This window comes from Acanthochromis polyacanthus, chromosome 10 (assembly GCF_021347895.1).
Source record: "Acanthochromis polyacanthus isolate Apoly-LR-REF ecotype Palm Island chromosome 10, KAUST_Apoly_ChrSc, whole genome shotgun sequence".
NCBI lineage: Eukaryota > Metazoa > Chordata > Actinopteri > Pomacentridae > Acanthochromis > Acanthochromis polyacanthus.
This window is the reverse complement of record NC_067122.1, coordinates 38,997,626-39,069,714: the sequence shown is the minus strand read 5'-3', so window position 1 is coordinate 39,069,714 and position 72,089 is coordinate 38,997,626. Positions and strand designations below refer to the sequence as shown.

Below are 72,089 nucleotides of genomic sequence, written 5' to 3'. Positions count from 1 at the left end.
ACACACACACACACACACACACACACACACACACACGTTTTACTTGGTGTGTGTGTGCAGATGTGTCAGGGTTTCAACACCTGCTCACACACTCATCCTCGCGCATCCACACTTACTACGGACACACAAATGATGCAAGATATTTGCTGCCATAGCCTCATTCTCATAAAAGGAAGCTGGGTCTGTGTCTGGCTCTTTCGTCTTCAATCCCTTCTTTCTCCTTTGATCCTTTTTTTTTCTGGATAATTTCAGATAACACAAAGAACTTTATCTCAGTAGCAAACTGGCAACCACTAGCACAAAGAACCCAGTCAATCTGGGAACGTTCAAGCAGCCCTTATTTTTGTTGATGTAGTCAGAGCATGCAATATTCAAAAGGCCTGAGAAGATTTGAATCAAAATGGAAAGGTGCTGTGGTGGATATTAAACCTTTTCAGCCAGTCCTGTTACCAGACTCACACCATTTACACTACTCAAAGTTTCACCAAGCAGAGAGGAGGGTTGGGACCTCAAAGAAGGAAAATACTGTTACTTTGTTAGTGATGAAATGAGAACATGTGATTTCCCAACAGCGTGTCCAATAGTGCAGGTATTGATCCCGCTGTTAGCTGCAATTAAACAACACGGTCTCACGGGGATTCGTGAAACTGTCACGTCAGTTTTTGTTTCGGTTTCGTGCGCACCAACACGATGTCGTCATGTTTTTCGTGCCGCTCACCACGAGCGAAACCCGCTGTGGTAATCACATCTGAAAGTGGTTTATACCGGCGGATTCATGACGATTTAAGCCGACCATCGGCGTTTGCGGCCGCCGCCGCTGCTGCGGCCGCCGCCGCTGCTGCGGCCGGATGTCTGGCAGCCGCAACGGCGGCCGCGGTGGCGGCCGCAAACGCCGATGGACAGCTTAAATCGTCATGAATCCGCCGAATTTGCATAGGAATTTAAAGAATGTCCGGCGGCCGCAACGGCGGCCGCAAACGCCGATGGACAGCTTAGATCGTCATGAATCCGCCGGTATAAACCACTTTCAGATGTGATTACCACAGCGGGTTTTGCTCGTGGTGAGCGGCACGAAAAACATGACGACATCGTGTTGGTGCGCACGAAACCGAAACAAAAACTGACGTGACAGTTTCACGAATCCCCGTGAGACCGGGCTGAATTAAAATATCGGTGATAAACAACATCATGCAAGAAAAAGTACATGAGAAAATGCCCCCAAAAATTTGATTATTTTCACTTTATGCGTTGTAATATCTCAAAGTGCAGTATGAGTTGACCTCAAACTAAAAGATGGGGGTTTTACTCCCCAAACCTGCACAGAAAGTGTGAAAGACTAATGCTCACCTCTCCTTTATCACAGCCCGATCTCACGGGGATTCGTGAAACTGTCACATAAGTTTTAGTTTCGGTTTCGTGTGCACCAACACGATTTCGTCATGTTTTTCGTGCCGCTCACCACGAAATGCGCACCAATGTATTTTAAACGGCGGACTTTTCGTGCCACTCAGAACGTATTTCAAAAGAATGTGTATATTATATTTTTAATGTAAAACCGTGGCGAATCCAACGCTATATTTTGCATGACATCGTCCCTAAACATAACTCTAACCATAACCCTAACCATTACCTAACCATAACCTAACCATAAGCCGGTGGTACACTTACCAATTTGCATAGGAATTTCAAGAATGTCCGGCGGCCGGCGGCCGCAAACGCGATCACACAAGCAGTATACGCCGATGGACAGCTTAGATCGTCATGAATCCGCCGGTATAAACCACTTTCAGATGTGATTACCACAGCGAAAAACATTTCGTGGTGAGCGGCACGAGAAACATGACGAAATCGTGTTGGTGCGCACGAAACCAAAACTAAAACTTACGTGACAGTTTCACGAATCCCCGTGAGACCGGGTTGTTTATCATCACTTCAGACGTGTTCTTTAGCAACTGCTTCTGTAGAAATTTTCACAGTCCATCTCATCAAAATATGCTCCAAGGTGTGAATTCCAGGATGAGAATGCTCAAGGTTTTGTTTGCTTTTTTTTTTTCCAGAAAATGTAGACTTCTATCACAATGACATTGATATGATTAAATTAAAGTTAAAACACGGTAGCCCGGTGGAGTACAGGCTAAGACACCAACTAATAAGCAGTCAAATGAGCATGGATTATGAATGTCAACCTCCACTTATCTCTCCTTGCACTTCCTGGTATCGCTTTACTGTTCACTATCTAGAAATGATTTTCACTCCTTGATGTTGATTGTCACGAATTCACATCAGACCACTTTCATTCAGACTGCAGCCCAGATAGTGTATCCATTCCCCCAATGCCAGTTTGTGCTTATTCAGTACGTACCTTAGAACCTTTTGCAAGCACTGTTTCTCATAGGACCAGTCAGAATGGGATCTAATTGTTACATATCTGTTATTATTTTATATCTGTTCTATGTATAATAGGCAAATTAACAATCTCCACTTATTTTAGCATCAGCAGAAAAGCAAAAACTTTTTTTATTTGATTGTAAATAAATTCAGGCACCAAGGGATTAAAAACTTGAAAAAAGATTATAATGAACCCAGAGCTATGTCCCAATTGCATACGACAAACTAATTCTATACAGTATGAACTACATATTTATCATCAGTTAGTTCAGTGAAATTTCAATGAATATCATGTCCCTGTCTTTTAAATTTCACACACACTTCTGGGAACACAAAATACTGCTTTGACCTGTGCTATGCTCATGTTATTTTTGCATCAAATAAAAACCAGCAGAGGTGAGACATGACACTACGTCAAGGAAGGCCTAAGGAAGGGTAAAAGTAGGTCTGAAAGGCAGCTGCATGCCTGAGTGAATCTGTCCTTTTCCTGTTTACATGGTGTTATATAAGGCCAGACCAACATTGGTGTCCTTCTCTCCCTGTGGCATGAATATTAATATGGTTCTGATTCATCACATTGAGTCTTAGGTTCTTCTGAGAATCAACAAGCCTAAGTCCTACATTTATATGTAGCTGAAAACACAAAGCACAGCTGGGACCGATAAAAACATATTTGATAAATTGAAGCTTTGACCTGAAGGTGACTGTTTAGGAGGGTGGAAGACAATCACCAAAAATTATTACAATTAATTAATTATATGTGAAACACTGATATCTGAACCAGATCTTATCCTTCCAAACTGGTAAAAAGACTGATTTGGAGTCATGCTACTGGACACCTTATGAATACACACTACTGTTCAAAAGTTTGGGGTCACCCAGGCAATTTTGTGTTTTCCGTGAAAACTCACACTTTTATTCGTGTGTTAGCATAATCGCAGGATTTTCTAATCATCAGTGAGCCTTTCAACACCATTAGCTAACACAATGTAGCATTAGAACACAGGAGTGATGGTTGCTGGAAATGTTCCTCTGTACCTCTATGGAGATATTCCATTAAAAATCAGCTGTTTCTAACTAGAATAGTCATTTACCACATTAACAATGTCTTGACTGTATTTCTGATTCTTTTAATGTTATCTTCATTGAAATAAAATATTCTTCTTTCAGAAATAAGGACATTTCTAAGTGATCTTAACTTTTGAATGGTAGTCTATGTGCAAAATTAGCTTTGTTTTGAACTCTGCTTTTGATCTGAACCTACTGGTGAGGGGAAAAGCAAGATATTTAGTTGCCTAATGCTCACCTATGTTGGATAACTATGTTACTTAGTGACTTACTGCATCTGTCATTGGTGCTGAACTGGTGGTGTACACTGGGTTTAGGAGCACTGTTTTCATATATGGCACAAAACACAAAAACTGGCGAAGGTTGATGCAGATGTCAGATTTCCAGGTATTTGGCTATGAACTAAAGTATTAGACTGAGATTTTAACCCTAAGGTGGCACTAGAGGATAGTCATGTTGGACATTTATGTCTAAACCAAACTTACAAAATGTTGGAACAACACATTTGGAGTAGTGCCACCTAGTGGAAGTAAACACAATTCAATTCAATTCAATTTTATTTATATAGCGTCAATTACAGTCAAATCGTCTCAAGACGCTTTACAGAACCCAAATGCCTGACCCCCAGAGCAAGCCCAAAGGCGACAGTGGCAAGGAAAAACACCCTTTTAACAGGGAAGAAACCTCGAGCAGAACCCGGCTCTATATAGGGGGGACCCATCTGCCTGCTGGCCGGGCGGGTTGAGAAGGACAGAAGAGGGCAAGGGGGAGGGATGGGAGAAGAGGGAGGGGTGGGAAAGCAAGGAAAACACAACACACATTTGGATACATGCATGACAGGATATGTGACACAGACAAAGTATAAGCTAACATTGAAAACTGACTCATAATTTACTCTTATGATGTACGGCTCTGACATTAAACATACTCCATATATAGCTAGCAGTAAAATTCAAACAGTATGTAAGTTAGCATAACAGTATAGTGAAGGCAATGCAGAGTTGACTGGTGGAAAAAGGGAGTTGGAAGCAGAGGGCTGGAGGAAGGTCAGCAACAGCATCCCACAGTGGACATGGTGGAGACTGGACCAGCTGGTGGAACATCAACCGCAGATCTGAAGCATCCAGCTCTGGGACCAGGGACACTCGGAGAAATAGCACAGGGGGAAACAGAGTGAATGTACTGCAATAACGGTATACATATTAAATGTAAAGGTAGATAGAGAAGGGCTCAGTGCGTCAAGAAAAGTCCCCCAGCAGCCTATAGGCCTATAGCAGCATGACTAGAGGCAGAACGAAGGGACGACCAAGAAGGAGTCAGCTGTGCAAATGAAGACACAAGCCGAACCCCTGTGGGTCACCCAGTCAGCCCCAACTATAAGATTTGTCAAAAAGGAACGTTTTAAGCCTGGTCTTAAAAATAGAGAGGGTGTCTGCCTCCCGAACCCAAACTGGGCGCAGGTTCCACAGGAGAGGCGCCTGATAACTGAAGGCTCTGCCTCCCATTCTACTTTTAGAAATTCTAGGAACAACAAGTAAGCCTGCAGCTTGAGAGCGAAGAGTTCTACTAGGATAATAAGGTACTATCAGATCTTTAAGATATGATGGAGATTGGTTATTAAGAGCTTTATATGTCAGAAGAAGGATTTTAAATTCTATTCTGGATTTAACAGGAAGCCAGTGAAGAGAGACAAGTATAGGGGAAATATGATCTCTTTTGCTAACTCCTGTCAGTACTCTCGCAGCAGCGTTTTGGATCAACTGTAGATGTTTGAGAGAACTATTTGGACAACCCGATAATAAGGAATTGCAATAGTCAAGCCTGGAAGTAACAAAAGCATGAACTAATTTTTCTGCATCACTCTGAGACAGAATGTTCCTGATTTTTACAATATTACGCAGGTGAAAAAAGGAAGTCCTACAGACTTGCTTTATGTGTGAGTTAAAGGACATGTCCTGGTCAAAAATAACTCCAAGATTCCTCACAGTAGTACTGGAGGCCAATGTGATGCCATCCAGAGTAACTATTTGCTTTGAAAGCGAGTTTCTAAGATGTTTGGGGCCAAATACAATGACTTCAGTTTTGTCTGAATTTAGCAGTAGGAAGTTAAAAGTCATCCAGGTTTTAATGTCCTTAAGACAATCTTGCAGTCTAGCTAACTGATCAGTTTCATCTGGCTTCATAGATAAATACAATTGTGTGTCATCTGCATAACAATGGAAGTTAATACAATGCTTCCTAATAATATTGCCTAAAGGAAGCATGTATAATGTGAAAAGTATCGGTCCTAAGACAGAACCCTGAGGAACTCCATGATTAACTTTAGTATGCTCAGAAGAGTTATTGTTGACATGCACAAACTGGAACCTATCTGATAAGTAGGATTTAAACCAGTCCAGTGCTGTCCCTTTAATGCCAATTGAATGTTCTAGACGCTGTAATAAAATGTTGTGGTCGATTGTGTCAAACGCTGCACTAAGATCTAACAAAACAAGTATAGAGACTAGTCCATTATCTGATGCTATGAGAAGGTCATTAGTAACTTTCACTAGAGCTGTTTCTGTGCTATGATGCACTCTGAAGCCTGACTGAAACATTTCAAACAAATTATTCCTTTGTAAGTGTTCACATAATTGATTTTCAACTGTTCTTTCCAGAATTTTAGAGAGAAATGGTAGGTTGGATATCGGTCTATAGTTAGCTAACACATCTGGATCTAAAGTGGGCTTTTTAAGCAAAGGTTTGATGACAGCAACCTTAAAAGCCTGTCAAGCCACAAATGACTTTGTTTTTGGTCTCTACCAACCAATGGAGGAAACACTGGTTAGTTAATTTGGTGCTGAACAGGTGTTGTAAATGTGGATTTTATATATCCAAATTTTGACCTGAAGGTGGCGCTGTAGGGCAGTTCAGGAGCATCACCAAAGTTATCATAATTGATTCTGTGTGGGACAAATGTCTGAACCAAATCTAATAGGCTGACACCTACGCTGACCTACCAAAAGATCCACAATTCTATATCCAGAGCTTTGTCACGTGCCCTTAGTTCAATTATTACCCAAAAAAGCATAAAGCATCATAATGTCAACATGCACAGTTCAGCCTAAACTGGCTGAACATTTGTTTCAAATAAGACTGTCACTGCTCACTGTTCTTTAGGTGTTCTGAGATACAGTTTTATGAGAGCGAAACATGTATTTTTCATAGCCAGTGTACAAATACATGCAAATGGACAATCCTTCATGCTTTGCTGACCAAATCCAAGAATGACAGCAGTCATTCAGTCTGGTTACAGTTGTTTCTCTACAGCTGGGACACCACCGAACCCAGTGTCTCTCTCCTCCTTTTTTATTCCATTTTTTCCAACAGTCCCACCATATTTATTCCTCTGCCTGCTCTTTTCTGCAGCCTTTTCTCAGATTCTTAAACTTTAGTCTAAAATAAGGTTTATCCCACCCTGTCTTGGCAAGAAACAGTACAGCAGTAGTAAATTATATATAGGCATAACAGAAGTATTAGGACAGAGAAGTATAAAGATAATTGTATTAGAAATGACATAGACAATAAAAATGATCAGATAAATGAATAAAGATTTTTTTTTAACTGGCAGTTCTCACAAGTTGAGTAATTGAGCATCATTATCTGTTTAAAGAACACCAGCAGAAATAGCTCTAATGTACATATTCATCTAAATGTCATAAACACTTGCATATTTGTGTTATTTCTATCAGTACTGAAATTCTTTGATTCGTTATGAAAGGCTCTGAGAAGTAATCCAAGGTCACTGTAATACAATTAATTAAAAATCTCAAAAAGAAATTCTGTAATATGTGGTGTTGACATCATTTTGCAGGATTAGTGTCCAGTTATTCACAATATAATTACCTCACCTGCTGTCAGAGCGTGCTTCCTCTCTAATTATGCTCTTTATGGGACAAATAATAGATTTCTCTCTCTCTCTCTCTTTGTTAGTTATTGAATATTTACGATAAATTAATTCCCAGCAAGGGGCTGCACAGTGATGTAGTGGATAGCACTTTCACCTTGCAGCGAGAAGATCCCCGGTTCAAATCCCAGCCTGGGATCTTTCTGCATGGAGTTTGCATGTTCTCCCTGTGCATGCGTGGGTTTTCTCTGGGCACTCCGGCTTCCTCCCACAGTTCAAAAATACGCTGAGGTTAATTGGTTACTCCAAATTGCCCGTAGGTGTGGATGTGAGAGTGATTGTATGTCTGTATATGTAGCCCTGTGACAGACTGGCGACCTGTCCAGGGTGTCCCCTGCCTTTGCCCAAGTCAGCTGGGATAGGCTCCAGCACCCCCTGCGACCCTAGTGAGGATAAAGCGGTGTATAGAGAATGGATGGATAATTCCCAGCAAGTATTTGCACCTATGGTTTACACAGAAAGTAATGTGCAGCAGAAAGTCAACAACATGAATCCACACACAACCAAGATTCTAATCAAATTATGATTTTAAAAATGACAATGTTAGCAGCCCTGTGATGGTTGCTATGTACAATTGTGTTCAAATGAAGAGACCTTGAAGTCTTAGAGTTACAATTCCTATACTTAGCCATTTAACTTTCACTCTTAGTTAGAGCGACTTGAATGGAGTGCAAGGACAAAAAACACACACAAATAAAGTTTCCAGCCACTGTGTTTGGATAACGGATGTTTTATAGCCACTCGTCCTTGGTCTGACTATGTGATGCATAATGCAGTAAATGTCAGTGTGAGATTTGTTCAACAGGTTTTTAAGGAGCCACTGTTTCCAATGACATTAGAGTCACCATGGATACAAGTTTTGGGACAGAGTTTGCACTGCACTGGTCAATAAATCATCTATATTTAACTACAAAATAGCCTACACTGTCCATACATGACATATTTCCAGATACAATACCTCTATAAACTAGTAGATTCATTTGGAGTCATGCGAATGAGCAACTTCAGCATTTCTGTGAATCCCAAAATTATTTGATACCACTGCTGAGAAGTAAATGTGCTTTAGGGTGTTATACTGCACTCAAGGTTTGGCAAGTTGTAGGGGAAGACCATGGTCTGGGTTAAAATAAATACTTCATTAACCTTGCAAGAACTGATTTATTTGGCCATTGGAGGAATAAGAAACATCTAACTGGAGATCAGACAGATGCTTATTAACACTTTAAACAGTAATGGGCCAACAACACACCATGACATGTTTATCTAATAGGCTTCAAATCATTAAAACTCTTAAAATACCAAAACATTTCAATGTTTCTGAGTCACAGGAAGATACACAAAACAGATTAAAAGCAGTTACGGAATGGATAAGGTTATGCAAATCATGAGAGATTTGAGGACGGTGAAAACCACAAAGGTGAAAACTGATCACAGGTTCATGACATGACACAAACTTAAACTTTTGGACACACTGTTGCTCAGTGAAATCTGGCTGGTACAACCGTGTCCGACCAGTAGCGCAAACGCGGAAATGCCCGGCAGCAGCCGACCACGCGAGTTTCGTGTTGCGATGACGGACTGGCTTGGCTCTGTGCCAAATCAAATTTTCAAAATCATCTGGCGGGCCAGATATTATTCCTGACGGGCCAGTTTTGGCCCATGGGCCGCCAGTTGCCGACCACTGTTGTATGCCATTTAATGCACTGTAACCCTAATGAAGAACTAAAGCCTAACTGTTTCACAGTTTAATGCTGTGAAATGGCATACAAAAAAAACAGGATGTGTAAACATGACATGCAGAATGTACTTGAAGTGGTGTGTAATTTATACACAATCTCATAATATCACACTGAACCTGTTAAGAACTGACATTGTTTTAGAACCCAAAAAGCAGGCACACACAGGCGGATGCAGAGTCAAGGATTTAATGAGTTAAATAAACAGAAAGCGCTCCATAGGAGAGGCATAGGGAATAAACAGATCGGGGTCTAAACTAAGACTAAAGGCGACGGACCGGACGGCCGTGATGAGGGCTAAACTAAACTAACAGTGTTATGATGGAGGGGGTGGAGAACCCAAGCGCAGACAAACAGACAGGCTAAATGGTGATAATGAAAACACAATAACCGTGACCAGGACTGGGGAAGAAAGGCAGAAACCAAATTAAACTAAGGCTATGGCAGCAAAAAGCTCAATACAACGAAACTAAGGGGAAGTACTCACACAATGGAGGAAACTCATAATCGAGGGAGCAAATAGTCTGAGGTTAATCCAACCGACAGGGTCCAAGGGGGGTAATCCACGAAGGGGAAGAAGCAGAAAGGTCCAAAAACATACGCAGTCCAGAGGTAGGAAATCTTGCGAGGGACAGAGGCTGTAGCAACATGTGACTGAGGCAATGATCTGGCAGACTGGAAGGGAGACCAGTGCTTATATAGCTGAGGGGAACAGGTGAGTGAAGTTAGCTGACTGACTGTAGCTGATGCCCATGCAGCAATCAGCTGGCAGAGTGCAGGCAGACAGGGGGTGAGCAACAGGGAGAGAGACAGGAGGGGAAAATGACAGAGAGGTGACATGGACCTTTCTTGGGTGCTCCCGTAGGAGGCGGTCGCATTTTTCCTCTCTCTATCTCTGCTAATACAGGCTAATACACAGCTAACTACACAGCTCACACTTTATTCAGCATTGCTTCTCTCTTGAGAAGCAACAAGAATCTCACAGCGAACCCAGACTGACGTGGATTACGGACAAAAGTCGAGATTTGTGAGCGCTTTTCTGCGGGAGGACGAGGCGACCTCCGATCACTTGTGTCTGGGCAGCCGGCCTGTCGTTCCGAGATACTAGTAAGTGTTAACTAGCAGCAAGATGCCTCCTAATTCCATGAATGATTATCACAAACTCCTCCAGAAGATACTGGTGCACCAATTGGAAGTGAATATGGAGGTAAATGGACATTATGGAAACGAGACCACTCTACCGGTGAGTCAAAGCAGTGGACAAGAGAAGGATAACAGACAGCTAATTAGCACCACCGCCAAGGACAAGGAGGCCTGTCGAAACAGCAGCAAATCAGCCAACAGTACTCCCTGGAACTTGCTTCGAGCAAAGCCAAAGCATACCTCAGGTATGAATACAGCTGATATGGAAAGACAGGCTACAGGCAAAATCCAACACAGAGAGATTAGTGATGAAACTGGTTGGCCGGCTCTGCCATCCCACAGCAATATCTCCTCCACACCAATACAGAGAAGTAAATAGCCCTGGACAGTGGCTACAACCAGGAATAAGAGTAAACAAAACCAAGAAACAGAGATTTAGTTGGAGAACAGGTTTGCTGTACTGCAACAAGATTCTAACACCCCCTAAAAGAGTTCATCTCCTGAAAGAAGACTAAGGTATGGCACTAAAAGACTGCAGAATGAGCTAACTGCTGAGCCAAAAAGGTTGAAGAAAGAGCTTACTACTGGGCCTCAAACTCTGTTAGTGGGTGACAGAGCTATGTATGATTTAAAGCACTTTTGTAGCAAAAAAAAGCACCAAAGTGTTGTGTTTTAACAATGATACGGTGTCTGACATTTCTAAGAAAATTATGAGGATCACTGCTGAGCATCCCACAGCGAAATCCCTTGTCATACATACGGGAGCCCTCGACATAGAGAAGCAGCAGTCAGAAGTGCTGAAATAGGACTTCATGGATCTGCTGAACAGAGTCAGAGGTCTGAAACCTGTTGTTTATGTGAGCGGTCCACTACCTACAGTCCGGAGAGGAGATGAGAAATTTAGCAGGCTGATGCTGCTAAACAGATGGCTCAAAGCTACATGTGCTGCTCAATCAATAAACTTTATTGACAATTTCAACATATTTTGGGAACGCAGGCACCTCTTTAAGGCAAATGAAATCTTCCTTAACAGATCAGGACTGCTGCTACTGTGCTCAAACATTTTCTACTCTGTGCGTTAGACACCAGCCACGGTCAGTGATAAAAGCCAAGGACATTCAAAACAACAGATTGCACAGCACACTGGAGAAGAACTGTTACTGCTGGAGATAAGGACTGACCAAGGACAACAAGGAACCCAGGAAGAGCCCCCAACTACGTCACCACCTCCTGCCCCTCATCCAACAGGTCAAGGACAACAAGGGACCCAGAGAGAGGCCTCAACTACATCACCACCTCCTGCCCCTCATCCAACAGATCAAGGACGACAAGGGACCCAGAGTGAGGCCTCAACTACATCACCGCCTCCTGCCCCTCATCCAACAGATCAAGGACAACAAGGGACCCAGAGAGAGGCCTCAACTACATCACCGCCTCCTGCCCCTCATCCGACAGATCAAGGACAACAAGGGACTCAGAGAGAGGCCTCAACTACATCATCGCCTCCTGCCACTCATCCAACAGACCACTGTCCATCTTCACCCCCACAGCAAGAGGAAACCTCCCCTAACCCCTTGCCCTCCCCAACCAGTCTCTCTCCTTCCCCTACTCATCTGGATTTCACAGATGACATGAAAAGGCGTGTTAATGCTGGAACAAAACTGACACTGCACCGAAATCCCATATGCTTGCCAACTAGTCTTGTCTTTGAAAATTCAGCTGTTTCTGATGTCTGATATGTGCCAGGTCCAGGCTTCAAAGCTGATATTAATGTTATCAACCAGGAAAAGCCGGGGCCTTGTGGAAATCAGGTAACCAGTATTTCTGTCCTAGTAGGCAACAGAAAAAGAAAGGTGGCCATATCAAGACACAGAAAGAAAAAGCTTTTAATTAAAGCTGCAAGCAGCGATGGACGGGTCCTCGCATCCATGCTGGTCGGTGAATCCATGCATGTCCACCAGGTGGCGCTGTGACTGAGAGTGTATGTCGGCCTCTGAATCGCATCTGGACCAGAGTCCAATCATACATGTAAAATTTCAGCCAGACTGTAGCATGTTCAGAGCAGTTATAGAGCATTTCCTGTCTGTCCACCAGGTGGCGCTGCGACTGAGAATGTATTTCAAGCAGTGGATGTGATCAGGGTTGGACTCTGATCAGTCATGTAAAGTTTAAGGCTGATTGGAAAACGTACAGGCTACTTATAAAGCATTTCCTGTCCCTCCAACAGGTGGCGCTGCAACTGAGAGTGTCTGTTGGCCTGTAGATGTGATCAGGATTGGATTGTGATCACACATGGAAAGTTTGAGGCAGATTGGAGCATGCAGAGGAGAGTTATACAGCAGTTGTTGTTTCATGGCGAAGCATCAAAACTCTAATGGTCGCCATTTGGCTTCTGGTTAAACTTTTGATAACTTTTCATCACCAAGTCCTGCTGTGTGGACTGACAAAATTTCAGGTCTCCTGGAATTATCCCCTAGGAGGTATTAACTCTCAAAAATGAGAAAAATCATCAAAAATCTCACAATTAATCCAAGATGGTCGACTTCCTGTTGGGTTTAGGACATGGCTCCAAGAGGCTTTTTTGTGCGTCCTGATGTGCTCTATAAGCCTCCCAAATTTCATGGATGTAGGTGAAACGTGCGGGGGGGGCTGTTTGTTAAAAATACTGGAGGGGGCGCTATAGCATGTGCAGTGCCGAGATGCATACGGTGTCATTGCTTGGGTCGATGGTGATGTGTGTGGTAATTTTAGTGAGCATTGGAGTATTTCTAACCTGTCAAACAGCACTTTGTTTTGCATGGCAATATTTGGTTGCTACGGCAACAGCGTTGCATGAAATGTCACACCCTTGACAGTGTGGGATTGCCAAGAGGTGAAGATTCGACTGACCAATTTCCAGCATGATAGCACCACATTTTGGGCCATTGTACCTGAAAATATAAGACCTTAAACTTACTATTACCAACAGGTGGCGCCATGACCTTTGCGGAATTTATGAGTGTGGATGTGTTCAGACTGGACCTGGTGTCCATCATGTCAAGTTTGGGGCAGATAGGATCTTGTTCAGCTGAGATATGAATCGTTAAATTTTCATGGCGAAACATCGAAATTGGTTTGGCCGCCACAGACACGCCCTTTGATGACAAGTCACCATTTTCACTGGGATGCATCATCAATGTGTTCAGCCTGTTGTCACCACATTTGAAGTGAATATGATCAACCGGGTAACAATAGGGCATGAAAGTGTAAAAGATGTCTATTTCCTGAAACCACAAGGTGGCGCTATGACTGTCAATGAATATCCCTATGTGGATGACATCAGGACAGGACTGTCATCATACATGTAAAGTTTCAGGCAGATTGGAACATGTTGAGAAGAATTAGACACCACTTCCTGTTTCATGGCGAAGGATCAGTTTTTTGAGGCTCCGCCATGGCCACACCTTTTGGCTTCTGGTTGAGTTTTTGATAACTTTTCATCAGAAAGGTCTGGTGCATGTACTGGCCAAATTTCAGTTCTCTCAGACTTATCCACTAGGAGCTATTAATTTTGACAAATGTACAGCAAATTGAAGATGACCGACTTCCTGTTGGGTTTAGGGTGTGGCTGTGATTGACTTTTTGGTGTGTCCTGATGTGGTGCATATGCCCACCAAATATTGTAGCTGTAAATGAAACATTGTGGAAGTTGGCCTAATGACCACTTTTTCAATTTTGCAGATGGCGCTATAGAGCCATTTTGCCACACACATGCGCAACTCCCATAAAATATCAAATTTTTGGCCAGTCCTGATGTGCACGCCAAATTTCACGCGTTTTGGAATATGATAAGGCCCCCCTAAAAGGCAATTCATTTGCCGGGAGAAATTAATTTTGACAAATTTACAGCAAATTCAAGATGGCTGACTTCCTGTTGGGTTTAGGGCGTGGCTGTCATTGACTTTTTGGTGTGTCCTGATGTTCTGCATATGCCCACCAAATATTGTAGCTGTAATTGAAACATTGTGGAAGTTAGCCTAATGACCACTTTTCAATTTTGCAGGTGGCGCTATAGAGCCATTTTGCCACACACATGCGCAACTCCCATAAAATATCAAATTTTTGGCCAGTCCTGATGTGCACGCCAAATTTCACGGGTTTTGGAATATGATAAGGCCGCCAAAAAGGCAATTCATTTCCCGAGGAGCGATTAAGTTTGAAAAATTTACAGCAAATTGAAGATGGCCGACTTCCTGTTGGGTTTAGGACGTGGCAGTAATTGACTTTTTGGTGTGTCCGGATGTTCTGCATATGCCCACCAAATATTGTAGCTGTACATGAAACATTGTGGAAGTTGGCCTAATGACTACTTTTTCAACTTTGCAGGTGGCGCTATAGAGCCATTTTGCCACGCACATGCGCAACTCACATAAAATATCAAATTTTTCGCCAGTCCTGATGTGCATGCCAAATTTCACGCGTTTTGGAGTATGATAAGGCCGCCAAAAAGCCAATTTACTTTACGGGAGAAAAAAAAATAAAAAAAATAAACCCTAGGGTTTCAATAGGGTCCTTGGCACCGCTGGTGCCTTGGACAGTCGGTGCCCTGGCACCGCCTGTCCTTCGCACCCTCGGTGCTCGGACACTAATAAACCCTAGGGTTTCAATAGGGTCCTAGGCACCGCTGGTGCCTTGGACAGTCGGTGCCCTTGCACCGCCTGTCCTTCGCACCCTCGGTGCTCGGACCCTAAATATAGTACATATTGTTTGTGAACCACCAACAACTTCCGCTCACATGGCAGGCAAAACTCCTGAAACATTAAAGATGGCTCTATTAAACATTAGATCTTTAGCAGGGAAGACATTTTTAATTAATGATTTTATTATTGAGCACAATCTTGATTTTATGTTTTTAACTGAAACTTGGATAGACCAAAATAACAGTGCAGCTGTTCTCATCGAGTCGACCCCTCCCAACTTCAGTTTTATCAGTGAGGCCAGGGTGCACAAGAGAGGGGGCGGTGTTGCAATTTTATTCAAAGAATCTTTTCAATATCAGCAGTTATCCTTTGAACATTTCTCCTCGTTTGAGTACATAGCCCTTCAACTGAAGTCCTCATCTCGAGTTGTGCTACTTAATGTTTACAGGCCTCCTAAATACTGTGCAAACTTTTTGGATGATTTTAGTGAACTGCTGTCTATGATCTGCATTGATTTTAACTGTGTAATTATTGCTGGCGACTTTAACATCCATATTGACAATCCTCAGGACAGAGGGACTACAGATCTGTATAACACTCTTGACAACTTTGGGCTGGTTCAGCATGTAACAGAGGCCACACATGACAAAGGGCATACGTTAGACCTACTTATCTCCAAGGGTCTAAGTATTTCCAATGTTACAGTGTCTGACGTTGGTCTTTCTGCTCATTCCTGTGTTTTCTTTGAGAGCAATGTCTCGATGCAGTCAGCAACTTTCACGGACGTAACCAAAAAATGGTGTATTACTGAAAACACCTCTGAAATATTTAACCAGGCTTTTTCTTCTACACCAGCTCTGTCTGGGGGTTCAGTCGATGAGCTGATAGGTAGTTTTAATGCTAAAATTGTAAACATTATGAATGACATTGCTCCAACTAAGGTGAACGTTATCTCTGGTAAGACAAAATCTCCATGGAGAAATGCCACACTGGTCAGAAATGGCAAAAGAGAGTGTTGGAAAGCTGAACGCAGATGGCGAAAATCAAAACTCCAGGTTCATTATGACATTTACAAAGAGAAACTGTGCACTTACAATTTACAACTGAGGAATGCAAGACAATCTTATTTCGCAGATATAATCACCAAAAACAGTCACAATACACGAGCCTTATTAGCTACTCTGGACAGACTAACAAGCTCTCGTGTGTCAGTAGCCCCAGAGCTGCATTCTACCAGGGCCTGCAACGACTTTGCATTATTCTTTACAGAGAAAATCCAAAATATTAGACAAGCAGTTAGTGCCCCCAGAGCAGGTTCAGGATATGTCCTGTGTCAGCGTAAAACCATTTTAAACACCATGACGCAATTTAATCCTATTAATCACAAAAACCTGGAGGACATTATACATCAACTAGATTCCTCCTCCTGCTGCCTGGACATTCTGCCAACAAGGTTTCTCAAAAAAGTCTCCCAAGTACTGCTGGCAGATCTTTTATGGATTGTGAACTTGTCTCTTATGTCAGGTGTTTTTCCTCAGGCTTTAAAAACTGCTGTGATTAAGCCACTTTTTAAAAAGAGCAACCTCGACAAGTTACAAATGAATAGCTATAGACCAATCTCTAATCTCCCATTTTTAAGCAAGATCATTGAAAAAGCAGTTTTTCAATAGCTAAACAATTACTTAATAAAAAAGTAACAGCTTCAATGTTTTTCAGTCAGGTTTTCGACACCACCACAGCACTAAGACGGCTCTTATTAAGGTAATTAATGACATCCACTTAAACACAGACAGCGGCAGGATGTCGGTCCGAGTCCTGCTGGATGTGAGTGCTGTGTTTGACACAGTTGACCACAATAGTTACTTACTGGAGAGCTGGGTGGGACTATCCAGCACAGTACTCAACTGGTTCAAATCTTACCTAAAGAATAGGAATTACTTTGTGTCTATCGGTAACTTCACATCTGAGCAGACAGTAATTACATGTGGAGTTCCCCAAGGTTCCATTCTGGGGCCTCTTCTGTTTAACATCTATATGCTCCCACTGGCTCAGATTATTGAAAACAATAATGTAAGTTACCATAGCTATGCAGATGACACGCAGATCTACATTACAATGTCCCCAGGAGACTATGGCCCTATACAGGTGCTGGGAAAGTGTATTGAACAGATAAATGAGTGGCTGTGTCAAAACTTTCCTCAGTTAAATAAAGACAAAACTGAGGTAATGGTTTTTGGAGCCAAGGAAGGGTGATTAACCCTTTAAGCTTCAGTCAATTTCAGCCGTTTTCAGTACAAAAAATCGCTAATATTCTATTTTTAAATAAAAAAATTACAAAAAATACAGGGAATATTGGACGGGCATCGCGAGGTGCATTTCCTTGAAAATGACCGATTCGGGGATTTTATACCGACTTCAGGACATGTTTTGGATAAAATAGTTTACTGGCTTGTGTCATCTGGATGTAAAAGGTTGTATTATGGCCGTTTTTTGTGGAATCTTTTTTTTTTGTGTGTAATAATAAACCTGGAAATGTGAGTCGCGCTGTGTGCGTTGAAGCCGTGTATAGAGAACGGATGGATGAATATTCGTTTTTGTCGGACAAATGTGTTTTTCTCACCCGCTGTGGTAATCGCATCTGAAAGTGGTTTATACCGGCGGATTCATGAGAATCTAAGCTTTCCATCAGCATATAGTGTTTGTATAATCGTGTTTGCAGCCGTCGGACATTCTTGAAATTCCTATGCAAATTAGTGGGTGTACTGCCGGCGGTACACTGAAGCTTAACGGGTTAAAGGTGAGCCTAGAGCTTAAGTCTCTACAGTTAAAAACTGCAGACCAGGCCAGAAATCTGGGTGTGGTGATGGACTCAGAACTCAGTTTTGGAAAACACATTAAAGCAGTTACAAAGTTGGCTTACAATCACTTCAAAAATATCTCAAGAATTAAAGGGCTGATGTCTCAGCAGGACCTGGAAAAGCTAGTCCATGCATTTATTTTCAGTCAGCTTGGTTACTGTAACAGTATCTTTACAGGTCTATCTAAAAAAACACTCAAACAACTGCGGCAGATTCAAAATTCTGCTGCCCGAATCCTCACAAAAACCAAGAAAAGAGATCATATCACTCCAGTTTTAAAGTCCTTACACTGGCTTCCTGTCACTCAGGGGGTAGATTTTAAAGTCCTGCTGCTGGTCTACAAAGCTTTAAATGGTCTAGGACCAAAATACATCAAAGACCTCCTGACTCAGTATGAATCACCATGACCACTAAGGTCATCTGGATCAGGTCTTCTAGTAGTTCCTGGAGTAAAAACCAAACATAGAGAAGCTGCATTCAGCTTCTATGCCCCATATATATGGAACAAACTCCCAGAAAACTGTAGATCAGCTGAAACTCTCAGCACATTTAAATCCATTCTTAAGACGTACCTGTTCTCAGCTGCTTTTGATGAAAGTATTTTAAATTATTTTAAATCTTATTTTATGACAGTTACTTTTAACAGTTATTTTAACTCTTATTTTATGACAGTTATTTTAAACAGCCCTTGTTTTCTGACTCTTGTTTTTGATCTTTTTTACTATTCTGTTTTTCTTTTAATAATTGCCCTTGTTTTCTGACTTCTGTTTTTGATCTTTTAATAATTGTCATCCTCTGTCTTGATGGGTGGTCTGTCGGAAACGACAATGACATCTACGTGCAGGGGTGAGTTCAAAGGTGGCTGTGGAGTCCAAGGCGGGAATAGCAAGGGCGTTCGCAGTGAGGACAGGGAAATTAGCCAGTAGGATTGGGTGCCTCTGTTGCTGCCTTCCTTCTTGCACGGGCTTCAGTGATGCCGTCGCAACGCTTTGCCTCAAAGGTTTCTGCTGCTGCATGAGTCAGTGCACGCCATGCAGAATGGTCCTGTGCACACTCCTCGAGCTGCTTCAAGGCCATTCCGATGTGGGAAATGTTGGCCTTAATGCAGTCTTTGAAGCGCTTCAGTGGTCTGCCTCGCTTTCTCTTACCCTTGCAGAGTTCACCGTAGAGGAGCTGTTTCGGGATCCTGTCGTCCTCCATCCAGATGACATGCCCTGTCCATCTGAGCTGGGCTTTCAGGATCATGGCTTCAATGCTGGTGGTCTCTGCTCGGTCCAGGACTTCAAGGTTGGTGATCTTGTCCTGCCACTTTATGCCCATGATTGAGCGCAAGCTACGCATGTGAAAGCGCTCCAGCAGTTTGATATGCCTTCTGTACAAGGTCCAGGTCTCACATCCATAGACTAAACTGGTGAGAACAACTGCCTTATAGACCTTGGGTTTGGTGGACGGCCTGATGTTGTGTTGATTCAGCACACACACTCGAAGTCTGCCTAGGGCCTGGCTTGCCTTACAGATCCTGGCGTTGATTTCTTTGTCGAGGGAGCCATCACTGGAAATGACACTGCCGAGGTATTTGAACTCCTCAACAGTCTTCAGCACTGTTCCCTCAGTCGAAATGGATGGGCAATGATCAGTTGTGGTAGGGCTAGGCTGGAACAGCACCTCTGTTTTTCCTAGGCTGATGGTGAGGCCAAACAGGTGTGATACCTCTGCAAACTTGTCAACAATGAGCTGGAGTGCAAGTTCCGTGTGTGCCATGAGGGCACAATCGTCGGCAAAGAGGGCCTCCAGGATCAGTTTTTCAGTTGTCTTCGTTTTTGCACTGAGGCGACGGAGGTCAAAGAGAGACCCATCCATTCTGTACCTGATGTACACCCCGTCCTTGATGTCTTTAACAGCGTGGCTGAGAACACAAGCGAAGAAGAGGTTGAATAGCAATGGGGCTAGGACACAACCCTGCTTCACTCTGTTGGAAATCGAAAAAGGTTCAGACGCTTCACCACCAGAAAACACCCGGCCAGTCATGCCGTCATGAAACAGGTGGATTAGGGTCACAAACTTTCTGGGGCAGCCAAGTTTCTAAAGAACTGTCCACAGCACAGCTCTGTTCACCATGTCGAAGGCCTTAGTCAGGTCGATGAAGACTGCATACAGATCTAGATTTTGTTCTCTGCATTTTTCCTGCACCTAATGGACCGAAAAGATCATGTCAGTTGTGCTTCAACCTGGGTGGAATCCACATTGGACTTCAGGTAGATTTTGCTCAGAGATGCTTGAGATCAGGCGGTTGAGGATGACACGCGCCAGGATCTTGCCAGCGATAGACAGGAGCGATAAACCTCTGTAGTTGTTACAGTCGGACTTACTACCCTTGTTTTTGTACAGGGAGACAATTATTGCATCTCTGAACTTCTGGGACATGTCTTCTTCTTCCCATATATTGCAGAGAAGGCATCAATGGTTACTGGTCCCGCGGCCTTAAAGATTTCTGCAGGGATCCCATCCTTGCCAGGGGCTTTTCCTGAACTGGTCTGCTTGATGGCCTTCTGGACTTTTGCCATGCTGGGAAGGAGGCTATCCAGCATTGGACTCTGAGGGATCTGGTCCAGGGCCTCACTGCTGACAATGGAAGGTCTGTTGAGAAGGTTGCTGAAGTGCTCCCTCCATCTTTCATTAATGGCTTTCTTTTCTTTCAGAAGTGTACCGTTAGTTGACAGGAGAGGGGTTGTATTAGGACGAGACGGTCCATACACTGTTTTGATAGTGCTGAAGAACATCTTTGAGTTCTTGGTGTCTGCCCACAGCTGGACTTTGTCTGCCTTGTTTTCCCACCATACATCCTGCATGTGGCGTAGGGCGGTTTGAGTACAGTGCTGGAGGTGTCTGAACACTTAGAGATGGAAGAGATGTCGTTTTGCCAGGCTACAAATGCCTTCTGCTTTTCATCTAGGAGCTGTGTGATTGCTTCATCACTCTCATCAAACCAGACCAAGTATCTTCTGGGCTGCCTCATTCACCATTTTGCTGAACTGGACCCATTGCTGGGACGGGCTACCAGTGAGTGGTCCATCGGAGGTCATCTTATCGTCCAGATTGCTGACAAAATGGTCTCGGTGGTCAGGATGATTGAGTTTGGCGATATTAAATGACGGCCGGATAAGCTTTGGTTTCTTCTGGTGGGTTAGGGTGATGCAAACCTTGACGACAGACCTGACAAGATGGTGATCAGTCCAGCATTCTGCCCCACGCATTGCCCTGGTGATCCTGAAGTCTCTAGCATCTCTTCTGCAGCAGATAATATAATCGATCAAGTGCCACTGCTTGGAACTCAGATGAATCCAAGTTGATTTGTACTTGTCAGCTTGCCTAAACAGAGTATTAGTGATTGTCAAATTGTTCTGTGCGCAGAGGCTTAGGAGTAACAGGCTGTTGGAGTTCATGTTACCTGTACCGTGCGGTCCCAGCACACCCTTCCAGCTTGTGTAGTCAGTACGACTCTCACGTTAAAGTCGCCAAGCAGCATGAGTGTATCCCCATCAGGAACATCTTTCACAAGCTTGTTCAGATCCTCGTAGAAAGTTTCTTTCACTTCGTCGCTGCTAGTCAGTGTTGGGGCATATGCACTGATGATTGTGATGTGCCGGGAGGCGTTAAGTGGAAAACGGAGCTTCATCAAGTGCTCACTAATGGCAGAAGGAAGATCTGGCAGCTGCTTCAGGATTGATGTCTTGATTGCCAGTCCTACCCCATGGATACGATCTTCGTCTTGGGCTTTGCCTCTCCAGAAAAAGGTATAGCCACCTTTAGGTTCAGCAACAGATCCTTCATCGGCCAATCTAGTTTCACTAAGGGCCGCAATGTCAATGCTGTAACGTGACAGTTCTTTTGCAATGAGAGCTGTTCTCCTCTCGGGTCTTGCTGAAGTTTCCCTGTCCATGAGTGTTCAGACATTCCATGCTCCAATAATCATCTTTATGCTTTTCTTCATGTTTCGACCGCAGAATGGGTAACACTGCCAGCCGCGGTAAACTGGCCAGTGGGTGATGGGACAAGCAATGTTTGAGACACCTTTTCAAGTCTCCTCCCTCACTAAAGGGTAAGCAGTGCTATCCTAAAAAGGTCTGCTCAGTCACCTGGGAAAACGCCGAACTCATCTGTTGTCCCGGGGTCAGAAGGAGAGCGACTCTTATCTCCAGGCCGCCTACGTGCAGGCACGGAGCTACAACTGCCAGTGGATACCTCCACCTGTTGCTTTGCCCTTTCCCCATCACCGGAGGGCTTTGAAGTAAAAGAATACAGAAGTTGCACATAGAAAAACCTGTGCGGGAGTTTATTTATAGTGGGAGGGTCGTTGCACGCGGGCGATCCCACTCTCTCGGCCGAGGAAGTCGAGTTCCAGTGGTACAAAAAGTCGTCACGACTCGGGACTTCTTCGGCTGCAGTGAATGACCATGACATCTTCTGTGTCCTTGTCATGCTCTTGGCGCTCCACGGCACCATGCTGACACCGCCTTCATGGCCCTTGGATCTCTTGATCACTTCTGCCCGTTGGATCTCTTGATCTCTTCCACCCACTCCACTGGGTTCAGTCTTCACATGCTTGGGTAGACAATCCCAAACTCACCGAGGGTTAAAACTCGACGGCTACTCTCACCTGGTTTAGCCCACCTGTCGAGGCGGTTTACCGGGGTGTGGTAGCTGTCACATGCAAACAGCTACTTGGAGCCACAGATGAGAGCTGGGTGCCAGGTGGGGACCAAAGCGGGCGAACCACCCCTGGAGAGGTGCGACATGTCCCCCCCGACAGAGGTACTACCCCTCCCTGACACCCCATACATCCTCTGTCTTGATGTCTTTGTAAAGCACTTTGAATCGCCTCATTGTTGAAATGTGCTATATAAATAAATTTGCCTTGCCTTGCCTTGCCTTGCCATGGATAAGAGAGCAGGAACTGAGGCAGGATCATAAACAGGGGGTGACTCATGTTTGTCCGGGGGTCAGGAGAGGAGGCAGGGGCAGAGGAACGGGGCCGGGCAGAACGGGGCAGACGGGGACCGATGGCGGGGACATGGCAGGACAGTGGGGTGGAGAAGTATGGAATTATATTTGTGCCACAATCCTGAGCGCACAGTGTGAAATTTTGAGCACAAAAAAAATTTTGAGCAAAGATAAACTTAATCTGAGCAAACAAACATCTATTCTGCGCTCAAAAAATATATTTTTATATTTGCAACTATCCACATACACACACAATCTTAGTGTTTTTCACTCAATTTTTCACTCTGCTCTCCTGCGGATCTCTGCTCTACGTCCTCGCTACGTCTCTCTCGCTCTCGCTCAACATCTACTCTCTGCATGCACTAAACTATGCCTTCATGCTCGCTCGACTCCGCATGGCATTACAAATGTGCCACAAAACTAGCCAATCACAGACTTCTGATTCTATCCAATCAGGTCCCTGTTTCGGCCGCCTCTCGGAAGTGCTGTTAAAACAGATTGCTAAATCAACTGGAGTTTTGCAGTATACGCTGGACTACGACAGATTTTCGGTGAGTATTGTTTTATTATTGAATTACATTAAATAAAGCACTATTTTGTTTAGTGTGTTAAAGTACAGGTATAATGTTTTGGTACGTTTTTGCAGAAAGTCAGTCCTGCTTCCGCAACAAAATGAGGGATTTATCTGATGTGCTAGCTAAACAACATGACAGATCCAAATAATGACAACTCAAATAGACCCTTTATTTGTTTACAAACATTGTGACGTTTTTTGTGGGCGGGGCTTATGCTGGAGGCAAAAGCGGAGTGAGAAGTCAAGCGGGACTGGGAGTATATAGTTTGCGCTGGGAGTTTGCGCTGCAAACTCGAGCATTTTTAACCCGTTAAACTTAAGTGTACCGCTGGCGGTACACTTACTAATTTGCATAGGAATTTAAAGAATGTCCGAAGGCTGCAAACGCGATTATACAAACACTATACGCCGATGGAAAGCTTAGATTCTCGTGAATCCGCCGGTATAAACCACTTTCAGATGTGATTACCACAGCGGGTAATATAAACACATTTGTCTGACAAACAAGGAATATCCATCCATCCTTTCTCTGTACACGGCTTCAACGTACACAGCGCGACTCACATTTCCGGGTTCATTATTACACACAGATGAAAATATTCCACAAAAACGGCCATAATCTAACCTTGGTCACCCAGACAACACAAGCCAGTAAACTATTTTGTCCAAAACATGTCTTGAAGTCGGTATATAATCCACGAATCAGTCATTTTCAAGGAAATGCACCTCGCGATGCCCGTCCAATATTCCCTGTATTTCTCGTCATATTTAATGGGTTATTGTTTTTGATTGTATTTTTTTCTGTCTTCTTGTGTCCTTGTTCTTATGGTGTGTGTATTTGGACCCAGTGTCTGGAATAAAGCTGAATTGAATTGAATATTTTTTATTTAAAAATAGAATATTTGCAATTCTTTTCGCCTCAGTTCATTTAACCACAACTGTCTTCGTTCCCTCTGAGCACGAGTGTTCGGTGGAATCCTATAAAACTTTAGTTTGCGTTCGCCAATGTCATTCCTCTTATTCTGGCATCCAAAAACACAGCAGGACGACATTTTAGAAAAGTTGATAGAGCCTAGTCCCTCAGTCTTTCGCCTTTCTGTACGGCCGCGGGCTTCCTCTTTTGCCTCCAGCTAAAGCTGTGATGTCATTCGTGACGTGAGTCATTAAAGGGTCTATACTCCGCCACCATGTCAGGTTAAGATTTTTTATTTCTTTATTTTTTATTAGCTGTGCTTTTGATTAAACTTTCTATTAACCAACCTTTCAGATTAAAGCTGATTTACTAGCAGGAGGCAAAGCTGTAGAGCTTAAGCTAACCTAATAGCTAATGAAAACTTTGTTGGACATTAGTGTTTGATTTCAAAGTGTTAAATTGTGTTTTGACAGAACATATTAACTTTACATTTGGTATTGATTTAGGGTCAAAGTGCAGTTGAGTTAGCAGCCAGAAATCTAATAACTTTGTTGGTTAACACCATGGCCACAACTAGTTCACCAACCCCTACAGAGACCAGACAGCCAGAGCCTAGAAATGTAACTGTCCAGCAAGAGATGGCAAGGTTTGTGCATGTTTACTCAATATGTTTTTATTCATAATATTGTGAATTTGATGTTCTCATTTGGTTTGTGGATGTGTTTAACAGAGACATTTAAATTCATATATAATCAGAACTGAGAGAGTCTGAAAAAAAAAATCTAATATTTGACTATTTATAAATGCATATGTGGCAATACTACTAGGGTTAATACTTACTTTGGCTGATTACCAAAATGACTGACAACGCCACCTGAGGGAATTTCACCCCCAGGAAATCCGATTAAAGGGAACCACCACTCCAATACAGGGAAAGGTCACACAGGCACGTATGACACGAGAGACAGACATGATTCAAATATACACAAAATAGAATTTATTAACAATGTATTCTTTTGGTTAAAATGACAATGGTTAAATATAAAAACCTTAGTGGTGGTGCCACGAGACACCTCAATAGTAAGTGGCAAAATAAATACAGTCCTTTAGGACCTCCAGGGTGCAGCCACCGAGCATCTATACACTGAACTCAGGGCTGAGGGCTTACTAGACCGGAATGACTGACTGACAAGGGAGGGAGAGGGTCCAGATGTGCAAAAAAACAAAACCACTAATGAACACCAAGTGCTCTACTGTACAGAGAGTGAGAGGACCACCACCTCGGAGGGAATCAGCCAGCCACTCGTCATACAGCCCAACAGCTCCTGTCCACAGAAAAAAAGAAATACGGTTAGCCACAGGAACAGAGAGCTCTAGAACTACCCTGACACTACACTATACTGACCCTGGAGGTCACCACCAAAGCTAATAATTTACAAACAATAATGGGTGTGCCAGGCGATGGGCACACGCACACCAAGATTGTCTTTAAAACCATAGAATAAGACCAATGCAATTCGCGATGGGCAGAGAACTTGTTGCACTGAACATGGAGACAGCACATGAAGACAGAACAGCAGCAGCTTGCTTCAGACGTAGAGCCGCTCGTCAATAAAACTGCAGCTCCTCAGGCATCAGGGGAAACAGCCGCACGATCACTGCCAACAGCAGTCAGACAGTCATGTCACGTCCAGCCCAGCAAACACATTCAAAATGACAGGAATGAGCCAGCCTACCTCAAAAATCCAATGCGATGCATAGGTTATGCCCAGCTCCGAGGCCACACACACATACCCGGCTCCCAGCCTTCGGCCAAGGTACCAGCCGAATGCTGCTAAAAGCAGAGAGCAGATCAAACACCGCACAAACGTCACTTGGAGACCGCGTCAGAACATACCTGACAGGTAGGTAGAGAAATACTCCGCCAGCATCTTGAGACTGCCACGGCAAACCACACAGCTGAGAGAACACTCCAGCTCCAGGTAGAGGATGCATGTGGAAAACGTGCAGCCCTCTCTCAAATATACTGCAGTGTAGCACCGCTCCGTAAGCCAGGTGCATCAGGATAATGACTCCCAGCTGCGCACACCTGATCTAATACTCCTGTGGAGATGGACTGGGCCGTCCTGCCACACATACATATATATGTCCTGTACAGATCTTTTCCAGGATACTTCAGATCAAACTTTAGTCGAGGTAAAAAGACGTGTTTAATTTCCACCAAGCAGCTTCCTAGGACAACCAGCAAGACCATCACTCTCAATTTTTATCTGCTTCCAAAAAACACATCCTACACACCTCTTTTTACCTGTGCTCCTTCACAGCCGCTTGTAATCAGCCGGAGCGCAGAGCAGGAGAGGGAGGGGCCATGACAGAACCAATGTCTTTGGATTAAAGGCTTAAAGTAGCAGAATTTTCTGAAAGTATTTTGCCAGTATCACTATGTGTATCTTTTGAAGAACTATTTTAGTCTTGTTTCTGGTCTTGCTACCAGTTTATTTTCTTCCATGAAAACATTGTTGCATCCATCCAGAAAATACTCCTGGAATGACCCCAGTCCTTTGATAAGATGTTGTAAAGTTTTGAAAATACGGCAGCAAATATCTGAAAAGGTGGCACACAGACAAAAACCACTCTTGCAGAGCAGTGAGAGAAATATGAAATGTTATCTCTTTGAAAATATTCAATATTATCTCGTCTTTCCTCAGCTGGGAAACAGCCTTGAAATGCAGGTTGGTGCTGAAAAACTACAATGGAATCATAAGTCTTCCGCCTACATTATTTATGATGGTGAATAGATTGCGTTATTAGAGAGATGCCACAAGCTGCGAAACAGGCTGCCTTCCAAAAACTGAGCCTGGTTGTTGTACCCTGAGTGGCTTGTTAAAGATTCATAGGAGAGGGAACCGGGGCTGAGAGGGACTGTTTGCTATTCGATTTGACCTTCAGATTTGCCAAATCCCATTTGTTATGGGGCTAAACACTGATAGAGATGTATTCTAACCAAGTACCACCCACAACACACACACACACACACACATACAATACACACACCAATCCAATCCACTTAGAGACTAAGGCTCTTATGTAAAATTCTTAAATTATTCATAAACATGCATTCATTCTGTCTTGTACCTTTTGGAAATAAACCAAATGAATGAATCTGTTGTGTGTGTGTGTGTGTGTGTGTGTGTGTGTGTGTGTGTGTGTGTGTGTGTGTGTGTGTGTGTGTGTGTGTGTGTGTGTGGGCACATTTGGGCAAATGGGAAAATTTTTACAATTTGCCACACTCAAAGCATGAAATCACTCTAATATCACATGAAATGAAAACCTGTGTGTTGAGCACTAATTATAGCAGTAGTGGAGAAGGTCTTAAGTGTACTTTTAATAGGAATTATTACATTCTGACAGTACATGAAGCATTAATTCCCTTCATAACTGGGGGGAGAATAAGCATAAACTCTTGGGGAATGGTGAATGAATTCATGAAACTTGTTGCTTTACAAAAAGCTGATTCTCTTGGTGTGACTAACAGACGCTACAAAGGACCATTAACCACGTAAATGTTGGCAGATTTTCCAAAACATTAAATATTTTAAATCATTTTTAGTAAGAAATAAAAATCTTTTCTCATGACAAAGTGTTCTGTTCCCACTACAATAGAAGCATTGAAATCACTGAGTAGAACTTCCAGGATAATTGCAGTGCCTCTGTACAGCTTGAAATGAGAAAATGGGAAAAGGTCAAGTGTTTCTGCCTAATAAATGTCTACCACAGGAGTTTAGACAAAATCTAAGGCTTGTGTAATATCAGTAGAGTTCAAGCTGAGTGAATTTAGGATTCCTGCGGTAATCAGCCTCATTACAGTGTGTTGCTGCTGCAGGAGGGCTTCACATACTCCATACATGTGGATTAAGAAGTGGTGATAAATAGCAGGAGGTACATTCTATGCTCTTCTCTTCTGCCAATTCCAAACCTTATAATTTTAAGGTTAATTAATTTCTGAGCAGAATTTGATTTAAACCAAACAGATTAATCAAGTCATTCGTGAAAATAGTACGCAAAATATGTGGATTTTTTTCAGTTTGACTTAAAGTAAAATATTCTTTACAAATTCATGTTTGCAGCATGGATCCACCCTGAGGTTTCCAAGCAGTCATACAGAAAGCAACCAGTAAACATCCTGATCAGCCTCAACCACCTCAACTGGCTTCTTCTGATGCAAAGCAGCAGCAGTTCTACTCTGGATTCCTTCCAGATTTCTTCCTTACTCTGTCTCTAAAGGTGAGCCCAGTCACCCTACAAAGAAAACAGAATTTGGCTGCGTGTGGTTGCAATCTCGTTCTTTCAGTCACTTCCTAGAGCTCAGCTGGAGTTTGGAAAATAGATTGAAAGCTTTGCCTTCTGGCTCTGCTCTCTCTTTACAGCAGTGATGTGCTAAAACACCCACTTTCCTGCTGAACTTACACAAATCCACCTGTCAGTCTCACACTATATGGTATACTCAATCATGAACAAAACCCCAAGATATCTGAACTCCTTCCTTTGCCCTTGAAGCAACATGCTTTCGAAGCTATAGCTCTGTGGGTGTATTGCATTGAACATGTTTTTTCAATGTTTTTTGTTGGACAGTTGTGTTCTCGCAAGAATGTTGTTTGGAGCCTGAACAACTTGTTATATGTGAAGAGTGTTTTTTCTGGTGGTCTTTTTCTTAACCTTGGGGTACAGTATGTTCAAGATGTTTCAACACAACATTGCCATGCACCTGAGCAGACATCCACTCTAGCAGTGGACAGAAGAACTACCTAACTCAATTCAAACAGAGGAGTTACATAAAAAATCAGCCCCAAGACAGAAATTAAAAAGATATATAAATAGGGACCTAAATTATTTTTGTGCTAAGCTGCAAATATGTAAATTTCTGTTATAAATGTGGACATATTAACATGGGGTTCAATGAGGATGGACTTACTTTTGGAGTCAACCTCAAGTGGCCATTGAAAGAACTGCAGTTTTCAGTTGCATGTTGGCCTCATTTTTCAATCTTGAATGTTGCATCTTTCTACTTAAATGCCAGATAAATTTCCAGAAACACTTAAAATAGGGATGCATTAAAAAATATTTGCATCTTACATGGAAAAGGTGTGCAGATATGATATAGATGTTTAACAGTGAGTCTGTCCCGATAGCGGCTTGGTGGTTAGCACTTTTGCCTTGAAGCTGGAAGGTCACTGGTTCCTGTCCCGTTCTTCCCGGGATCTTTCTTCCTGGATTTTGCATGTTCTCCCTGTGCATGCCTGGGTTTTCTGGGGGTACTCCGGCTTCCTCCTACAGTCCAAAATCATGCTGAGGTTAATTAGAAACTCTAAATTGTCCGTAAACTGCCTTCTGGCAGAATGGTGACCTGTCCAGGTGTCCCCTGTCTTTACCCCAAGTCAGCTGGGATAGACTCCAGTTCTCCATGACCATGTTGAGGATTAAGCAGTGTGTAGATAACGGATGGACAGATGTCCTGATAGTTTGTGAGAAGGTGTCACCCACATCCAGAGAGTTTTTTCAGCACAGAACTATGACTTCAAAATGATGTTTTGTTCCTCTTGATGAACATTTTGGGATGTTTTGCACAGAAACCTTACAAACCAACAACTGTCAGAAGAGCTCAGAACAAACCAGTTATTTCACCAAATCGTATCCATACAATGGAAAGAAGAAAGCAAAAAACCTTTGAGATTAGATTCTCTCAATACCATCAACAACTACATTACCATTATAATAACAATAACAATGGAATTAGATAAAGGTTAAGCAAGATGACTAATGATGCCAAAATACCAAATGTCAATATTTTTTTTAAAAATGCAATAATAAAATTTAAAAAAAAACAAAACAAGGGAAATAAAAAACAATAGAAAGACAACACCATTTGAAAGCAAGTCTATATGAATGTTTTTCAGAGGCAATTTAAAAGATGTCACTGATTCTGCAAATTTCTTGGGCCCCTGGAAAAGTTCTTAAAGTGGAGAGGCATCATCTACTCAACTGTTTGTCCAGGGCTCCTGTACTGGGATTAGAGATAAACATTGGTTGATGCTACAGGTACGGACCCGTACCTGTAGCATCTGTACTAGAGGTACGGACCCGTTAAGGTCACTGAAGAGCTGGCGCCGGTAAACTACTATTTGCTGCACATTACAGGCAGTTTATATGAATGACTTTGACGGCGAACATTGTATAATTTAACCAAAAATACACCATCTCCTCTCACACTTTAGACATTGCAGTTTTTACGCTTTTAGACGCCGTGTCTAAATTGTTTGAAGTCCAGTTCCTATTAATTAGTTTACCGCGTTCAGTGGTGGAAGCGGCTGACGAACTCCATTGCAAATGTTCCCATTTAATTTTGGACGCTAATGTACAAGATAAAGTTAAGGATGTCGAATATGAAACAAACACTCGTGAATGGTGAGGAGCAGCTCTTTAATTCGGCATGAATTAAAAAAAAACCACAAACTCGATTTATTGTGATACTGTGAGATTTGTTTGTGGTGATGTAAATTAGCCATTCAACAGAGTCCGCTAACATTAAAGTGACTGACGTGCAGTGTCTGTGTTGACAGACGTAGAAAATACGTCAGGGTTTTGTTTAGGTTGTTAATATGTAATAGTCTGTCGCTACTTTTGAAGGTAAAAAAATACTTTTCGTTTGCTGGCTGTTCGTTCTGCCATTTGTTTTGTTTGCTGTTTGTGCTTTATTAGAACAGGGTCACGTGAATAAAAAGTTTTGCTATTTTTAATAGTAGTGCCGATTTCAACCCCCAAATCGCTGTCCGTGAAAAAGTCAGATAATGATATTTATAAGACATTATGCATGATAGAAAAGAGAACAGCAGATGACTGACACGACAGGCTCGGCACGCAGATTTACCTCGAATCACGGAAGCGCCTTCATCACTCGGATTACCAAGCCGGCTCATTAATATTTATGTACGTCGGATTACCAGCCAATCACAAAGCGCGTTCATCAGCCGACTCATTAATATTCATGTCCGTCTCATTAATATTTATGGTAAGGTAAAGTGCCGTATCCGTAGGCCACAGGCTACGGGTACGGGTCTGTATCTGTAGACACTACGATAAACATTAGAGATGTAGGTGCATGTGACCGTATACTTAAGGTTTGTGGTTTTCTGCAGAAACTGTGTCATCCAAATAACCTCAGTTCACCTTCCCTTTGGCATAAAAGCTCCAAGATTTAAACAGAAATGTTTACAAGAGAACACGTGTTTTCATCTGGAGTTCAAGGTAAAGGTTTGAGGCCATTTTAATGTGTTCCTTTAGTTCAAAAGCTTCTTGTTTGCTGTCTTCCTACTCACTGCCTGTTCAGTTCCTTTCCACTAACATCACTTGAAAAAAAAGATAACACGCATGTTCCCTTCCTGCGTGGCTTAGACGGTTCAGTTACTTAAGTTTGCGCCTCCTACAGGAACACTTAGAAATTGTTAACAAATTACAATCAGGTGTTATTGGCACATCAACACATTTATTCCTAACAGGGAACAAGAGAGTGTGAGAGATATGAAAGGAGGAGAGAGAATGAGATTGAGGGGAGGACTGAGAGAAGAGTGGGAGGAGAAAAGAGATAAAGAGGAGTGGATCAAGTCTGCTGTCTTTCTAAGGATCCTCTCTGAACATGACTCTACTGGGAAAATGTTAAAAGAAGTTCTCTCACTCTCTCTCTGTCTCGGAAGCTTGCTGTGTTGATTTCTGCCAACTTGTAGGATTTTTCCATCTCCTCTCGTTCTCTTATTCTTTCCTTTTTGTGTGTGATTTTTTTCCACTTCAGCTCTTGTTTGTTATCCAGACACTCATGCATAAAACATGGCAGTTTGAAGTACACAGACTTGTGCGCATCACCGGGGAGAAATCCGCCATCCAAAATTCTTATTCTTCACTTGTTTATTGTCTTTTGAGACTTTGTTCAACTTGTATAAAAATTCTTAAGCGCAAGAATTTTTTAAAATAACACAGCAGAAGTGCTCTCAGGCCGTAGGACATGGTGAAATTCAGATTTTTGAACTTTTATATTGTCTCAAGGTCAGCGTTTGCTTTCGAGTCGGATCAATTTATATGCAATTCAGACGGGTTATTTTGTGCAGAGCTTTTCATTCACTGCTGTCAGTTAAGTTGACGGAATGGTTTTAGGCATATTAATTTAGCTTAAGCCTGACTGTGAGGCAACAACCAGAGCAATGAAGAATGTCAAAAATGGCCCAATTCCCATGTCTAGCTATATGAGATGTTTTAGTGCAACAATTAACATAAAACCATTCATTGCTTTTTATTTGGATTAGAATTTATCTGCCTTTGAAAGCCTAGATATAGTATCTATAAAACAAAGAAACCTTGTAAAATTAAGCAGGGATTCCCATTTCCAATTTTATGCCTGAATTGCCTTGCTCAGACAGTTTTAACTTGTTCTCCAGGTCATAGATTAACAGAGTATGATGAGTGAAGTCATTGAAGTATCAGTGGGATTCCTCGGTGACTTCGTCCAGGGAATATGGCCCATGATTCAACATGGAAAGTAGTACTTCTAATTATGAGGATGTCCAATATGTCATGGTGCTTCATGTCTGCCATTAAAATAAATGGCTTCTGTGTCATTTATACTGGTAAAGTGGGTCTTGTTCTTGTGCACAGCAGTGAGCTCATCCAGCAGGCTGCTTGAGAACGAAACATAGTCACATTTTAGCTTAGAAGAAAATAAACATATCCACATTTACTCACAGAGTACCATCGGCAGCATGACTTTAGCAGGCACAATCAGACACAATATTATATTGCATTTGATTACAGAAGAACAATACCGTCTTGGCCATGCAAATGGCCTGCCAAATCATGTTCCCATACAATTCATTGTATTGATCATCTGTTATGTTGCAGCACCAACTTGTGTCTTCACTCAACAAGTCAGGACTTACTCCAAACTGAGTGCTTCAGTACACAGGAGAAGTTACATGAGAGGAAACTGCCAAAGAACAAAGTGCATTAAGTTTAAAAATATCAACCATAAGAGGGTTGAATTTGGTCCAGTGCAGAATAATAACTATTATCTTAAATATCTGGATAATTTATGTCCTGATGGTTGCTAGAGCACCTTCCTAAACTTTATCATTTGACACTGTTGACCTGTGTAGTCTGCCATCAGACAGTTCCGTCATGACATCTTTAAGGTATTGTAACTATTTTTTAACTTTGAATTTATGCACTGAAGTCCACCTTTGAATTTGTGTCTCTACTGCATCAAATTGAATTTGTGTCTCGACTGCAGTTTGATGCAGACATGAAAAGAACAGTTTTTATTGCTGGTCGCTAGCCTGAGTCATCAGTAAACAGCAATAGATTTGGATCCAAATGAATTTTTTTCTTTATAAGCTTTTAGAGGATAAACATTATTGTTATCCAAATTGCCTATACAAGAGTACATGAACAAATCATGTGTTTGTAAGAGCCACAATGCCCCATGGAACCAAAAAACAGGATTTGCACCTTTGGTGAAACTGATTCTATCTCTTACAGAAGAGGGACAATACAGTTAGGATGTCGATTTTTTGATGTGCATATATTGGATAAAACCCAATCAGTCATTTCTTCACCTGGTTATAAGGCTCCCATCCACAGTTTGGTACAATTGAGCTTTATCTGACTGATTATGTTAAGACATGAATTTATGCCAGATCTAAATCTTTGAAAAGCTTATTTCAGAACAGGTTTTATGAGCGGATCTATCCTCTATCCCCATGGCACTCCAAGAAGAACTACAGATTTCAATTGTAAATACATCTAAAAATCATGTACGCAGGATATTAAACTGCTGTCAAAGTTTTTTTGATGGTAGAAATGTCCTTCAGACACAAAATATCACCCACTGCCAGGAGATGGAAGTCAGTCTTGGTGTGTCATTACAAACTACTTCTCAATTCCTAAAAGGCATCTCGAAGAAAATCGAGGAGGCTGCTGGAGGATCATGAGCAAGTGTGCCCAAGTGTGTCCTCAATGAAGTCTTGTCTGCACCCATGACATAAAAGAGGTGACACACAGTGCAAATATACAAGCCATTTCAATAGCAGAACTGACAAATGTGTGTATATTATATGTGCTCAGTCAAAATGTATGTCATGCTTTATTCGCACAATAGTGTTTTGAGCTCTTTTATACCTCACCACATGTGCATATTAAATACAAAACTACAAGTATATGAAATCTGTACATTCTTGTCACATTCTGCCATGTTGTGGACTGAATTATGAGTAAGCATGTACTGTAAAAGACATCATAAAATACAGTAGCAAGTCGATGCATCTGAGCCACATATCGTATTTTATTGACATCGCTTTCAAACAATGACTCCGAGGTGAGGATGTCTCATTTTGTTGGATGCCTGTTTCCTCAATTCCTCCTCTACTTCCAAGGAGTCGAGGGAGGAATCAAGTATCTACAAACTGGGAAATGAGAGAAAGAGATGGTGTTGTATTTTTTTTTAAAGTCTGGGAAAAAAAATCCTGAGCAAAATAGGCAGAGTATTTAGACTTTGAAACTGCAGTGTAGCAATGATAGTCTGAAAAACTTTTTCAACAAACCAATCCTGGCAATTTGCACAGTGAATTTAACTCTACTGGTTCTAAAATATTACTGAAGTACTACAGTTATAGAAGTTGCCACTGTGTAGTGCTGACTAGTTGTACAGTGTTTGAGTAAAGTAGGAGGTGAGCTGCTGTGATCCAGCTGTAGTGAGTGGAAGGGGCTCATTCTAGTGTGTGAAGGAAAATTGCTGTCTTTCCCCTCACTGAAATATTTCCTTTTTAGCTGATAGTTGAAGAAATTCCAGAATATCATGCGGGTTGCATCCATCAACTCCAATCATCTTAAATCAAGTTGTAGATCCTATAGGTCACCTCAGATTATTCTACAGCTAATCATCTTTGTACCTTGTTCCTATTTGTTTCTCCCAAACTGAAGCTGTAAGCATGTTTAAGCTCTCTCTGTCCCGAATATGGTCCTGAGAAAGGCATATTCAAATGCTGTACTAAAACATGGCTTGGTTATGATTAGAGGTTGTTGTCTAGTCGACATTCTTGAGCAGACAACTTGTCTCCATATAGGACTGTAATCTAAATATGGCATTCCTCCCAACTCCTTATATACCCAAGGTCGAAGAGAATCCTCAGAATTGATGTTGGCAGTGCTCACATGAATGTGTTGCTTTGTTGTATCACTTCTCCTAATGTCAGCAAACTTTACTCTCAACCAAAGCATCTAAGTCTCCAGAGTGTCTCTGATAGCACCTCCTCGTTCTCTCAACACTGCAGAATTTCTATAACATAGTGGAGGCAATGATGTAGTTAAATCTAAGTCTTTTTTTTAAAGTAGGGAATTATTTTCATCCCTCCATTATCTATACACCACTTAATCCTCATTAGGGTCATGGGGGCTGAAGTCTAGCTCAGCTGACTTAAGGTGAAGGCAGGGGACACCTGGACAGGTCACCAGCCTATCACAGGACTGCATGTGGAGACAAACAATCACACTCACATTCACACCTACGGAATATTCAGACTTACCAACTAACCTCAGTATGTTTTTGGATTGTGAGAGGAAGCTGGAGAATCTGGAGAAAATCTATGCACGCACAGGGAGAACATGCAAACTCCATGCAGAAAGATCCCAGGAAGGCCGGGATGAAAATCAGGAATCTTCTAGCTGCGAGGTGACAGTGCTAACTACCAAGCTACTGTGCAGCCCAGAATACATTACTTTGATACACATAGATGAACTTTAAGGGGTTAAATCCATGACTGCAGGGTGATGTTAAACCTCCATGAATATGCATGTTTACGTTCAGTGCATCGCAAATCCATAGACAGCACATCTGCAGCTTTAATGCAGATAACATACAGGTGTGTGATGGAGTTGTGTTAAGCTGATGAAGTTATGTGCACGTGTGAATGCATATGTGAACGTGTGCGATGTGTGTGAGTGTGGTGTGTGCAGTGCCTCAATTAGCTGAGGTAATGGCCTGAATAATGATGTTGTTTTTATTGCCATCTGGCCCTATGGATGCTCACTCTGCTCTGCTGTTTCTAAAATACACAAGGGAACGTTGGGGCTATGCGTCTTTGCGTGTGCGTGCGTGCGTGCGTGCGTGCGTGCGTGCGTGCGTGCGTGCGTGTGTGTGTGTGTGCGTGCGTGTGTGTGTGTGTGTGTGCGTCCCTCATGTGCTTGGCTTTCTTTCTTTAAACAATTTGATTTGGAGCCATGTTGCAGTATAAACTTCAGCAGTGCAACACTTCTGTTTTGAAGTCCTTTCTGTTCTTTCACCTCTCATTGTACGATTGGAAAACTGGTTATGAAGTCATAACCAGTTTTCCATCTGTCCTCAGAGTTTTTGTACTTCTTTTCGAACATCGGTCCAATGATCTGGACCACAAAGCATCAGTTATTTTAAATTCTCTGCTGCAGAAAAACTGTTCAGTGCAAAATACAACTTAAAGTCTCAGTTGACTGTACTTTTTTTGTTGTGCAGTACAGGTTAATTTCTAATAAAACAGAAGTAGGGACATGGTGGGAAACTGCCCTACCACATACCACACTGGGAATTGTATATAAATCTAATTATTAGAGTTAGTTTAGATTAACTGTATGGCGGAACAATTGGTAGAAACAACAGGAAATGTATGTTTCTATAGAATAAATTCAGTCCATTAAGCTCATTATAAGCTGATCAGTGTAATTGATCAAAATCTGCTTTTCAGCTACAGGAGAATTAAAGTTGCCTTATTTGCTTTTAGCCATATTATTTATTTATTTATTTATTTTAGCATGGGAAGATATTTGCTTGCAAACACATGGTCATTTGATCCATTGTTAGTATATGAATCTTTTTTTCCCAATTTAATTTAATTATGGTAACAGATGCAGATGTGCAGTCAGTGGTTGAAAGTAATTATCTGCATTTATTCTTCTTCAGCCTTGGGCTGTTCTGGTGAATCTCTGGTTGAAAAAACATTTCCAAATTCAGTCAGTTACAGCTTCAGAAATGTGAGACCACGGTGAACAATGTCTGACTCTCTCTGGATGAGAGATACAGTGGGTATGGAAAGTATTCAGACCCCTTGAAATTTTTCACTCTCTGTGTCATTGCAGCCATTTGTCAAAATCTAAAAAGTTCATTTTATTTCTCATTAATGTACATTCAGCGCCCCATCTTGACAGAAAAAACAGAAATGCAGAAATTTTTGCAAATTTATTAAGAAAGACCCTGTGGTCAGTATTGAGTAGAAGCACCCTTTTCAGCTAGTACAGCCATGAGTCTTCTTGGGAATGATGCAACAAATTGTTCACACCTGGATTTGGGGATCCTTTGCCATTCTTCCTCGCAGATCCTCTCCAGTTCTGTCAGGTTGGATGGTGAACATTGGTGGACAGACATTTTGAGGTCTCTCCAGAGATGCTGAATTGGGTTTAGGTCAGGGCTCTGGCTGGGCCAGTCAAGAACGGTCACAGAGTTGTTCTGAAGCCACTCCTTTGTTATTTTAGCTGTGTGCTTAGGGTCATTGTCCTGTTGAAGGGTGAACCTTCGGCCCAGTCTGAGGTCCTGAGCACTCTGGAAGAGTTTTTTCTCCAGGATATCTCTGTACTTGGCCGCATTCATCCTTCCTTCAATTGCAACCAGTCGTCCTGTCCCTGCAGCTGAAAAACACCCCCACAACATGATTCTCCCACCACCATGTTTCACTGTAGGGATTGTATTGGGCAGGTGATGAATAGTGCCTGGTTTTCTCCACACGTACCACTTAGAATTAACACCAAAAAGTTCAATCTTGGTCTTATCACATCAGAGAATCTTATTTGTCATAGTCTGGGAGTCCTTCATGTGTTTTTTGGCAAACTCTATGTGGGCTTTCATGTGTCTTGCACTGAGGAGAGGCTTCCGTCGGGCCACTCTGCCATAAAGCCCCGACTGGTGGAGGGCTGCAGTGATAGTTGACTTTGTGGAACTTCCTCCTATCTCCTGACTGCATCTCTGGAGCTCAGCCACAGTGATCTTTGGGTTCTTCTTTACCTCTCTCACCAAGGCTCTTCTCCCACCATTGCTCAGTTTGGCTGGACGGCCAGGTCTAGGAAGAGTTGTGGTCGTCCCAAACTTCTTCCATTTGAGGATTATGGAGGCCACTGTGCTCTTGGGAACCTTGAGTGCTGCAGAAATTCTTTTGTAACCTTGGCCAGATCTGTGCCTGTCTCTGAGCTCCTTGGGCAGTTCCTTCCACCTCATGATTCTCATTTGCTCTGACATGCACTGTGAGCTGTAAGGTCTTATATAGACAGGTGTGTGCCTTTCCTAGTCAAGTCCAATCAGTTTAATTAAACACAGCTGGACTCCAATAAAGAAGCAGAACCATCTCGAGGAGGATCAGAAGAAATGGACAGCATGTGAGTTAAATATGAATGTCGCTGCAAAGGGTCTGAATACTTCTGACCATGTGATATTTCAGTTTTTCTTTTTTAATAAATTTGAAAAAATTTCTACATTTCTGTTTTTTTCTGTCACAATGGGGTGCTGAGTGTACATTAATGAGAAATAAAATAAACGTTTTTGATTTTGGAAAATGGCTGCAATGACACAGAGAGTGAAAAATTTCAAGGGGTCTGAATACTTTCCGTGCCCACAGTTGGGGAAATTAGAAAATTTGTAAATCAAAAACATACACTTTTTGTTCCTGCCCATTTAAAATTCTAAATTGGAAAATGAATATCAGCCTTTATAGAGATGTGTCAGTGACAGTGATGCTATTGAGCCAGTTGCTGTCGTATTAGCACTGCGTAGCTGCTCCATTTCAACCATTTGGAGAGACTAATCTCAATGACAATTAAGTCTCTCTGAACACAATACACTAATCAGACAACATGTCACTTTCATCTTCAGATTTTAAAAAAAAATATTGCACAGCAGTATGGTAAAAGAAATCTTCTTGCATAATGATTTGATCTGAATTGTCAGACTGAAACTTCCCCACACAAAAACCTCAAAATGAAACACTTAAAATAATTGGATGGAGTGAAACATTTGTCAACAGGTTGAAATATAACAGAGAAAGGTGGGACTCTTTTGACTGCATGAAAAAAAATTATTGAAATGGAGAATTTTGGCTGATTTTTGTAGTTGCTGTGCTCATTGCTTGGCATTTTGTAACAAAATTTAGTTTGAGATTGTTGTAAAATGTACAGGACATACAAATTCAAGCGCTTTCTAGATAGACAGATAGATAGATTAAACCTTTATTAATCCCACAGCGGGGAAATTTACAGTGTATAGCAGCAAATAGAGCATTTTGAATTAAAAAAAAAAACTCAGACTGTTTTGTTTATATAGTCTAAAATACCCACTTCAGACCTGTTCACAGTGTCAGAACAAGCTCATGACCCTTAAAAGCAGTGGCAGCGGGTCATGTTTTAATGGCAGATATGGCCCAGCCTGGTAGCGCTCAGGTGCAGATGGCTGAATACAATTTTAGGCTATGTGTAATTCAGTTCAGTTTTTCTGTTTTCTTTTTTCTGTCCTTCGGTTAGGTTAAGATAAGAAGATTTGTCTTTTTGTTTTTTTATCCCACTGACAGTATTTGGAGGCTGCAAAACTGTATACACAGTAATACATCAATAATTACAATTCAGTAATATTCTGGTATATACTAAAACACAGTATATATTAAATTATATTATGCTATACTATTCTGAAATGGGTCATTTTGTATGACACATAACATACGTGCTTTTGTTGCTGTTAAGTATTAATATATTTCTTCCTACAACAAATGTGTTCCTCTTTCTCTGTCACTTACATACAGACACATGCTTGTAAGCCTTCTGAGTTGATTTGATGCAGCTAACATGATGCTGGTGTCATTACACTACTAAAAGTGGCTAACAGTGCTCCATACTGAGGTTTTTGACTTTTATTGTAAATGTCAAATTTTTCTAATATTAGGTATAAAATAATATTTCTCCAAACTAAACAGTAAGATCCTTCCCCGGGTGTTATGCTGTGACACCCAGGAATCCAACTTTAATTATTCTGCAGCTCTTTGCCAGTCAAGTGTTCAGCTTGTCAGTTAGGCTTTTCTGAGTGCTTTTTTCCCCTAACCACCTCTCCACTGGATAGCCATGGTGCGAACAGTGTGTCCATTCAAGTACATGACAAGAGCCTCTCCAAGCCTCACTAGAAAACACCTGGAACTAAGTCAGAGAGGACTGATGGGAAACAATGTTGGGAGCTTACAAAAGAGCTGCTAAATACAGCAAATCTTTCATGAACAAAATTTAGTCTGATTCTGATTAATGGGCGCTTGACCATAAATTCAACTCAGGATAATTCAGTCACAATCCCACAAAAAATAGAGATAAAAAAAGATAAAATATCAGTGAAAATGTCCAATTGTCCAGTTATTGGATAATAAGGGTTTGGGGAGGTGACATGCTTGCAATATACCTTCAGGTGAAACAATACAAGCAGCAGTTAAGGTGGAATGTGTTGTGATTGTAGTGGATGTAAAGTTTGATGAAACTGCAATATTTACTTTAACTCTCAGGACTAAACTTCACTCAGTGTGTGATTTTCTGACTGACTAGCTGTGGCAAAAACATAACTACCACTGAATGCTGATTTGCCCAAGGTCTTTGACCTGGGTTTAGCCTCTCAGGCGACAGTCAGTCGATGTTATTGGTAGATATCGATATGCAGCCTGAAAACAAAACAAAACAAACAAACAAACAAAAAAACAGAAAATCTTCATCCTCTCTGGGTGTCTTTCTGGTAAATACAATATATTTTAACATCTATGTTTTAGGGCAGTGTTGGTGCAATGGTTAAGTCTCTAGGCTACTGATCCAAGGGTCAAAACCCAGTGCTGCCATTGTTGGGCCCTTTCGTAAGGCTCTTAACCCTTCCTTTTCCAGGTCTGTTATACCATGGCTGACCCTGCACTCTGACCCCAATTGGGATTTTGGAAAACAATATTTCACAAATGCTGTAAAAATGCATTTGTGATAAGCAAAGGTTTCTGCTTCTTCTACAGCTAACATTTCCCTAAAACAATAAATCTAATCAGTATACTACAAAGAAAAACACCACATGTTTCAAGGAAGGTTAGCACAACAACAGTACAATGCAGTATATGATTATACATTTCATTTCTTCTATTCATCCCATTTTCTTTCACTTATCCAGAGTCAGGTCACAGCAGATTCAGCAGGGCATTCCATAGGTCCCTCTCCTCACCAATGTATTCCATTTCCTAGTGGAAGATCCCAAAGTGTTCTGAGGCCAGGTGAGATATGGAGTTCTGGGCATTCTACCAGTTTGATATGCCAGGAAAGCCTCCAAGAAGGGTGGCCAGAAATCATTTTAATCAGATGTCCAGACCACCTTAGCTGGCTTCTTTTGACACAAAACATTAGCATCTTAGAAAAGTAGACTGAACTCTTCATCTTTTCTGTAAGGCTGAGCATAGCCACCTGAAGAAGGAATTTGTTTTAGCTGCTTGTGTCTGATCTCCTTCTATCGAGACCCCATGACCACAGGTGAAGGTTGGAACGTAATCAACTACTGCATCGAGAGAATTGCCTTTCAACTCAGTTTCCTCTATGTCATGATGGTCTAGTGCAGCATCTGCATAACCAGTGACATTTTACCAATCCACCTGTACATTTCACGCTCCACTTCCCCACCACTTATGAACATACATAAACTTGTGTAAACAAACTCATTCACTTGGTTCAACAACTCAGCCCCAACCCAGAGGGAGCAATGGTGCAGGCAGAGATACAGACTTTCACTTCACATTCAGTTGCAAACTACCTCAGTGCACTCTGAAGGTCACAGCATGATGAAGTCAACTTGTCCATGTCATCTGCAAAAACACTGAGAAACCACTAAGTTTCTTGACTGGGCTTCAAGATTATTTTCATGCTGTACAAATGGCAGTTAGCAATTCCTGCAATTAGCAGAGGATGGTTTCAATCTGTCAACCCCTGGGTTATAGGCCCAGTATTCTTCCACTGCACCACCCAGCACCATTTTTCACATGTTGTCACTGGTTCCACAATCTAGAGTGCACACATCTGTTAGTTCAAGATTCAGCTCACCTAAACTCAATGGTTGACATGTACACACGTGGACAAAATTGTTGGTACCCCTCAGTTAAAGAAGGAAAAACCCACAATTCTCACTGAAATCACTTGAAACTCACAAAAGTAGCAATAAATAAAAATTTATTGAAAATTAAATAATCAAAAACAGCCATTACTTTTGAATTGTTGATTAACATAATTATTTAAAAAAACAAACTAATGAAACAGGCCTGGACAAAAATGATGGTACCTCTATAAAAGATTGAAAACTATTTGACCAGAGTGACATGATTAACTCAGGTGTGTCATTTAATTGACATCACAGGTGTTTCCAAACTCATAATCAGTCAGTCTGCCTATTTAAAGGGAGACAAGTAGTCACCCTGCTGTTTGGTGAAAAGGTGTGTACCACACTGAACATGGACAACAGAAAGCGAAGGAGAGAATTGTCCCAGGACATCCGAAAAAAAATTATAGACAAACATCTTAAAGGTAAAGGCTATAAGACCATCTCTAAACAGCTTGAAGTTCCTGTGACAACAGTGGCTCATATTATTCAGAAGTTCAAGACCCACAGGACAGTAGCCAACCTCCCTGGACGTGGCCGCAAGAGGAAAATTGATGACAAATTGAAGAGACGGCTCGTTCGAATTGTATCCAAAGAGCCCAGAGCAACCTCCAAAGAAATTAAAGGTGAACTCCAAGGCCAAGGTACATCAGTGTCAGATCGCACCATTCGTCGTTGTTTGAGCCAAAGTGGACTTCATGGGAGACGACCAAGGAGGACACCACTGCTGAAAAAAACTCATAAAAAAGCGAGACTGGAATTTGCAAAAATACATGTTGACAAGCCACAAAGCTTCTGGGAAAATGTCCTTTGGACAGATGAGACCAAACTGGAGCTTTTTGGTAAGGCACATCAACTCTATGTTCATAGACTCAAAAACCAAGCATACGAAGAAAAGAACACTGTCCCTACGGTGAAACATGGAGGAGGCTCAGTAATGTTTTGGGGCTGCTTTGCTGCATCTGGCACAGGGTGTCTTGAAAGTGTGCAAGGTACGATGAAATCTGAAGACTATCAAGGCATTCTGGAGAGAAATGTGCTGCCTAGTGTCAGAAAGCTTGGTCTCAGTCGCAGGTCATGGGTCTTCCAACAGGACAACGATCCAAAACACACAGCCAAAAACACCCAAGAATGGCTGAGAGAAAAGCGTTGGACTATTCTAAAGTGGCCTTCTATGGGCCCAGATCTGAATCCCATTGAACATATGTGGAAGGAGCTGAAACATGCCATTTGGAGAAGACACCCATCAAATCTGAGACAACTGGAGCTGTTTGCTCATGAGGAGTGGGCCAAAATACCTGTTGACAGCTGCAGAACGCTCATTGACAAATACAGAAATCGTTTAATTGCAGTGATTGCCTCAAAAGGTTGTGCAACAAAATATTAAGTTATGGGTACCATCATTTTTGTCCAGCCCTATTTCATGAGTTTGTTTTTTTAAATAATTATGTTAATCAACAATTCAAAAGTGATGGCTGATTTTGATTATTTAATTTTCAATAAATTTTTATTTCTTGTTACTTTTGTGAGTTTCAAGTGATTTCAGTGAGAATTGTGGGTTTTTCCTTCTTTAACTGAGGGGTACCAACAATTTTGTCCACGTGTGTATGTTGTCTGCAAACAATCTCCTTCTACAAAATAAACTATTTATGTATTGTTTCACTCTAAAATACTTACTGCGTTGACATATTTAAAGTTAAAGTTAAATCAGTCTTTGTGCACTGAAAAAAAACTTTCACTGATAAACTGAACAATTTGTCATGCTTATTTGTAGAATCCAGTTTGATTGTCATTGCAACAACAGACTCCTCTCTCTAAAAAGCTTTCTGTCTTCCTTTTCTTAAGGTTTTGTTTATAGTTTTTCAGTCAACATGCCACATTTGATCCTGTTACGAGGACAGGATCAAATGTATTTTGTGGACCTGTAGGTGAGTCAATAAGGCAATTAGTGACAAGTGCCTCTCTGCTGTTGCCTTATCTGTTTTCACTCATTCCTTGATCCCTTGCAGTTTCTCTGCAAAGCTCTCACAAATTAGAGTTTAACAGAAGTACCACTCCTTAATGGTTTTTGTCACTTTTTTTGTTCTATCCATTTCATAAAAATGCTAGAAAGAAATAAAAGCACATTTTATATCCTCACAGCAGGAGACTAGAGGGACTCTGTAATCTTTTGGTACCAGCAGTGAAGATTATCATTGTAATACCCATCTTAATAAGCCAGCCTTGATGAAAATATGATCTTATGAAATCAGGATAATTCCCACCCGGAGGAACTGGCCTTTGTTAAAATCACCTTTTTAAAGCATGATAATGAATCTGGCTGTACACTGAGGACAGACACCTACTGTTTTTTTCTCTGTAATTTAACTCCTCACATTTTCTTGCCTATTTAAAGAAACAAAGAAAGAGTCCATCCTCTCTTGTCTCAACTGAACACAATGGCTCTGCAATCATTTATCCTATCAACTTTGAGAAATGTATTTTCTCTTTTCTCCACTGTTGTGTGCTGCACTTATAGCCCCTTGATGTCTTGTTACTATGAACCCAATCTATTTATGTAGATGCCTAACACAGGCGCTCCATTGCACAATGAATCGGTCTTGATATCAACATCATTACCCTCTGGTCACTTGACTAAAGCTCTAATCAGAATGCAGCTATGATTGGCTAACAGTGAGTGCTGTTCAACCTTTTTCTTGTTAACAAGGTTGAGAGAAAATAAGAGGGAGATGCAGACAGAGAGAGAGATGTGGCAGGCTATTTTCAAATCAAAGTAGGATGTAAAACTCCCAGATAAACAGAACAGAGGATTTTAAAGAACTTATAGTTTTACTTTCTATATTAAGAAAGTCCTTGTAGATCTACAGTTTGATTCGATTAGCCTGTGGAGTTTACAAGTGTTTTTACTGTCAGTGAACAGACATTCTAAGTTGTCACTGCACAGTTAAAATTCAAATAAATCTTAACTTATTCAAAACAGTGCAATTCTAATAAAAATGATTCTTGAACGGTTGTGCTGGTAAGGCACAAGAAACTGAATAACTTCAACCCAACAATGAAGTGAGAATTGAATGTTCAGACATAACCTTCATGAAAACCTGTGTTTTGTGAAACCTGTTGATAACACTTACTTCTAGCAGAGGATGGTTTCAATCCATCAACCTCTGGGTTATGGGCCCAGCACGTTCCACAGCACCACTCTGCTGCTGGTATGCTTGGTGTGTCACTGGTTCACAAATCAGTTAGTACAAGATTCAACTGAACTAAACTCGATGAATAATAATTGTTGTCTTTGATATTTAGTAAAAAAAACTCACATTAGCCTACTTCTGTGACTTCTATTAGCCTCCAGTGCATTTAAGAAAGCGCCCTCCCCTCCTATTGGTTTCACAGTTTCTGCCTTCACTGACTGAATGTTGTCACAGATACATTCAAGGTTCAGTCAAAATGAAACATACCATTTGGAAAGGAGCATTTTATTCCATCAACTTCTCGGTCACTGTTTCATGATTTGTATGACTGATCCTCTTTCAAAAGCTGCAGTGATTTGCCAGCAAGTACAATGTGAATACATACTCAGTCAACTGGGAAAGAGCTGAAGATCCCTGCCATCAACGTCAACGACTCCGTCACCAAGAGTAAGTTGGCAAAACTGCAAGAAACAATGCATGGAAGACGAAGTGGATGTGAAAGCACACTTGATGATAAAACATAGGAATACCATGAAGTCCACAATTTAAGGATTAGAGGAAAAATATCAATCCTCAAGTGAGATATTTCAAAGGCCTACTTTCAACATGGCAGTGGTGGGATTTGAGCTCACACCTCTATAGAAACCACAGCCTCAATCCAGCATCTTAGACCACTTGGCCACACTACCTTAGCAGCTGCCTACTGGTATCCATAGCAACATCAATATAAACACTTCTGGCATCCACTCCTATTGAGTGCCAGGTGACATGAGCACCAGTTTTATTGCTGTCTCTCCTTTGATGAGCTATATTTCTAAATCTAATCAAATATTCATCAGTAGCTGCCACTGAGACTGTGTTTCTGCTGTATTTCAAATCCCATTCTGGAAGACTGGCTACCAGATGAGCAGAGAACAGGGCTTTACAACTAAACCTTTGTTTGAAAACTTTCATGTTTCATTTTATATTTCTAAAATCTGTAAATTACCTAAATGAGATTGGACAATTGTGATTGATTCGGCACACGTAGTGGTCTTAACTCTCTGGCATCAACTTCTGACCATCTATTACTAGGGTGCTCCAAATTGTAGATTTTTTACACATTAGCTGAACAGAAACATCACCATTAAATAATGCATTTGACTTGAAATTCAGTTACCACTGCTACTCGTCTTTCAAATAACCAGTTCCCTCCATTCTGATCCTGAGGCTGAGAATATATTGCATCATTGTAGCTTGTCGAAAGATTTTGCAAGCTCCTCAACCCACACCTTTGCAACATCAGATTAGGGAGCAATCTCTGACCATTTCTGTAGCTTTCCAAAACCATTCATCTGATATTCACTTCTATACAATGAGAACATCAATCAGCACTTTCAATCTGCAACATGGTCAGATAACATGCTGCACAGCCAGTTCTTTTCAAACATTGCCCAACACTAACAGCAAAGTCAGCCAACACCAAAAGATATCAGTGAAATGGCAATGGCACTCTAGTCTGAGGCACTGGTCTCTCTCGTACTTCTCTGCTACACTCCATCATTTCAACTCCTTCGGGTTTGACTAATGGTCTATCAAAGCTAACATTTTACAAAAATTATCTGAAAAATCAAGTGGAAATCTATTAACTATGAATTACCAGCCACATTGGTGATAGACAACCTTGCTTTTTACAGGTTGGGAAATTAATGATAACTTTCTATTGAAATGTAACCTACATAAAACTTGGACTACATAGTACCTACATGGAACATGGCAGTTAACACCTTTTATAATTAGCAAAGGATGTTTTCAAACCACTGACCTCTGGGTTGTGAGCCCAGCACACTCTCGCTGGTCCCATGATTTAGAAATTTATCACTCCATTATCTATATACTGTTTAATCCTCATTAGGGTCACAGGCGGGCTGGAGCCTATCCCATTAGACGTAGGGTGAAAACAGGCAACATCCTGAACAGGTCGCTAGTATATCGCAAAGCTACATATAGGGACAAGCAATCACACTCGCGTTCACACCTATGGACTATTTAGAGGTACCAATTAACCTCAGCATGTTTCTGGACTGTGGGAGGAAGCCGGAGTATCCAAAGAAAACCCACTCATGCACAGGGAGAACATGCAAACTCCATGCACCTTAGACAACCAAACATCCACCCATCCATTCTCTATACACCGCTTTATCCTCACTAGGGTCGCGGGGGGTGCTGGAGTCTATCCCAGCTGACTCGGGTGAAGGTAGGGGACACCCTGGACAGGTAGCCAGTCTGTCGCAGGGCTACATATACAGACAAACATTCACACTCTCATTCACACCTACAGGCAATTTAGAGTGATCAATTAACCTCAGCATATTTTTGGACTGTGGGAGGAAGCTGGAGTGCCCGGAAAAAACCTACGCATGCACAGGGAGAACATGTAAACTCCATGCACCTTAGACAATGAAACAAGTTCTATCAAATGCTTACTTACAAACCAGTGCAAACATAATGAAACTTGTTTTTATATATATCCCATGTAGGGGACAAGAAAAGTCAGACTAACTGTAGCACCAAGTAAGAGGACAGACAATGGGCAGGTTTCTATTCAAACATAACCCATATCAAAAGCAGAGGCTCAGACTAAAACAGTATCAAACACTTTACAATTAGCAGAGAACGGTTTCAATCCATCAACCTCTGGTTAACAGCCCAGCACACTTCCCCTGTGCCACTCTGCTTCCCATCACTTGTTAAGGGTTTCTGACATTGACATTTCATATAGTATGTATTTTCCCAAACCTTGCAACGAAATCATGACTAATCTTGATATGATCAAATAGAAAAGCAGATTAGCAAAACAGCTGGAGACAATACATGGAAGAAGAAGCAGATCTGAAATCGTACTTTGTCCAAAAACTTTTGTTATTAGGGACATGCCAAAGTTCACGAATCAAAGATTATATTAGTTGGTTAAGTTGTGTTCTGTTGATGCCTAGACATTCAGTGTCTGATAAAGATACCAGGGTTATATTCACCCACACCAATACAGAGACTGTAGACTAAAACTATATGAGACTAGTTGACCTATCTACCTCAGCTTTTGATCCGTCATATACACACGTGGACAAAATTGTTGGTACCCCTCAGTTAAAGAAGGAAAAACCCACAATTCTCACTGAAATCACTTGAAACTCACAAAAGTAACAAGAAATAAAAATTTATTGAAAATTAAATAATCAAAATCAGCCATCACTTTTGAATTGTTGATTAACATAATTATTTAAAAAAACAAACTCATGAAATAGGGCTGGACAAAAATGATGGTACCCATAACTTAATATTTTGTTGCACAACCTTTTGAGGCAATCACTGCAATTAAACGATTTCTGTATTTGTCAATGAGCGTTCTGCAGCTGTCAACAGGTATTTTGGCCCACTCCTCATGAGCAAACAGCTCCAGTTGTCTCAGATTTGATGGGTGTCTTCTCCAAATGGCATGTTTCAGCTCCTTCCACATATGTTCAATGGGATTCAGATCTGGGCCCATAGAAGGCCACTTTAGAATAGTCCAACGCTTTTCTCTCAGCCATTCTTGGGTGTTTTTGGCTGTGTGTTTTGGATCGTTGTCCTGTTGGAAGACCCATGACCTGCGACTGAGACCAAGCTTTCTGACACTAGGCAGCACATTTCTCTCCAGAATGCCTTGATAGTCTTCAGATTTCATCGTACCTTGCACACTTTCAAGACACCCTGTGCCAGATGCAGCAAAGCAGCCCCAAAACATTACTGAGCCTCCTCCATGTTTCACCGTAGGGACAGTGTTCTTTTCTTCGTATGCTTGGTTTTTGAGTCTATGAACATAGAGTTGATGTGCCTTACCAAAAAGCTCCAGTTTGGTCTCATCTGTCCAAAGGACATTTTCCCAGAAGCTTTGTGGCTTGTCAACATGTATTTTTGCAAATTCCAGTCTCGCTTTTTTATGAGTTTTTTTCAGCAGTGGTGTCCTCCTTGGTCGTCTCCCATGAAGTCCACTTTGGCTCAAACAACGACGAATGGTGCGATCTGACACTGATGTACCTTGGCCTTGGAGTTCACCTTTAATTTCTTTGGAGGTTGCTCTGGGCTCTTTGGATACAATTCGAACGAGCCGTCTCTTCAATTTGTCATCAATTTTCCTCTTGCGGCCACGTCCAGGGAGGTTGGCTACTGTCCTGTGGGTCTTGAACTTCTGAATAATATGAGCCACTGTTGTCACAGGAACTTCAAGCTGTTTAGAGATGGTCTTATAGCCTTTACCTTTAAGATGTTTGTCTATAATTTTTTTTCGGATGTCCTGGGACAATTCTCTCCTTCGCTTTCTGTTGTCCATGTTCAGTGTGGTACACACCTTTTCACCAAACAGCAGGGTGACTACTTGTCTCCCTTTAAATAGGCAGACTGACTGATTATGAGTTTGGAAACACCTGTGATGTCAATTAAATGACACACCTGAGTTAATCATGTCACTCTGGTCAAATAGTTTTCAATCTTTTATAGAGGTACCATCATTTTTGTCCAGGCCTGTTTCATTAGTTTGTTTTTTTAAATAATTATGTTAATCAACAATTCAAAAGTAATGGCTGTTTTTGATTATTTAATTTTCAATAAATTTTTATTTATTGCTACTTTTGTGAGTTTCAAGTGATTTCAGTGAGAATTGTGGGTTTTTCCTTCTTTAACTGAGGGGTACCAACAATTTTGTCCACGTGTGTACGTGGATCGGAGGTGTTTTTTTTGTTTTGTTTGTTTTTTTTAAACACAAAAACAAATCCTAGGTGCATCAGTATAAAGCAACTGGACTTCTCTTTTCGGCTCTTGAAGACATTCACCCCCTCATCCAAGAGGCTTCTTTAGTTTTAAACGCCTGGTCAGGAATTTTAGATGTTCGCAGTGACTTCAGCTTACATGGCTAATGGCCCATAGATGACCCAGGACTCACATGTGTGAATGGTTGTGAAACCAGCTGGTCCAACAGCAATGAGCAATACTGGTTGAAGCTCCCAGATTACACAACAAAGGATATAAATCTGCTATGTCAAGAGTGACTCAAGATGTAAATGATGGTGAAATTTTCTGAGGAAAAACATAATCACTGTCCTTGATAGTTGGTGTCTTTGGCCTCTTCTCTCTTTGGAGATGGCTATTCTAGTTTGACAGATGGCTTCATTCACTTCTCCCTTCAACAATCAGCTTTCTCTGTCCAAAATGTGAACATTGCTGTCTTAAAAGGAGCATCCTTATTCATCAGATGCAGGTGAACTGCTGAGTCTGGTCCTGATGAGCAGCTCTCTGTGTTGCACTTGTGGAACTGTGGTTTAGGCTACGTTCACACTGCAGGCTAAAGTGACCCAAATCCGATTTTTTTGCCCCTATGCGACCTGTATCTGATCTTTTCATGACAGTCTTCACAACACAGATTAGATTTTTTCAAATGCGACCCAGGCCACTTGGATATGTGGTCCTAACCCAGATAGCAAACTATGGGTGAATCAATGTTGAATCTATGTTGAGACCTAACGTAGAAATTATACAGAAAGCGCAAGGTTGATAAAATGTTGAGTCAACGTTTGCTTTTCAACCATAAATCACACTTTACCCAGATAGCAAAAGATGTTAAATCAATGTTGAATTAGGGTTAAGAAGGTTGAATTGTGGTTACGGTTGAAGATTGATGGATGGATCAACATTGATTCAACAACATTTTGTCAACATTGAAGTTTGTGTTTAAAAGATGCCATTGAATCTACATTGTATTTTGGTTTAATTAAAATGTTTGACAGGTCAATGTTTAATTAATGTTGAATCTATGTTTGCAAACATGTAATCTATGTAAGCAAACGTTGACTCAACATTTTATCAACCTTGCACTTTCTGTATAATTTCTAGGTTAGGTCTCAACATAGATTCAACATTGATTCACCCATAGTTTGCTATCTGGGAATTCCGATACGTATCGGATCTTTTGCCATGTGACTTTAGTCTGAATGGCCAGGTCACATTTATCCGACCTATACGTCATTGGTACACAACAAACGTCACTACTCTGCGTTCAAGCAAAACACGTCTTTGGGCTGCCGAAGACGTGTGTCTTGCCGTGAGAGTGTTAAAAAGAGGCGCTCACATATCTACATAAAGGTCGCCCTTGTCATTCGAAAATTCTGAATGAAGTCCGCATCTGTGAAGCCTCTCAAATCACTATCCCACCACTCTGGGCTGCGACTCCGCACCCAGACAGTTCTCTGGACAGACGTTGATGCCACTGCCCCACAAAACACGAGGGCCAAAATCCTGGCTCTCTTCCTTCTTGACCTCCTTAAAATGATTAAGTTATAAATATGCTGGCTCCGGCTGGACAACAACTTTGAAATGGCCAGACATGCTCTACTGTTAGCGTCCATGTTTACTTCCGTAAACACTGAACAAGCTCTCTGCGTGTCATTGTTGTGTCCTCTTCTACTCCAGCGCCTTCGACCACTCAGCCACACTGCCTCACCTGCAAAGAGCTGACTTGCTTCAATTAGAGGTATTGGAAGGGAAGAAAAGAAGAACGCAAGAAAGAGGTTGGTGAGCATCCGTGGAAGGATCAGCAAGGAACACTGATGGCGTTCAGGTTTATCGAGTGCCAAGAACACCCACAGGTGTTTCATCTTTCAAACTTTAATGATGATCTTTTGTACTTGGAACACTGTGAAGTTTCCAAAACCCAACTCAGTTGTGTCTGCTCAGTTTTAAGGATGAAACATTCTCAGTGACTTACATTGAAAGGGTAGTGGTGGGATTTGAACCCACACCTCCATAGAGAGTGGAGCCTAAATCCAGCACCTTCGACCACTCGTCCACACTACCTCACCTGCAAAGAGCTGACTTGCTTCAATTAGAGGTATAGGAAGGGAGGAAAAGGGGTTGGTGAGTATCCATGGAAGGATCACTGATGGCATTCAGGTTTATCGAGTGCCAAGGAACACCAGCACATCTTTCATCTGCTTTACTGATCAGTATTTCTAAGAAGCACTGAGCATTCTTAAACCACATTGGCAACAACAACATTCCTCTAAAACCTTATAGAGTAGGACTTTCAGTTTTGTCTGCCATAGATTAGCAGAGGATGGTTTCGATCCATCGACCTCTGGGTTATGGGCCCAGCACGCTTCCGCTGCGCCACTCTGCTCTTACAGCAACAGCATCTGAGTTTGTGTGACTGATACTATCAAAACCAATCATGGTTTCATTACGGTTAATGCAAATGCAAACTATTTTGAACACAAAACAGAAGAGCAGATTGGCTAAACAGCTGTGAAGAGAAAGAAGCAGATCTGAAAGCCTACTTTGTCAAAGAACTTTCAAACTTCAATGATGATCTTTTGTACTTGGAACACTGTGAAGTTTCCAAAACCCAACTCAGTTGTGTCTGCTCAGCTTTAAGGATGAAATATTCTCAGTGCCTTACATTGAAAGGGTAGTGGTGGGATTTGAACCCACACCTCCATAGAGACTGGAGCCTAAATCCAGCGCCTTCGACCACTCGGCCACACTACCTCAACTGCAAAGAGCTGACTTGCTTCAATTAGAGGTATTGGAAGGGAGGAACGGAAGAACGCAAGAATAAGGTTGGGGAGTATCCATGGAAGGATCACTGACGGCATTCAGGTTTGTCGAGTGCCAAGAACACCAACACATCTTTCATCTGCTTGACTGATCAGTTTTTCTAAGGAGCACTGAGCATTCTTAAACCACATTGGCACCAACAATATTCCTCCGAAAACTTATGGAGTAGGACTTTCTGGTTTGTCTGCCATAGATTAGCAGAGGATGGTTTCGATCCATCGACCTCTGGCTTATGGGCACAGCACGCTTCTGCTGCGCCACTCTGCTCTTACAGCAACAGTGTCTGAGTTTGTGTGTCTGATACTATCAAAACCAATCATGGTTTCATTATGGTCAATGCAAATGCAAACTATTTTGAACACAAAACAGAAGAGCGGATTGGCTAAACAGCTGTGAAGAAAAAGAAGCAGATCTGAAAGCCTACTTTGTCAAAGAACTTCCAAACTTGAATGATGATGTATTGTACTTGGAACACTGTGGAGTTCCCGAAACAGTTGTGTCTGCTCAGCTTTAAGGATGAAATATTCTCAGTGCCTCATATTGAAATAGCAGTGGTGGGATTTGAACCCAGACCTCCATAGAGACTGGAGCCTAAATCCAGCACCTTCGACCACTCGGCCACACTACCTCAGCTCAACCCGGTCTCACGGGGATTCGTGAAACTGTCACGTAAGTTTTGGTTTCGGTTTCGTGCGCACCAACACGATTTCGTCATGTTTTTCGTGCCGCTCACCACGACATGTTTTTCGCTGTGGTAATCACATCTGAAAGTGGTTTATACCGGCGGATTCATGACGATCTAAGCTGTCCATCGGCGTATACTGCTTGTGTGATTGCGTTTGCGGCCGCCGGCCGCCGGACATTCTTGAAATTCCTATGCAAATTGGTAAGTGTACCACCGGCTTATGGTTAGGTTATGGTTAGGTTATGGTTAGGGTTATGTTTAGGGACAATGTCATGCAAAATATAGCGTTGGATTCGCCACGGTTTTACATTAAAAATATAATATACACATTCTTTTGAAATACGTTCTGAGTGGCACGAAAAGTCCGCCGTTTAAAATACATTGGTGCGCATTTCGTGGTGAGCGGCACGAAAAACATGACGAAATCGTGTTGGTGCACACGAAACCGAAACTAAAACTTACGTGACAGTTTCACGAATCCCCGTGAGATCGGGCTCCTCAGCTGCAAAGAGCTGACTTGCTTCAATTAGAGGTATTGGTAGGGAGGAAAAGAACGCAAAAAAAGGTTGGTGAGTATCCATTGAAGGATCAGCAAGGAAAACTGATGTCGTTTGGGTTTATCATGTGCCAAAGAATATCTTTTGTCTGCTTTACTGATCAGTATTTCCAAGAAGCACTGAGCATTCTTAAACCACATTGGTAACAACAACATTCCTCTGAAACCTTATAGAGTACAACTTTAAGTTCTGTCTGCCATAGATTAGCAGAGGATGGTTTCGATCCATCGACCTCTGGGTTATGGGCCCAGCACGCTACCACTGCGCCACTCTGCTCTTACAGCAACAACATCTGAGTTTGTGTGACTGATACACAAACTGTATCAGCTTGTGACTGATACACAAGCTGTGTTGGTTGGCCTGTATCCAACCTACCATTTTTAAGTAAAATTTTAGAAAAACTTGTTCTTAATCAAATGAACGAATTTTTAAACTCGAAACATATTTTAGAGACTCATCAGTCTGGTTTTAGGATGAACCACAGTACAGAGACAGCACTTTTAAAGATTTTAAACGACATCAGGTGTCATTTAGATAACCATAAACTCACACTTTTGGTTCTGCTAGATCTAACCGCCGCCTTTGATACAGCAGACCATCACATTTTATTAAATAGACTAAGGAACCTGGTTGGCCTCTGTGGTACTGTTTTTAACTGGTTCACGTCCTACCTCACTGACCGAAGTTTCTTTGTAAGTATGGATACATGTTCCTCAGGAACCCATAAGATAAAGTGTGGGGTTCCCCACGGGTCAATTTTGGGTCCAACTCTTTTTAATCTTTACATGCTGCCCCTTGGGGACGTCATCAGGAGGCACGGTGTCAGCTTCCACAGTTATGCTGATGATACGCAACTGTACATCGCCATGTCTCCTGATGACACAGGGCCAATTGATGCCCTTTTTCACTGTATTTCAGACATCAACTCATGGATGGCAGCAAACTTCCTGCAGCTCAACCAGGACAAAACAGAGGTTTTAGTTATTGGTCCTGAAGGCCAGAGAGAGAAAATTTTACCAAAGTTACAGGATTTTAAACCCTCAAAATCAGTAAAAAATCTGGGCGTGATTTTTGACTCTGAGCTCACTTTTATTCCACACATCAAAAACATAACAAAGATAGGTTTTTACCATCTCAAGAATATAGCTAGAGTCCGCCCGTTCCTCTCTCAGGCCAGTACGGAGGTGCTGATGCATGCTTTTATTTCCTGTCGTTTAGATTACTGTAATGCCCTGCTCTCTGGTCTTCCTAAAAAGAGCATGCATAACTTACAATTATTGCAAAATTCAGCCGCACGAGTGCTGTTGAGGACCAGAGGGCGGGACCATATTACACCTATTTTAAAATCGCTGCATTGGCTCCCCGTGCGCTTCAGGATCGATTTTAAGGTTCTTTTATTAGTTTATAAGTGTCTTAACGGTCTTGGGCCTTCTTATTTGTCTGCACTACTTTTATTTTATCAACCCTCGCGGACCCTGAGGTCCTCTGGTGCTGGATTTTTAATGATACCACAAGTTAGAACTAGAACACACGGGGAGGCGGCATTCAGTTATTATGGCCCCCGATTGTGGAACACCCTCCCAGAGAACCTCAGGGCCGCAGAGAATGTTGATGTTTTTAAAAAGACGCTCAAGACCCATCTTTTTAATCAGGCTTTTTACTGACTCATTTTAATTCTTTATAATTTCTTAAGCTGACTTTTATTCTTACATTTTTTATTCTTACATTTTTTATTACTATTTTATGTATACATTTTACTTTATACATTCTTTTCTCTTATTTCAGTCTTAGCTTCCATACCTTTTATTTATTGATTGATTGATTGATTTTTTATTATTTTTTACTTTTTATTTATTTATTTGTTTTAATGTTTTAGTTCCTTGATTTTCCAGTGTTTCCTCCTGGGGGCCTACCACACCTGGAGTTGATTCTGGTCCACTGATGGGGGTGCCGGCCTGTGGATGGCCCTGGCCCGGGTGGGTGGAGAGCTTTACACCTTCGTGTGGAGCCTCTTGTCTGCCTGGGCTGGGGTGGTCCTTGTGTCGGCGCCCCTGCAGTCATGGTCCAGGACTCCATTCGGTGTGTGTGGCCCCCAAAGGTAGGTTCTTCCTCACTTCGGATTTCGGTGCCCAGCCATATCTCCTTTATATCTCCTTACTGACAAATGGTGTATGTGGGTGTGTGTATGTTAGTATGTTTGTGTGTGTGGGTATGTATGTCTGTTCGTATGTCTACGTATGTGTGTGAATGTATATGTGATTGTGTATCTGTGTGTATATTTGTGGGGGGTGGAAGGTTTCGGGTTTTTCACAGTGTTTTGTAATGTGTTGTTTTTGTTTTTATCGTCTGTGAGGCACTTTGTGTTACTCTACTGTATGAACAGTGCCATATAAATAAAGTTGATTTGATTTGATTTGATACTATCAAAACCAATCATGGTTTCATTATGGTCAATGCAAATGCAAACTATTTTGAACACAAAACAGAAGAGCAGATTGGCTAAACAGCTGTGAAGAAGCAGATCTGAAAGCCTACTTTGTCAAAGAACTTTCAAACTTTAATGATGATCTTTTGTACTTGGAACACTGTGAAGTTTCCAAAACCCAACTCAGTTGTGTCTGCTCAGCTTTAAGGATGAAATGGTCTCAGTGCCTTATATGGAAATGGCAGTGGTGGGATTTGAACCCACGCCTCCATAGAGACTGGAGCCTAAATCCAGCGCCTTCGACCACTCGGCCACACTACCTCACCTGCAAAGAGCTGACTTGCTTCAATTAGAGGTATAGGAAGGGAGGAAAAGAAGAAGGCAAGAATAATGTTGGGGAGTATCCATGGAAGGATCAGCAAGGAACACTGATGGCATTCAGGTTTGTCGAGTGCCAAGAACAACAGCACATCTTTCATCTGCTTTACTGATAAGTATTTCAAAGAAACACTGAGCATTCTTAAACCACATTGGCACCAACAATATTCCTCTGAAACCTTATAGAGTAGGACTTTCTGGTTTGTCTGCCATAGATTAGCAGAGGATGGTTTCAATCCATCGACCTCTGGGTTATGGGCCCAGCACGCTTCCGCTGTGCCACTCTGCTCTTACAACAACAGTGTCTGAGTTTGTGTGTCTAATACTATCAAAACCAATCATGGTTTCATTATGGTCAATGCAAATGCAAACTATTTTGAACACAAAACAGAAGAGCAGATTGGCTAAACAGCTGTGAAGAAGAAGAAGCAGATCTAAAGCCTACTTTGTCAAGGAAGTTTAATGATGATCTTTGGTACTTGGAACACTGTGAAGTTCCCAAAACCAAGTATCCATGGAGGGATCAGCAAGGATCACTGATGGCATTCAGGTTTATCAAGTGCCAATGAACATCAGCACATGTCTCACAGTTTTGTCTGCTTTACTAATCAGTATTTCTAATCTCATCCACCACAAGTACCTGCCATATTTCCCTGAAATCCTGTCAATTAGGACTTTGTTTTTGTTAGCAACAGCTTAGCAGAGTATGGTTTCAATCCATCGACCTGTGGGTTGTGGGCCCAGCACGCTTCTGCTGCGCCACTCTGCTTGTGTCTTTTCCATGTTGTCACAAGGACCAGAATGTGGAGCTACGAAAGAAAAGCAGTTGTGAAAGGATTTGACTTACTTCTTCACCATTGTAATGAAGTGGAAGTTTATAGATGAACAGTTAGCTTGTAGTAACAATTTGGAGGCTTATTTGATTAAAACGTTGGTGGCAGTTTTTGGATTCAAACCGCTGTATAACTTCCTTGATTACAACTATGCTATGGACTCTTTACAACTACAGCACAGTATCACTGCAGCTTTAAGTTAATGTCAATGCTTTTGACAGGTATTTTAGATTTCCAAAAACGGTAGCTTAAATTACATTTGTCTTTAATAACTACACTGGGGGAGGCAATAGCTTATTCCACATGTTTTCCAGGGTCTAGATTATAGAACTGAATTTAAGTCTTTAATCAATGACAAAAAATATATATATTACTGTGGAATTAAAAGATTATTTAAGGAGATCTTGATTTGGATTATGGACAATGATTAGAAATATCTACAAAAGCCTGTGGTTACAGACTTGACAGCATGTCATTTTCTTGTTATGTGCTATGTAGTTCTGGTACTAACCAATATTTACAGTTAGCAGAGGATAGTTTCGATTCATCAACCTCTGGGTTATGGGCCCAGCATGCTTCTGCTGCACCACTCTGCTCATACACAGCAGGATTCAAAAGTTTAGGGTCACCCAGGCAATTTCATGTTTTCCATAAACACTCATTTTTATTCATGTACTAACATAGCTGCACAAGGGATTTCTAATCATCAGTTAGCCTTTCAACACCATTAGCTAACACAATGTAGCATTAGAACACAGGAGTAATGGTTGCTGGAAATGTTCCTCTGTACCCCTATGGAGATATTACATTAAAAATCAGCCGTTTCCAGCTAGAACCGTCATTTACCACATTAACAATGTCTACACTGGATTTATTATTCATTTAATGCTATCTTCATTGAAAAAAAATGCTTATCTTTGTAAAATAAGGATATTTCTAAGTGACCCCAAACTTTTGAATGGTCGTGTATGTTAACATGTGTCTTACACATGTAGAGTTCAAAAACTAGTCCAAATAAAATTAAAAAATTGAGTAGTTTTAATTTTATTTGGACTGGTTTTTGAACTCGACACTCTACTCAGCAGGTAGACACGAGAAGAACAGAGACGATTACACATGCATGGTTAGCTTGTCATGAATCTTAAAATCCTGTTCACAAATGATGAATTTTGAATTCCTGTTTATAGTTTTTATGATTACATCCACCCTATAGACTCATTACAATGAACCAAAGAGACCACCTTGAGGACTGAAAACCTGACACACCTTTTTTTTCTTATCAGAACATTTTGACCTCAATTTTTCAGAAATAGCTGATGTGAATTTGCTCCTTTTGAGTTACTTAACCCCTGAACACCCAGTTTTTACTTAAAATGGCTATTGGCTTGGAAGCATTTTTTTGGTTTGACTCATATAGTGGAAAAAATGGTGGGACATACAGTGATTTAGCAAACGTGTGCCTCTATAGATGAGAGAAATGATAAGAATAACCCATTGCATTCTGCATGTTTATTGCAAGTAAGACACTGTGATTGCTGTGATATCTTAGGATGGTTCATTTGAACTGTGAGAGTTTCAGTGGATGTGTGTCAGATTTGATTAATGGCCTTGATGTGTTGGTATGAGGGTTAAGGGGCTAACAGGAAATATTCTGATCCTGATTAGAATTCATCAGCTTGTTCGTGAAGCAGCACTACAGTAATAGAGTGCATCTGGCCTCAGCCCTTCCCATGAAGGAAATAGTGACATGTTGCTGTATCAATGTTAGAAGTATCAATGAAGAAAAATGCTTAGAAATCTAATTGTGGATGGCTACATATCTGATATCATTAATACCAGCACTATTTGGGCTCAAGTCATTGTAAATGCAAACTAGTTGGAAGCTAACATCTTTCATAGGCTGTATATTAACCCTTTAAGCTGCAGTCAATTCCAGCCATTTTCAGTACAAAAAATCGCTAATATTCTATTTTTAAATTAAAAAAATGACGAAAAATACAGGGAATATTGGACGTGCATCACGAGGTGCATTTCCTTGAAAACGACCCAGATAGCAAACTATGGGTGAATCAATGTTGAATCTATGTTGAGACCTAACGTAGAAATTATACAGAAAGCGCAAGGTTGATAAAATGTTGAGTCAACGTTTGCTTACATAGATTACATGTTTGCAAACATAGATTTAACATTAATTAAACAATGACCTGTCATTTTAATTAAACCAAAATACAATGTAGATTCAATGGCTTCTTTTAAACACAAACTTCAATGTTGACAAAATGTTGTTGAATCAACGTTGATCCAACCATCAATCTTCAACCGTAACCACAATTCAACCTTCTTAACCCTAATTCAACATTGATTTAACATCTTTTGCTATCTGGGTAAAGGGTGATTTATGGTTGAAAAGCAAACGTTGACTCAACATTTTATCAACCTTGCGCTTTCTGTATAATTTCTACGTTAGGTCTCAACATAGATTCAACATTGATTCACCCATAGTTTGCTATCTGGGGACTGATTCGTGGATTTTATACCGACTTCAGGACATGTTTTGGACAAAATAGTTTACTGGCTCGTGTCGTCTAGATGTAAAAGGTTGGATTATGGCCGTTTTTTGTGGAATCTTTTCATCTGTGTGTAATAACGAACCTGGAAATGTGAGTCGCGCTGTGTGCGTTGAAGCCGTATAGAGAACGGATGGATGGATATTCGTTTTTGTCGAACAAATGTTTTTCTCACCCGCTGTGGTAATCACATCTGAAAGTGGTTTATACTGGCGGATTCATGAGAATCTAAACTTTCCATCGGCGTATAGTGTTTGTATAATCGCGTTTGCAGCCGTCGGACATTCTTGAAATTCCTATGCAAATTAGGTGTATCGCCGGCGGTACATTGAAGTTTAAGGGGCTAATTATTTTTCTACATGAATTGCTAATATTTTGACCCGTTAAGAATTGTTAGTTTTTTATGACTGCATAAACACTAAAAACAAAAGAATCACATAATTATCAATACCTTACACTCAAGGGGCAAAACACGGGACCAGATTTTCACCACTATAAACACAAAGTCAGCCTCACACTTTTTGTAGAACAATACACAGTCATTTTCAAAACACACTTGTATACAGTAGACACAGACGTATATCGTGATGGCACTTCCACAGCACTGATGGACAAATCAACACACCCATGAGCCATTTGGTTAAACACCCACATCAGGTGTGCAAACACGATTGCTTTATCGTAGACACACCAATCAGGTTTGAGCACTATAAAAATGCAACAGGTGAGTTCACCTGCTTTCCACCAAAATGGAAGCAGCCAGAGGAAGACGAGTGAGGATGAGAGGAGGAATCCGTGGAGGACGAGCAGGAGGCAGAGGCAGAGGTCGAGGAAGACCTGAAGCAGGAGGAGAACACCCTCAAAGAAGAAGAGGACCAAAGTTGTCTAATGAGATTCGAGCAACACTAGTTGATCACGTCGTGAATCATGGATTGACGCTGAGGGAAGCTGGACTAAGAGTTCAGCCAAATCTTAGCAGATTTACAGTGGCATCTGTCATAAGGACATTGACAAGAAAACAGGTTAAAAAAAACTTGTCAACAGTTACAGTAATCAGCTGCTTGCTGTATTGTATCCCGGACGAGCCCCCACTTGTTACGATCCAACCTCTCGGGGTTGGCTGGATGCAACAAAATAACCAGATGTTATTAAGGGATTTATTGCTTAATAGTAAAAGGGAACGGAAAAGTGACAATAAAACACAAGACGAGTGGGTGTTGCCAAAACAAAGAACGGAATAAAACATAACAAAGGCTAACAGAGTTTGCAACTAAGTTAAACACAAAGAAAACAACTAAACTCCCTAGCCAAACCGAACTACAGAAGCAACACCCACCACCAGGAACAAAAAATACAAAAGGTGTACAAAACAAACTAAACAAAACTGGTGCCTCTAAACAGATGTACATACTGAGCGCGGTACACAAAAGCTCAGTATATGGAGTGGCTTCTACACTACTGGATTGGCAGACTACAAAAGTGGAGCCTCAGTCTCCACTGACACATAGGGCTCCACACAAAACTAAAGCCAACAACAGAAAGGTCGGAGTTGTCTGGGCACAACCACAAGTGCTTCCAGACCGAAAGACCACACAGAACAGTGATACAAAGCCACGAAACACAAAGAGAGCGCCAGGGTGGACTGGTCAAAGCACCAGTGGGTCAAAGCATGGTGGGACTTTGTAGTCAACAGGTGTGGTGCCTGGCTGCCTCCGATTGGTCCGGGGAGGAGGAGCTGGAGGGTGGCCCAATCCGGATAGTCGAAGGGCAGGGAGAACCAGACTGGAGTGCAGGTCGTCATCAGCTCTGTCGTCAGCTGAAACGGCTGGCAGCTGGGGTTCCAGAGGCTCTGCAAAAAGCCCCAGCTGAACCCACACACAAATTACTCCCAAACAAAGGCCCACTAAAACACCACCTCAAAATAAGACGGCACACCAATACTGGTGGCCGTAACACCCCTCCCCTTAAAATACAAACCCCCAGGTTTGTACACACACAAAAGCCATCACCAACCTCAAATTTATTATTCACCACCAAACACCAAAATCAAATAACCTACTAAGCAATGAAATCACCTTACCTGTAAAGCTGCGGGACCACTAGTGAATCCTGGACCCCTAGTAATCCGGACCCCGAGTTATCCCGGACGAGCCCCCACTTGTTACGATCCAACCTCTAGGGGTTGGCTGGATGCAACAAAACAACCAGATGGTATTGGTTTAGGTTAAGGGATTTATTGCTTAGTAGTAAAAGGAACTTAAAAGTGACAATAAAACACAAGACTGGTGAGTGTTGCCAAAACAAAGAACAGAATAAAACATAACGAAGGCTAACAGAGTTTGAAACTGAGCTAAACACAAAGAAAACAACTAAACTCCCTAGCCAAACTGAACAACAGAAGCAACACCCGCCACCAGAAACAAAAACTAATACAAAATGGTGTACAAAACAAACTAAACAAAACTGGTGCCTCTGGATAAGTTTACATACTGAGCACAGTTCACAAAAGCTCAAAATACGAAAGTGGCTTCTACACATAGTTGGCAAACTACGAATTGGAGCCTCAATCTCCACTGAGATGTAGGGCTCCACACCAAAACTAAAGCCAACAACAGAAAGGTCAAAGTTGTCTGTAGCACCCACCACAAGTGCTTCCAGACCGAAAGACCACACAGAACCACAATACAGAGCCACAGTGCAAAGAGGCACCAGGGTGGACTGGTCAAAATACCAGCTACCAAGACCGATGGCATGGTGGGACTTTATAGTCAACAGGTGTGGTGCCTGGCTGCCTCCGATTGGTCCGGGGAGGAGGAGCTGGAGGGTGGCCCAATCCGGATAGTCGAAGGGCAGGGAGAACCAGACTGGAGTGCAGGTCGTCATCAGCTCTGTCATCAGCTGAAACGGCTGGCAGCTGGGGTTCCAAAGGCTCTGCAAAAAGCCCCAGCTGAACCCACACACAAATTACTCCCAAATAAAGACCCACTAAAACACCACCTCAAAATAAGACGGCACACCAATACTGGTGGCCATAGCAACCATATCGGCACTTTTGATACCTCTTCCTGTGTCATTTTACAATAGCTTACATGTATTTTTTTTCTACATAGGATTGAGGGCCGAGAACGACAAGGAGGAAGGGGACCTATATTCACACCAGAGCAAGAGACAGAAATCATAAACATGGTTTTGGCCAATAATGCCATTAGGCTCAGAGAACTTCAAGCCAAAATTATTAGTGACAACACCATTTTCAATAATGTCCATCAGGTCTCTCTGACAACAATAGCACGCATCCTGAAAAAACATCAAGTTCACATGAAACAACTGTATCGAGTACCTTTTGAGAGGAATTCAGAGAGGATCAAACAGCTGCAGCATGAGTATGTGGAGGTATGTATTGTTCACTTTAACATTGTGATGTTACATACTGCACACCTAAAAATTTTTACATGTAAATTTACTGCATACTAGACCTATGCTGAACTACACAATCTTGTCTTTCACTGTATTTCAGAGAGTTTTACAGATGGATGCTGAGGAAATTCCACACAAATTTATTTACATCGATGAGGCGGGGTTCAACCTCAGTAAAGTCAGAAGGAGAGGCAGAAACATCATTGGCCACAGGGCTATAATTAATGTCCCAGGGCAACGTGGGGGTAACATCACCCTTTGCGCAGCCATTTCCCTGAATGGGGTCCTCCACCGTCATGCCAATATGGGCCCTTACAACACAGATCAAATGATCAGATTTTTGGACAGATTGCACAACCTCCTCCCAGTAAATAACCAAATGCACCAGATCCACTACATTGTCATCTGGGACAATGTGTCATTCCACCACTCTGCTCTGGTCCAGAACTGGTTTCAGCACCATCCACTGGTTACAGACCTATACCTTCCACCATACTCTCCATTTCTAAACCCCATCAAAGATTTTTTCTCGGCATGGCGGTGGAAAGTTTATGATCTCCAGCCCCAGACTCAGATGCCCCTCATTCAGGCCATGGAAGAGGCTTGTGACCAAATTGACGCTGCAGCTGTGCAAGGATGGATCCGTCATTCAAAACGGTTCTTCCCACGTTGTCTTGCCAAAGAAGATATTGCCTGTGATGTAGATAAAATTCTCTGGCCAGATCCAGCTAGGCGAAGAGATGTTTAGTATTTAATTTATTTTATTCAGATTTCTTTTTGCTTTCTTCATTTTCTTTACATATTTTTAACCTGTACTGGTAGTACAGTATTTTTATTTGTCTATTTTCTGGGTTTACAGTGTTGGGATATGTTTTCTTGTGATTGTCTATGTTGACTGAATGTGGTTATAAGAAGAAAATTAAATCATATTTTCAAAAGTCTGCAGCATTGATCTTGTGATGTGTTTGAATTTACTATCTTGTATATTTGCACTTTCTCTGTGTACTTCACTTACAGTAATCTATTCACTGAGAGGTCCAGAGGTAGAATTGCCAAAGGTAGAATTGAGATTGAGATACCAGAGGTAGAACTGCCAAAAGTGTTTTAAATTAACCACAGCAGTGTGTAACTGGTTCAAACAGAACTAAGCCTTATGAAATGTGTGTGTTTCATATGGTAACATAGTATGGTTTTTTATAAATGTGTATATAGTTTTTACAATAGTGTTTCATTTTGCACAGGATCTGAAGTGTTTTCCATATTGTGTGTGGTTGTGCTAATTGTGTGTAGTGTTTTGAAATTCTGAGCCCTGTTTTCAAAATTGTGTTTAAGCAATTGTAAAAAACTGTAATAACCAGACATCATTGATTTTAATTCCACACGGCCAAGAGCAAAATGATCATTATCTTTATACATTTCTTAAGCCTTTAAAACACAGGCAGATAAAGAAGCACATGGTGGAAAAAAACTATTAAAGTTTCTGCAAAATGTAAAAGATTAGATTTTTGAGTCATTTATCAAAGCCCTACAGCGGCTCTTTGTTTTGGTGGGTTGGCCTTTGGTGAAATAAATGCTTACAACTGTGCTTTATTGTATAGAATAATGCTTCCTGTTTTTGGAGGTCGGAGGTCAGATACAGAGCAGCACCCTGGAGCTGTTAGAGGCTAACATATTGTCAGTATGCCTTGTGCCTTTCATTATGTTATAGTATTAAGTTATACTCTCCCAGTCAATGCGACATCCCGCCTCATTAAAATCAGCTTTGTCGTGTGTGTTTGATGTGTATTTTGCACTCGCGGTTTGTGTGTGTGTGTGTGTGTGTGTGTGTGTGTGTGTGTAGTATCCCAGTCATGGTTTGGTGATGAATGGACAAGATGACATGCGCGTGCGTCCGTGTGTCAGTCATGCTTTCTCATGACAGCGCTGATTGACAGCACAGTGTAACTCAATGGACGGCTCACCAGCCTTAAGCACATTACCGAATTAGGATGAAGAGGTTTTAATAAGATTCCCACTAAGCCAATCTACTCAGTCTCAATATGACTTAAAGGGCCTGCCAGGACACCGTAAAATAAGACACTGAGAGCGATTGTAAGCTAGTCAGAAAGCCAGAATGCAGACATAAATGGAACAAAATAATAAATGCTAAAGAATTAGAGAAAAATGTATGGTTAATATATTCGGTGTTTCTTTCCAAATGAGAGATTTCAGTAAATTCCATAATATTTACTTTTGTGCTTTTTCTGCTCTAATATCATTTGTACCTCAGAGGCCATAGGTCAGTCCTGGAACAATACAGTTAAACCAAAATGTCTTGAAACAGGGTTTTAGTTATTGCAGTTTTGCTACAGCAAGCACCTTAACAGACAATCTAGTTGTTTGGAAGTTTTTACCATAACCTTGTTCTGATGTAAACAGTCCCCCACAATATATATTATTAAATATAATTATATTAAAATGAACCTCAGGATCGCAAGTTCAGCTGATGTGCGAGCTTGCAGTGCATCCCCTGTTAGTCTGTCTACTGTTTTCTTAAACTTTGGGTCTGACAAAAGTGAGAATGAAATGCAGCTATTTAATACATTAATATAATCCGTTGTCCATCACTTGCAGCTTTGAAAAGACAGCTCCACTGTGCCTGGACATGTGCTCATTGGAATGTGCACAAAAGAAACTTGCTTTTCAACAATGCTTTTCAGCAACAACGTCCAGGGGAACCAGCTAATATAGTGCATGATCCTGATGACTCTCCTCAGCTGATTTTTAATTTGAAAACAAAACAATGAGTGTCTAGTGTTTAACTCAAAGTTTAGTTACAACTCTGGAATAATACAATGGAAAACCAATGATTGCTTGTGAAAACTGATTAAATATTGATTTTAAACAATTAATTAGCTGCCCATCCTGGACAGTATGGATGCACATCTCTCAGTAAATAATGACTATCATGCATCCATGCAGATAAAACATATAAATGAATCCAGAGGAGCCAATTTTAATGGGCCTGATGTAACTGATAAAATGAATGATGCTGTTGCTTTCTATAATGTACAGGTGCAATGCCCAAGTTTGCTGGTAAAAAAAAAAAAAGAAAAAAGAAAGACTTTATGATCAGCCAGTACTAAGACAGACCCCAGTACAGCCAGCTTAAGGAAATACTAACAAAAATCCAGTTCCACCGTTAAAGCACGCCGGCCCACGGGCGGGCCGTTTTTTTTTTATCGGTATACGCTTTTTTTTAAATAGAAGGACACTGCAAACACGATTATACAAACACTATACACACATAGAAAGCTGAGATTCTCATGAATCCGCCGGTATAAACCACTTTCAGATGTGATTACCACAGCGGGTAATATAAACACATTTATCCAACAAACAACAAGTCATGTAAACGTGCACAGCTCACCTGTCGACGCAGTTTGGACGCTCATTTCTGGTCATAAAAGAAGATAATCCACAAAAACCGGCCAGAACCCAAGCTTAGCCATCCAGAGGAAACAATCCAGTGTAATACTTTGGCCAAAACATGTCTCGAAATAGGTAAAAAATCCAGAAAACGATCGGCTCCGTGCGCGTGCACGCGGCGCGTGGTGGCGCTGTGCGTTTCATATTCACTGCATCTTTCTATTATAACTTTATCATACACGGTCCTATTTTCTTTGTTCGCGATTCAAAATGGATACTGGAGGCTTCTCGACCGCTTCAAACCGGACTTCAACCAATCAGGTGACTCGTTTCCGCCTACTTCGGCGATTTAGCCAACCATGGCCGAGTCTGACAGATATCGATTACATCACTTGATTGACTTGTTTCTCAGCAAATCACGCCGGAGGAAACGTTAGATTGACAGGCCTGGTAGCCAATGAGCTTGCTGAATGGCTTGAATATAAATCCCGCCTCTGCCAGCGGCTTTATATGATATTTCATTCGTGAGCTCCGGGCTCCACCTGCTGTTTCTCTGTATTCCTCTCAATCTGTGTGTGTGATCGACACTGAAGCCTATCTGAAGTGATTTTTTGAGTTCTTTATGAGTTTTTGGAATGAAAATGAAGTGGAAAATTAAGTGAAAATGAATTTATACCATTCTGTAGAGAGTGTGCACAGTGTATAAAGAGTGTATCCAACATTGACAGGGGCGGAGCATATCAGTACAAATACATGTGTGAAACACTCATTTCTTGTAGTATTGCTCTGAAATTTTGACCTGAACTATGTAAGACCCCAGGCTTTTGCAATATTGTGTTTTCAAGCTCTTACAGTGCTGCCACACTGATTTTCAGGTGTTTTATTAGGGAAAAAATGTAGGCGAGAAAAAAAATTCATCCTAATTCAGTGTGTGCCAACATGAAATACTCTGTGCCAGTAGCACCTAGAGTAATTCTGACTGCACTGGGTGAAAATTCAGGTTGTCAGCTTTCAAATGAGACCCCAACCATGCATGTACTCCAAACAGTTCAAGAACAGCATTCAATTTACTTTCTGTAAATCTCAGTAGAAATTTCGGGCGGAAATTGACCAAACCTTAATATTAGCAGGCCTGCCATTCCTCTCATTGGCAAAATGATCAAAATGCATGTCCTCTGTTGACCTGCCATGCTCTCCCTCCATCTCCTATTAGTAGAGAGAGTGCAGAGGCAGAGGTTTTGCTTGGTTAAATATATTAGTCCAGTCTGCCTGCCTCATTGATCATTCATCATCAACAGTGCTGCCAACTCTCATGCTTTTGGTATGAGACATCAATCTAAAGTGCCCAAGCAAATCTCACACCAAATAAAACAAAAGCTCAAAACTCACAACAGTGTGGGCATCAGTTTTTTTCTCTACATTTTAGCACCAAAGTGGGTCTGCACACCTTTAGCTGAAGGAGGCTCACACACATACACACACAGAGACCTGTTCAAAATCATTAAATACCTTTCTTGTGTGTTGAGTTTTGCCTCATTTGCATTTCTTAACAACAACTTTACATCTATTACAAAACTACAAATTTACTGCAATGAAGACTAACCAGGTCAGACTATGGACACTAACCAACAAAAAATGTGTTGCAGATTTAGACAATAGAACAGAAGTCAGTTTAAGGAGGTATAGTGTGTCAGGTGTGATAGTGTGGCAATAGCAAATGCTTTACCTTTACAAGGTTCACAGATGAGCTAGGAGGGTCGCTTACTAGAAAGCTCTGGATCGGCTCTGAATGTCAGGGAAGATGCTCTATAAAACATAAATAACTGTTCTCACAGATATATATGATTAAACACATCAGAATGCTACTGATTAAATGCTTTCATATCTCATTTAATTCTAAAGGTAACGACACCAAGGAGTTTAGAACCAAGAGTAGGAGAGTAATTAGACAAAATACAGGGTGTCCATGAAGTCTCTTTCCACTTTTAAGAATTTATTACAAAGGCAGTTGATAAGATATCTTTACCAGATTTGTTTTATTGTAATCAGTGTTAAAGTTTGTAATCACATTGAAATTGTGTGTTTTCAGGTATCCTGTTGGTTAAAGAGGTACTTTTCAATGAAACCCGATGTTTTCCTCGAACGACATGATGGTGGATCTCTTCCATACTTAGTTATGTAGTTATGTGCTGAGTCTGCACATCAATTTTGTCTCAATAAACCATGATAGACATTGTGCCTTCCCTTGAGGAGTCGCCATTTTTTAGGGTTTCATTTAACAGTACCTCTTTCACCAACAGGACACCTGAAACACACAATTTCAATTTGATTACAAACCTTAATAAACACTGATTACAATGAAACAAATCTGGATAAGATACCTTATCAGCGGCCTTTGTAATAAATTGGTAAAATTGTAAAAAGACATTATGGACACCCTGTAGTATAACTGTACAACTAATGCAGGTCAACATGTGGAGAGTTTCCATTCCATTTTAAAGGGACCAATACATTCCACACAACCATGATAAACAAACACTATTATGATTTGTTAAAATGTACATTCTCTCAAAACTGTATGAATGTGACTGGTTCTGAAATGTATTCATGTCTACATAAATAAAACACTACTTATATGTAAGGGATAGGGATTACAGTAAAGCCTCTTATTTTTGTTGATCAAATTACCTCCCAGTTTGCACTATTGGTTGCTTTAGACAGAATGGCCCTACAGTTAGCTTAGCTTTATTTATTCAGAAAATCTCATTCAGATCAACATTTTTTTTTGCAGCTAGTTTACATTCTAAAATGTGCAGCTTATGAATTCCATGCATCTTAATGGCACAACCAGATTGGCAAAATTGCTTTTCTTTAAGCTGTTATAAGACCTTAGGATAACTTTACAAAACAAACTTTGCAGCTCTACTTATTTTTTCCACTTTGGCTTTTATGCAAAACATCTTATTTATTTCCTCAGCAAACAAAGGAAGAAGTTCAGGACCTCAGCTCAGAAACGTTCAGACATCCATCTGGGAGAATCCCTCCTTCTGGGATTCTGAAATCCCAGAGTGGGTTGCATTCAGCTCTGATTTCTCCAGTCACTCTGATCACAGTCTGCTTCTCTAACCCCTCAGTTTGCATGATTTATTTTGATAGCAGTTTCAGATGATAAACATCAGTTTGTAGAATTCCATTCCTTTTTACTTTTTTGATGTCATTTGAAGGAAATATTCTGATCCTGCTCCGTCAGTATGTGTTCTGTGAGTGTTTATAAGAGGAGTTGAGCAATGAGTCGCTCTGTGCTCATACAAGGGGTGACCAAAATGTCAAATAAAAAAATAGAATTTTTTTTTTTTTTTCCAGTTTTGTAAACTCATCAAACGCCATCTGTGATGAGCACTAAATTTCATAAACTGTGTCAAAACATCAACTTGTCAAATCTTTAGTAGCAGCAGAATGGCGCAGTGAAAGCGTGCTGGGCCCATAACCCAGAGGCTGATGGATTGAAACCATCCTCTGCTAGCTCTAAACTGCCTGGAACATATCAGAAAAGTTAAATTTTGTGGTAGTTCAGGCTTTGGGCTCGGCCCTTTACTCCATCTACTCTTGGGGTGACTGACTGTGGCCTCCCCTACGTAGTTTCCTGGGATGTCAGAAAAGAGAATTCCCCCTAGTGGGATCAATAGATTATATTAAAAACAATTTCATTTTAGCCAAAAGGATGACATCACAGGAAGCTACACTACTGTTCCAAAGTTTAGGATCACCCAGGCAATTTCATGTTTTTGATGAAAACTCACACTTTTATTCATGTGCTAACATAATTGTGCAAGGGTTTTCTAATCATCAGTTAGCCTTTCCAACACCATTAGCTAACACAATGTAGCATTAGAACACAGGAGTGATGGTTGCTGGAAATGTTCCTCTGTACCCCTATGGAAATATTTCATTAAAAATCATCCATTTCCAGCTAGAATAGTCATTTAACACATTAACAATTCCCCAATTGTATTTCTGATCAGCTTAATGTCATCTTCATTGAAAAAAACAGCTTTTCTTTGAAAAATAAAGATGTCTAAGTGACCTTAAATTTTTGAACTGTAGTGTAAATCTGGTTATTTGGTGGGTTGGGAGTGATGATTGTGTTTTTGTGAAATTACCGCACTGTGACAACTCACACAGCATCTACAGTTCAAGATGTTTCCAATGACTGTTCTCCCCGAGACACCGCAGGATGTTTTAGTAGAACAGTGTTGTTTCTTCTCCTGATGATTGCTGCAAAATCACCTCATCCCCAGTGATGATCCTCCACATGAAGACTGGATTATTCCATACTGTTGACTCACACAGACTCATTCCAGTTTGAGTTCCATAGAGAAATTGCAAATGCACATAATATTGGTCACATAAAGGTTTAAAACAGGTCTCACTGTCAGCAATGTGGTGTCA

At 41.3% G+C, this 72,089-nt stretch overlaps 5 non-coding genes across 5 annotated transcripts; all 5 read right to left on the bottom strand.

The window, feature by feature from the left end:
- Positions 1 to 52,861: 52,861 nt before the first annotated feature.
- Positions 52,862 to 52,933, bottom strand: trnam-cau (transfer RNA methionine (anticodon CAU)). The gene has a single exon. It is a non-coding gene; the product is annotated as a tRNA-Met (tRNA).
- A 286-nt stretch (positions 52,934 to 53,219) lies between these two features.
- Positions 53,220 to 53,301, bottom strand: trnal-uag (transfer RNA leucine (anticodon UAG)). Its single transcript has one exon. It is a non-coding gene; the product is annotated as a tRNA-Leu (tRNA).
- Positions 53,302 to 53,916: 615 nt separating this feature from the next.
- On the bottom strand, positions 53,917 to 53,998 carry trnal-uag (transfer RNA leucine (anticodon UAG)). Its single transcript has one exon. It is a non-coding gene; the product is annotated as a tRNA-Leu (tRNA).
- Positions 53,999 to 54,816: 818 nt separating this feature from the next.
- On the bottom strand, positions 54,817 to 54,888 carry trnam-cau (transfer RNA methionine (anticodon CAU)). The gene has a single exon. It is a non-coding gene; the product is annotated as a tRNA-Met (tRNA).
- A 2,388-nt stretch (positions 54,889 to 57,276) lies between these two features.
- trnal-uag (transfer RNA leucine (anticodon UAG)) lies at positions 57,277 to 57,358 on the bottom strand. Its single transcript has one exon. It is a non-coding gene; the product is annotated as a tRNA-Leu (tRNA).
- Between the last annotated feature and the right edge of the window lie 14,731 nt (positions 57,359 to 72,089).